Source organism: Haliotis rufescens, unplaced genomic scaffold (assembly GCF_023055435.1).
Source record: "Haliotis rufescens isolate VD_foot unplaced genomic scaffold, xgHalRufe1.0.p SCAF_8, whole genome shotgun sequence".
Classification (NCBI taxonomy): domain Eukaryota; kingdom Metazoa; phylum Mollusca; class Gastropoda; order Lepetellida; family Haliotidae; genus Haliotis; species Haliotis rufescens.
This window is the reverse complement of record NW_025964372.1, coordinates 21,454,239-21,526,327: the sequence shown is the minus strand read 5'-3', so window position 1 is coordinate 21,526,327 and position 72,089 is coordinate 21,454,239. Positions and strand designations below refer to the sequence as shown.

At 40.1% G+C, this 72,089-nt stretch overlaps 1 protein-coding gene across 1 annotated transcript; it reads right to left on the bottom strand.

Annotated features, from left to right (window-relative positions):
- Window positions 1-63,084: 63,084 nt before the first annotated feature.
- LOC124115735 (protein catecholamines up-like) lies at window positions 63,085-68,936 on the bottom strand. Its single transcript, XM_046476837.2, has 3 exons — window positions 67,968-68,936; window positions 64,134-64,345; window positions 63,085-63,474 (listed from the first exon to the last, which is right to left on the bottom strand). Exons 1-3 carry the CDS (start codon window positions 68,905-68,907, stop codon window positions 63,223-63,225), a joined length of 1,404 nt encoding a protein of 467 aa, XP_046332793.2. The 5' UTR covers window positions 68,908-68,936; the 3' UTR covers window positions 63,085-63,222.
- Window positions 68,937-72,089: the final 3,153 nt, after the last annotated feature.

The following is a 72,089-nucleotide window of genomic DNA, read 5'->3' as shown; positions in this document are numbered from 1 at the left end:
CAAAGCGAGTCCAAACTTATCCTGGACCTATGAACAACTAGGACAAGCAGACAGTGATTAAAGGAGACATCAGATTCCAGACAGGGTGTGTTTGGTTTGTTATTACCATGATAGGGCCTGATAGGGCCTGACTGGTAACATGGTTGCCCTTTTGGCCTATTGGCCACATGATCTTGGAATGATTTCAGGTTTTCTTGGATGTAGAGAGACCTTGGGCAAGTGACAGGTACTTGACTCGCATATTAAACTTTCACTGACTTATACCTGATGCAGGTGAAGGGCATTGCTAAGCAATGTATCAGGTCCTGATTTAGTAGCATCTGGGTAATATTCAGAGAGTTTCACCTCAGTGTCATTGATATCAACTATATCAACACATGTTGATAAATGTTTAAAACTCCCAGGCTTGCCGAGGAGTTTTAAGCTTTTATCAATGAGAGTTGATATATTTGATATCAAGAGACACATGGGTGAAAATATATTTATCATCTATAATCATTCTTCTAACTTTTTCAGTTTGTAAACAGTAATGACCAGTGTCTTGAGTGTGAAAAGTACAGGAAAGTGACAGTCGGAATGTGATTTCTAACCTTGAAAACTTTAACACGGGGTATTCCGAACGATAGTTACAGGTTTAAAGCTGAATCCATACAATCTAGACCATCTTTTAGCCATTCCAGAATGTTCTTTCGTTTAGGTTTCAAATTTGTAATCGAGAATTTGTCAAAATAAGGTTTGAAGCGTAGTCGCCAATTTGAAATTAGTGCCGTAAAGCACGAGAAAACTGCCTTCTGATTGGTCATGCTATTGGCCGGTCAAAGTTCGCGTAATGGGATGTCCTCAGATCTTTGTTTAGCGGTAGCAAGGACCAAGGTCTGATTGTAATGAGATTGGTGAGAAAACATGGTAAAACCAACTTGTACAAAGTGAAGTGAGAAAACATATTCCTATTAGTCAGGATTCCCTAATTCCATGAAAAAATGTTCATTGCCAGTGATTGGTGACAAGGCTGGTGTACAACATATCTGGTGGCAGGGTGGTCCAGAACCCCCATTGTACGTGTATTGTTGAGACTTTGTATGATTAAAGGATGGAACAACATTCCTGGAGTGTATGTATGTGTTTCTGTAGGATGTAATATCAATGAGTGATTGTCTGGTCAGAGAAGGATGCAATAGTAATGTGAGTTGGGGCTGATTGTATGCGATTGTTTCAGGCTCAATAAAACATGTGAAACTGCAAACAGTTGTTTGTTTTTTTTAATTTTTTTATTCCACTTTTTTTGTCGTACAGCATTTCATACATATTAATGTTCATACAGTGAATCTTAAAGCAGCAACAACAGAATCATACATCATGGGGCCATATGAACTCAGATAATTCAGTATTTAAGTTGATATGGTTACAAAAAAAAAAAATAGTTTGTGGCAACTGGACCAAAACTTCACAAACTTGTAGTTACAGTTAAAGTAAGCTATTGCTTTGGTTATAAAGTAGTAGTTTGGCAACTCTCTCTGGATCAATTGGAAGACAATTTTTTCTTTTTAAGATAAAATTTGAATATAGTATCCTTAATGACAAGGCATATAGCATTTAATGGATCATTTCCTTTAAATGGAAAGCCCAGTAAAACGTTTTCTTTGGTGAAATTGATATGAATTTCCGCCTTACTATTTATCCATCTTTCAAGTTCGGCCCAGAGAGTGTTAGCGTTTTCACAATTCCATAGTACATGAGAAATGTCGGCAATAACTTTATCCCAACTTGTACACAAGGGAGAATCTTTATATCCCACTTTAAATAGGTATTTACCAACTGGAAGTATTTGATTAATGATTCTGTACTGAAGCCAACGCAATTGCACACTATCAGTACATCGAAAGTGTATTTCATTTATATTTTTCCATTCATAATCTGTATAATATTTTATATCATTTTCCCATTGCTGATTGGCTGATGTCCTCTGAAATTTTGAACTCAATAACACATCATTGTTTGGTTTTATGCCTCGTCTAAGGATCTTAGGGTGAATAATCGGGTGGTTTCAGTGAGCGAACATGTTGATTGTGTCATCATACACAGCATGGGGATTCCAGGTTAGAATAGTAAGAGGCGACTAAATGGATCGTGTGGTCAGGCTCATTGGGTCATTGTTTCCTGACTGCATAAATCACTACTCAATATCAATCACTGAATTGTCTGGTCCGGACTTGATTATTTACAGGCTTGTCATATAGCTGGAATATTGCTGAACATGGCATTAAACAACAAACATAGCGATAGTAGTGCAGAGACGATCATAACATTGATGGAATGAAATTTGTTCAGGATATCAACCACTGGTTAAACAGGCAATTAGCACAAAAACGTGAGAACGCAAGATTGCGACACCTGACAATGTCGCAACTTGCGTTGTCGTGTTTTTTAAAATAGTTACATATAAGTGTACAGGCAATTAGCGCAAAAATACGACAATGCGAGATCGCGACACTTGACCAATGCAGCAATCTTGCATACTCCTGTTTTTGAAAATAGTTACATATAAGTGCACAGGGACTTAGCACAAAAACACGAGAACGCGAGATTGCGACACTAGACCAATGTCGCAATCTCGCATACTCCTGTTTTTTAAAATAGTTACATATAAGTGTACAGGCAATCAACACAAAAACATTAGAACGCAATATCGCGACAAAAACATGAGATCGCGACACTTGACCAATGTAGCAATCTTGCGTTCCAGCGTTCTCGTGTTTTTGAAAATAGTTACATATAAGTGTACAGGCAATCAACACAAAAACATGAGAACGCAATATCGCGACAAAAACATGAGATCGCCACACTTGACCAATGTAGCAATCTCGCGTTTTAGAAAATAGTTACATGTCATAGCGACTGATTTATGACACCCATTGTCTGAATAACATTTAATTGCAAAGGCCCATTACCCTGGAGCTATGACACTTAATTGCTGTTATTTATAAGATGCTTATCCTATTTGTTAATCCCCATTTTTGTGTACATCGACTGTCTGCCATCCTGAATGAGATGTGCAAGTATGTCACTGATGATTTACTGTTTACATTTATATTTATTACTTACTAAATGTCAGGTTACCTTGGCTATATAAGCCTTGGTCCAGAGAGATTGAAGAAGAGAGAAAAGAAAGGTCTTACCCTTAGCCTAGCTAGGGTTAGGCTGGGTGCTCTGGGGCACCTAGACAACAACCACAACCACTATGTGCTGACCTGGCACATAGTGTCTTTTGTATGTATATATCTACATGTATATAGTAAAACTGTCCAAACCACAAGCCATTGTCTCCAAATTGTCACTTCCTACTGTCGGCCCCTTGCATATCCAAGTGTGCAAATTATTCATTAATCAACGTCAGACCAATGCGTTGTTATACACATAAGCTTACAGGCAGTTAGCACAAACACACGAGAACGCAAGATCGCGACACTTGACCAATGTCGTGATCTCGGGTTTTTAAAAATAATTACATATAAGTGTACAGGCAATTAGCACAAAAGAACGTGAACACGAGATCGCGACACCTGACCAATGTTGCAATCTCGCGTTCCCCTGTTTTTTAAAATAGTTACATATAAGTGTATTGGCAATAAGCACAAAAACACGAGAACGCGAGATCGCGACACTTGACCAATGTCGCAATCTCGCGTTCGTGATTTAAAAATAGTTACATATAAGTGTACAGATAATTAGCACAAAAACATGAGAATGGGAGATCGCGACACTTGACCAATGTCGTGATCTCGGGTTTTTAAGAATAATTACATATAAGTGTACAGGCAATTAGCACAAAAACACGAGAACACGAGATCGCGACACCTGACCAATGTTGCAATCTCGCGTTCCCCTGTTTTTTAAAATAGTTACATATAAGTGTACAGGCAATTAGCACAAAAGAACGTGAACACGAGATCGCGACACCTGACCAATGTTGCAATCTCGCGTTCCCATGTTTTTTAAAATAGTTACATATAAGTGTATTGGCAATTAGCACAAAAACACGAGAACGCGAGATCGCGACAATTGACCAATGTGGCAATCTTGCACTCTCACGTTTTTGAAATTAGTTACATATAAGTGTACAGGCAATCCACACAAAAACACGAGAACACAAGATTGCGACACCTGACCAATGTCGCAATCTCATGTATTTGCGTTCTTGTGTTTTTAAAATTAGTTACATACAAGTGTATAGGCAATTAGCACAAAACAAGAGAATGCGAGATTGCGACAAAAACATGAGAACACGAAATTGCGACTTGATCAATGTCGCAATCTCGCGTTCGTGATTTTAAAAATAGTTACATATAAGTGTATTTGCAATCAACAAAAAAAACGAGAACACAAGATTGCGACACCTGACCAGTGTCGCAATCTCATGTATTCGCGTTCTCGTGTTTTTAAAAATAGTTACATACAAGTGTATAGGCAATTAGCACAAAAACACGAGAATGCGAGATCGCGACAAAAGCATGAGAACGCCAGATTGCCACACTTGACCAATGTCGCAATCTCATGTATTCGCGTTCTCGTGTTTTTGAAAATAGTTACACGTAAGTGTACAGGCAATTAGCACAAAAACATAAGAATGCGAGATCGTAACACTTCACCAGTGTCGCAATCTCGTGCTCTCGGGTTTTAGAAAAGTTACATCTCATGGCGACTGATTTACAACACCCATTGTCTGAAGAACATTTTATTGCAAAGGCCCATTACCCTGGAGCCATGACATGTATATGCCTTGAAACACTTAATTGCTGTTATTTATAAGATGCTTATCCTATTTGTTAATCCCCATTTTTGTGTACATCGACTGTCTGCCATCCTGAATGAGATGTGCAAGTATGTCACTGATGATTTACTGTTTACATTTATATTTATAACTTACTAAATGTCAGGTTACCTTGGCTATATAAGCCTTGGTCCAGAGAGATTGAAGAAGAGAGAAAAGAAAGGTCTTACCCTTAGCCTAGCTAGGGTTAGGCTGGGTGCTCTGGGGCACCTAGACAACAACCACAACCACTATGTGCTGACCTGGCACATAGTGTCTTTTGTATGTATATATCTACATGTATAAAGTAAAACTGTCTAAACCGCAAGCCATTGTCTCCAAATTGTCACTTCCTACTGAGAGCCATACGTCGGCCCCTTGCATATCCAAGTGTGCAAATTATTCATTAATCAACGTCAGACCAATGCGTTGTTATACACATAAGCTTACAGGCAGTTAGAATAAAAACACACGAGAACGCAAGATCGCGACACCTGACCAATGTTGCAATCTCGCGTTCCCATGTTTTTTAAAATAGTTACATATAAGTGTATTGGCAATTAGCACAAAAACACGAGAACGCGAGATCGCGACACCTGACCAATGTGGCAATCTTGCGTTCCCATGTTTTTTAAAATAGTTACATATAAGTGTACAGGCAATCCACACAAAAACACGAGAACACAAGATTGCGACACCTGACCAATGTCGCAATCTCATGTATTCGCGTTCATGATTTTGAAAATAGTTACATATAAGTGTATTTGCAATCAACACAAAAAACGAGAACACAAGATTGCGACACCTGACCAATGGTGCAATCTCATGTATTCGCGTTCTCGTGTTTTTAAAAATAGTTACATACAAGTGTATAGGCAATTAGCACAAAAACATGAGATCGCGACACTTGACCAATGCAGCAATCTCGCGCTATCGCGTTTTAGAAAATAGTTACATGTCATAGCGACTGATTTATGACACCCATTGTCTGAAGAACATTTAATTGCAAAGGCCCATTACCCTGGAGCCATGACACTTAATTGCTGTTATTTATAAGATGCTAATCCTATTTGTTAATCCCCATTTTTGTGTACATTGACTGTCTGCCATCCTGAATGAGATGTGCAAGTATGTCACTGATGATTTACTGTTTACATTTATGTTTATTACTTACTAAATGTCAGGTTACCTTGGCTATATAAGCCTTGGTCCAGAGAGATTGAAGAAGAGAGAAAAGAAAGGTCTTACCCTTAGCCTAGCTAGGGTTGTCATTTGTTTGTATATATCTACATGTATAAAGTAAAACTGTCTATACCGCAAGCCATCATCTCCAAGTTGTCACTTCCTACTGAGAACCATACGTCGGCCCCTTGAATATACAAGTGTGCAAATTATTCATTAATCAACGTCAGACCAATGCGTTGTTATACATATAAGTTTACAGGCAATTAGCACAAACACACGAGAATGTGAGATCGTGACACTTGACCAATGTCGCAATCTCGTGTTCTCAAAAATAGTCACATATAGGTGTATAGGCAATTAGCACAAAAACACAAGAACGCGACACTTGACCAATGTCGCGATCTCGGGGTTTTGAAAATAGTTACATGTAAGTGTACAGGCAATAAGCACAAAAACATGAGAACACCATATCGGGACAACTGACCAATGCCGCAATACTCCTGTATTTTAAAATAGTTACATATAAGTGTAGAGGGAATTAGCACAAAAACACGAGAACACAAGATTGCGACACCTGACCAATTTCGCAATCTCATGTATTCGCGTTCTCGTGTTTTTAAAAATAGTTGCATACAAGTATTTGTCACAAAGTGATGAAATGTCCCCCGCCTGTATATACACCATAGTACCAAATATGAAGACAATCCAGTGATTAGTTCTTGAGATATCGCGGAAACACCATTTTCCAACTCCAAAAGCAGATTTGCCTGCTGTGACCTTGAAAATGGGGTCAAGGTCACTAAAACCTACTGGTTTCTGTATATACACCATAGTTCCAAATATGAAGACAATCCTGCAATTAGTTCTTGAGATATCACGGCAACACCGTTTTCCAACTCCAAAAGCAGATTTGCCTCCTGTGATCTTGAAAATGGGGTCAAGGTCACCAAAACCAACTGGTGTCTGCGGAGTCTGTATATACACCATAGTTCCAAATATGAAAACAATCCAGTGTTTAGTTCTTGAGATATCGCGGCAACACCGTTTTCAAACTCCAAAAGAAGATTTGCCTCCTGTGACCTTGAAAATGGGGTCAAGGTCACCAAGACCGACTGGTGTCTGCGGAGTCTGTATATACACCATAGTTCCAAATATGGAGACAATCCTGCGATTAGTTCTTGAGATATCGCGGCAACACCGTTTTCCAACTCCAAAAGCAGATTTACCTGCTGTGACCTTGAAAATGAGGTCAAGGTCACCAAAACCGACTGGTGTCTGCTGTTTAGTTCTTGAGATATCGCAGCAACAAACAGGTGGGACGTACGGACGTACAGACGTACGGACGTACGTACGTACGGTCGTGAATACTATATCCCCTTCTTCGCGCTTTCGCGCGGCGGGGGACAACAAGCAATCTTGCGTTCTCATGATTTTAAAAATAGTTACACATACGCGTACAGGCAATGAGCACAAAAAAACAAGATTGCGACACTTGACCAATGTCGCGATCTCAGGTTTTTGAAAATAGTTACATATAAGTGTACAGGCAATTAGCACAAAAACACATGAACGCGACACTTGACCAATGTCGCGACACCTGACCAATGTCCCAATCTCACATACTCCTGTTTTTTAAAATAGTTACATACAGTGTACAGGCAATTAGCACAAAAACATGAGAACGCAAGATCGCGACACTTGACCAATGTCGCAATTTCGCGTTCTCGTTTGTTTAAAAATAGTTACAAATAAGTGTACAGGGAATTAGCATAAAAACACGAGAACTGAAGATCGCAACACTTTACCAATGTCGCCATGTGGCGTAGTCATGTTATTAAAAATAGTTACACATAAGTGTACATGCAATTAGCACAAAAACATGAGAACGCAAGATTGCGACACTTGAATAATGTCGCGATCTCAGGTTTTTGAAAATAGTTACATATAAGCGTACAGGCATTAAGCACAAAAACATGAGAACGCGAGATCGCGACGCCTGACCAATGCCGCAATCTCGCATACTCCTGTTTTTTAAAATAGTTACATATAAGTGTACAGGCAATTAGTACAAAAACATAACAGCAAGATTGCGACAATTGACCAATGTCGCAAACTCGCATTCTAAAATATAGTCACATATAAGTGTATAGGCAATGATCACAAAAAACACGAGAACACAAGATTGCGACAACTGACCAATGTCGCAATCTCATGTATTCGCGTTCTCGTGTTTTTAAAAATAGTTACATATATGTGTACAGGCAATTAGCACAAAAACACAAGAACGCAAGTTTGCGACACCTGACCAATAAGGCAATCCTCGAGTTTTTGTGTTTCTGAAAACAGTTACATATAAGGGTATAGGCAATGAGCACAAAAACATGAGAACGCGAGATCGCGACACTTGAAGAATGTCGCAATCTCGCTTTCTCATGTTTTTTTAAAATAGTTACATATAAGTGTACATGCAATTAGCACAAAAACACGAGAACACAAGGTTGCTCCACTTGACCAATGTCGCAATCTCACGTTTTCGCATTCTCATGGTTTTAAAACAATAGTAACATATAAGTGTACAGGCAATTAGCACAAAAACATGAGAACGCAAGATTGCGACACCTGACCAATGTCGCAATGTCATGTATTCGCGTTCTCGATGTATGTCGCAATTTCGCGTTCTCGTTTGTTTGAAAATAGTTACATATAAGTGTTTAGGAAATTAGCACAAAAACGTGAGAACGTGAGATCGCGACACCTGACCAATGTCGCAATCTCATGTATTCGTGTTCTCGTGTTTTTAAAAATAGTTACATACAAGTGTATAGGCAATTAGCACAAAAACACGAGAATGCGAGATCGCTACAAAAACATGAGAACACAAGATTGCGACACTTGAGCAATGTCGCAATCTCGCGTTCTCATGTTTTAAAAAAAACAGTTACTTATAAGTGTTTAGGAATTAAGGACAAAAACGTGAGAACGTGAGATTGCGACACTTGACCAATGTCGCAGTCTTGCGTTTTCACGTTGTCGTGTTTTTCGAAAAAGTGACATATAAGTGTATAGGCAACATGAGGAGGCGACATCGTGACACCTGACCAATGTCGCAATCTCGCGTTGTGATGTATTTTAAAATAGTTACATATAAGTATAAAGGCAATAAACAGAAAAACACAACAAGAGATTGCGACACTTGACAAATGTCGCAATCTAGCGTTTTCGTGTTTCTGAAAATAGTTACAAATAAGTAATTAGCACTAAAAAACGAGAATATGAGATCGCGACACTTGACCAATCTCATGTTCTTGCGTTCTCGTGTTTCTGAAAATAGTTACATATAAGTGTACAGGAAATTAGCACAAAAATACGAGAATGGGAGACCGCGCCACTTGACCCAAATCGCAATCCAGCGTTCTTGTTTTCTCGTGTTTTTGAAAATAGTTACATATAAGTGTACAGGTAATTAGCAAAAAAAACACGAGAATGCGAATGGAGACACTTGACCAATATCGCAATCTCACATTCTCGTGTTTTTTAAAATAGTTACATATAAGTGTATAGGCAATAAGCACAAAAACACGAGGAAGCAAAATCACTACACTTGACCATTACGAAATCTCGCGTTCTTTCGTGTTTGAAAATAGTTACATATAAGTGTACAGGCAATTAGCACACAAACACCATAACGTGAGATCGCAACACTTGACCAATGTCGCAATCTCGCGTTTTTGAAAATAGTTACATGTAAATGTATATGCAATTAGCACAAAAACACTTGAGCAATGTCGCAATATCGAGTTCTAGTGTTCTTTTGTTTTTTAAAATAGTTACATATAAGTGTATAGGCAATTAGCACAAAAACACCAGAATGCCAGATCGCGACACTTGACCAATGTAGCAATCTAGTGTTTTAATGTTTCTGAAAATAGTTACATATAAGTGTATAGGAAATTAGTACAAAATACGAGAACGCGAGATTGCGACACTTGACCAATGTTGTTATCTCGCGTTCTCATGTTTTTGAAAATAGTTTTGTACAGGTTGCAATCTAGTGTTCTTGTGTTTCTGAAAATAGTTACATATAAGTGTATTGGAAATAAGCACAAAAATACGAGAATGCGAGATTGCCATACTTGACCAATGTGGCAATCTCGCGTTGTCGAAAATAATTACATATAAGTGTACAGGCAATTATCACAAAAACACAGAATGGGAGACCGCGACACTTGACCAATGTCGCAATCTTGTGTTCTCGTGTTTTTGAAAATAATTACATATAAGTGTGCAGGAAATAAGCATAAAAACATGAGAACATGAGATCGTGACACTTGACTAATGTTGCAATCTTGCGTTCTCATGTTATTGAAAATAGTTACATATGAGTGTATAGGCAATTAGCACAAAAACACAAGAACGGAAGATTGCGACACCTGACCAATATCGCAATCTCGAGTTTTCGTGTTTCTGAAAAGAGTTACATATCAGTGTAAAGGAAATTAGCACAAAAAGACGAGAACGCGAGATCGTGACACTTGACCAATGTTGCGTTCTCACTTTCTCGAAAATAGCTACATATAAGTGTACAGGCAATGAGAACAAACACACGAGAACGGGAGACCGAGACACCTGACCAATGTCGCATTCTCATGTTTTTTGTAATAGTTACAAATAAGCGTATTGGCAATAAGGACAAAAAGACAAGAACGCAAGATTGCGACACTTGACCAATGTCGCAATCTAGCGTTCTTGTGTTTTTGAAAATAATTACATATAAGTGTGCAGGAAATAAGCATAAAAAACATGAGAACATGAGATCGTGACACTTGACTAATGTTGCAATCTTGCGTTCTCATGTTATTGAAAATAGTTACATATGAGTGTATAGGCAATTAGCACAAAAACACAAGAACGCAAGTTTGCGACACCTGACCAATAACGCAATCTCTTGTTTTTGAAAATAGTTACATATAAGTGTATAGGCAATTAGCACAAAAACACAAGAACGGAAGATTGCGACACCTGACCAATATCGCAATCTCGAGTTTTCGTGTTTCTGAAAAGAGTTACATATCAGTGTAAAGGAAATTAGCACAAAAAGACGAGAACGCGAGATCGCGACACTTGACCAATGTTGCAATCTCACTTTCTCGAAAATAGTTACATGTAAATGTATAGGCAATTAGCACAAAAACACGAGAAAGTGAGATCGCGACACAGGACCAATGTCGCATATAAGTGTATAAGTGTATATATAAGTGTATATTCTGTTTATTGCGTTGTCGTGTTTTTGAAAATAATTCCATATAAGGGAACAGGCAATTAGCACAAAAACACCAGAATGCGAGATTGCGACACTTGACCAATGTCGCAATCTAGCGTTCTCGTGCTCCTGAAAATAGGTCCATATAAGTGTACAGGAAATAAGCATAAAAACACAAGAACGAGAGATCGCGACACTTGACCAATGTCGCAATCTAGCATTTTCATGTTTCTGAAAATAGTTCCATATAAGTGAATTAGCAATTAGCCCAAAAACAAGAGAACGAGAGATCGCTACACTTGACCAATGTCGCAATACCACGTTCTGGCGTTTATGAAAAAAAGTTAAATATCAGTGTATCGGCAATCAGCAGGAAAACACGAGAAGGCGACATCATGACACTTGACCAATGTCGCAATCTAGCATTCTCATGTTTTTTAAAATACTTACATATAATTGACAGGCAATTAGCACAAAAATACGACATCGTGACACTTGACCAATGTTGCAATCTTGCATGCTCGTGTTTTTGAAAATAGTTACATATAAGTGTACAGGGAATTAGCACAAAAACACGAGAATGTGAGATCGCGACATTTGACCAATGTCGGAATCTTGCTTTCTGGTGTTTCTAAAAATAGTTACATATAAGTGTACAGGCAATTAGCACAAAAACATGATAACACGAGATTGCGACACTTGACCAATGTCACAATCTCGCATTCTCATGTTTTTAAAAAAATAGTTACATATAAGTGTACAGGGAATTAGCACAAAAACACGAGAACGCAAGATCGCTATACTTGACCAATGTCGCAATCTCGCCTTTTCGCATTCTCATGTTTTTAAAAAAATAGTTACATATAAGTGTATAGGCAATTAGCACAAAAACACGAGACCGCGACACTTGACCAATGTCGCAATCTCATGTTTTTGAAAATATTTACATATAAGTGTACAGGCAATTAGCACAAAAACACGAGAACGCAAGATCGCTACACTTGACCAATGTCGCAATCTCGCTTTTTCGCATTCTCATGTTTTTTTAAAACATAGTTACATATAAGTGTACAGGAAATTAGCACAAAAATACGAGAACACGAGATTGCAACAATTGACCAATGTCGCAATCTCGCGTTTTCGAAAAACGTTACATATAAGTGTACGTATAAGCTCAAAAACATGATAACGCGAGATCGTGACGCTTGACCAATGTCACAATCTCGCGTTCTCGTGTTTTAGAAAAGAGATACATATAAGTGTATAGGCAATTAGCACAAAAACACGAGAACGCAAGATTGCGACACTTGACCAATGTCTCAATCTCGCGTTATCGTGTTTTTGAAAATACTTCCATATAAGTGTACAGGAAATTAGCCCAAAAACACGAGAAAGCGAGATCGTGACACTTGACCAATGTTGCAATCTTGAGTTCTCTTGTTTTTGGAAATAGTTACATATAAGTGTATAGGCAATTAGCAGAAAAACATGAGAACACGAGATCGCGACACTCGACCAATGTGGCAATCTAGCGTTATTTTAAATAGTCACATATAAGTGTACAGGCAATAAGCACAAAAACACGAGAATTCGAGATCACAACACTTGACCAATGTCGCAATCTAGCGTTCTCGTGGTTTTGAAAATAATTCCATATAAGTGTACAGGCAATTAGCACAAAAACATGAGAATGCGAGATCGCGACACTTGACCAATGTTGCAATCTCGCTTTCTCGTGTTTTTGAAAAAAAGTTACATATACATGTATAGGCAATTAGCACAAAAACTTGAGAAAGGAAGATTGTGACACCTGATAAATGTCGCACTCTCGCGTTCTTGTGTTTTTGATAATAGTTGCATATAAGTGTATAGGCAATTAGCATAAAAACATGAGAACGCGACACTTGACCAATGTCGCAATCTTGCGTTCTCGTGTTTTTGATAATAGTTGCATATAAGTGTATAGGCAATTAGCATAAAAACTTGAGAACGCGACACTTGACCAATGTCACGTTCTCGTGTTTTTTTAAATAGTGACATATAAGTGTATAGGTAATTAGCACAAAAACACGAGAATGCCAGATCGCGACACTTGACCGATGGCGCAATGTTGATTCCCGTGTTTTTGAAAATAGTTACATATAAGTGTACAGGAAATTAGCACAAAAACACGAGATAGCGACAATTGACCAATGTCGCAATCTCGCGTTTTAGAAAATAGTTACATTTGAGTGTATAGGCAATAAGCCCAAAAACATGATAACGCGAGATCGTGACACTTGACCAATGTCACAATCTCGTGTTTTAGAAAAGAGATACATATAAGTGTATAGGCAATTAGAACAAAAACACGAGAACGCGACACTTGACCAATGTCGCGTTCTCACGTTCTCATGTTTTTTAAAATAGTTACATATAAGTGTACATGCAATTAGCACAAAAACATGAGAAGGTGAGATCGTGACACTTGACCAATGTCACAGTCTAGCGTTCTCGAAAATAGTTACATATAAGTGTACAGGGAATTAGCACAAAAACACGAGAACGTGAGATCGCGACATTTGACCAATGTCGGAATCTTGCTTTCTGGTGTTTCTAAAAATAGTTACATATAAGTGTACAGGCAATTAGCACAAAAACATGATAACGCGAGATTGCGACACTTGACCAATGTCACAATCTCGCATTCTCATGTTTTTAAAAAAATAGTTACATATAAGTGTACAGGCAATTAGCACAAAAACACGAGAACGCAAGATCGCTACACTTGACCAATGTCGCAATCACGCCTTTTCATGTTTTTTAAAAAATAGTTACATATAAGTGTATAGGCAATTAGCACAAAAACACGAGACCGCGACACTTGACCAATGTCGCAATCTCATGTTTTTGAAAATAGTTACATATAAGTGTACAGGCAATTAGCACAAAAACACGAGAACGCAAGATCGCTACACTTGACCAATGTCGCAATCTCGCTTTTTCGCATTCTCATGTTTTTTTAAAACATAGTTACATATAAGTGTATAGGCAATTAGCACAAAATCACGAGACCGCGACACTTGACCAATGTTGCGTTCTCGTGTTTTTGAAAATAGTTACATATAAGTGTACAGGAAATTAGCACAAAAATACGAGAACACGAGATTGCAACAATTGACCAATGTCGCAATCTCGCGTTTTCGAAAAACGTTACATATAAGTGTATAGGCAATAAGCTCAAAAACATGATAACGCGAGATCGTGACACTTGACCAATGTCACAATCTCGCGTTCTCGTGTTTTAGAAAAGAGATACATATAAGTGTATAGGCAATTAGAACAAAAACACGAGAACGCGACACTTGACCAATGTCGGAATCTCGCCTTCTGGTGTTTCTAAAAATAGTTACAAATAAGTGTATAGGCAATTAGTACAATAACACGAGAACGCGAGATCGCTACACTTGGCCAATGTCACAATATTGCATTCTCTTGTTTTTGAAAATAGTTACATATAAGTGTACAGGAAATTAGCACAAAAACATGATAACGCGAGATTGCGACACTTGACCAATGTCGCAATCTCACGTTCTCATGTTTTCTAAAATAGTTACATATAAGTGTACATGCAATAAACACAAAAACACGAGAACGCGAGATTGCGACACTTGACCAATGTCGCAATCTCGCGTTCTGATGTTTTCGAAAATAGTAACATATAAGTGTACAGGCAATAAGCACAAAAACACGAGAACTTGCGATTGCGACACTTGACCAATGTTGCAATCTCGCATTTTCGCATTCTAATGTTTTTTTAAAAATAGTTACATATAAGTGTATAGGCAATTAGCACAAAAACACGAGAACGCAAGATCGCTACACTTGACCAATGTCGCAATATCGCATTCTCTTGTTTTTGAAAATAGTTACATATAAGTGTATAGGCAATTAGCACAAAAACATGAGAACGCGACACTTGACCAATGTCGCAATCTAGCCCTCTTGTTTTTGAAAATAGTTACATATACCTAAGTGTATAGGCAATTAGCACAAAAACAGGAGAACGCGAGATTGCGACACTTGACCAATGTCGCAATCTCGTGTTCTGATGTTTTCGAAAATAGTTACATATAAGTGTACAGGCAATAAGCACAAAAACACGAGAACTTGAGATTGCGACACTTCACCAATGTCGCAATCTCGCGTTTTCGCATTCTCATGTTTTTTTAAAAATAGTTACATATAAGTGTATAGGCAATTAGCACAAAAACACGAGAATGTGAGATCGCGACACTTGACCAATGTTGCAGTCTAGCGTTCTCGAAAATTGTTACATATAAGTGTACAGGGAATTAGCACAAAAACACGAGAATGCCACACTTGACCAATGTCACAATCTAGCATTCTCATGTTTTTGAAAATAGTTACGACCAATGTCGCAATATCGCGTTTAGCGTTCTCATGTTTTTGAAAATAAAAAACTTGGACGCATGACAGTGAATTCTGCCGGAGTGTCTTCTTGACAGGGAATTGACACTGACTATCCTCAGGAAAATCAGTGCCTTCCAAGGTGATCTTTCGACGTTCCTGCCCACTGGGTGGCTTCGTGAATTGTGAATCGTGAATATTTTCGCAACAGTGAATTGCCACTGATCATTTTCGTGAAAGTGATTTGCCACTTATTATCTTTGTGACAGTGAATTGTCACTGAATATCTTTGTGACAGTGAATTGCCACTGAATATCTCTGTGACTCTGAAATGCCAGTGATAATCTTCGTGACTGTGAATTGCCACTGAATATCTTTGTGACTGTGAATTGCCACTGAATATCTTTGTGACTGTGAATTGCCACTGAATATCTTCTTGACGGTGAATTGTCACTGAATGTGTTCATGACACTGAATTTCGTCTGAATATTTTCGTGACAGTGAATTGTCACTGAATGTCTTAGTGACAGTGAATTGTCACTTAATATCATGTTGACAATGAATTGGCACCTGTTATCTTCCTGACAGTGATTGTAAACTGTCACGGATAATCTTCGTGACACTGAATTGTCAATGAATATCTTCGTGACAGTGATTGCCACTGAGTATCTTCGTGAAAGTGAATTGCCACTGATAATCTTTGTGACTGAATTGTTCCTGAATGTCTTCGTGACAGTAAATTGTCACTGAATATCTATGGGACAGTGATTTGCCACTGAATATCTTTGTGACTGTAATTGTTACTGAATATCTTTGTGACAATGAATTGTCAGTAAGCATCTTGTGGGGAATCACTGTCTTCAGTGGCCGTTTTGGCATTCTCCTGCCTCCAGGGTGTCTTTCTGACACTCAGTTGCCACTGACCATCTTATCAGGAATTATTGCCTTCAGGTCTTTTTAACCCTGTTTTGCCTCTGGTGTGTGACCGTTGTTATCCATTGCTCGGGCATGCTTCAGGCGGATAAAGCGAGGCTGACACTGCCCCTAACTACCAAACAATCCCAGATTTTGGACCTAAATCTGCATAATTTCGAAGTGTCTATATATAAAAAATGCGTCTATGTGCAGGTTGTTAGTGCGGGTTAGTGCAGTGTTAAGTAACTAAACCTAACGTGCCTTAAAAGCATGCCCGACCCTTGGATCGAGGTCTCCAGAGGACTTATCTGGGTACCATGTGCACTGGCCATGGGAAGTGGGATACTTGTTCCTGGAGAATCTCCAGGTGATCCCTATTGCCTTATGTGGTGTCTTCTTGGCCGACATGTTCCTATTGTGGTCTTCTTCTTGGTCATTTTCTGATTCCAGAGGTCTTGTTGGCACTATAATGCTTTCAGGGTGTCTTCGTGACAGTCAACTGCCACTGAATATCTTCCTGACAGTGAATTGGCACTGAATATCTTCATGACAGTGAATTCACACTGATTATCATCATGAATATGAATTGTCACTGAATATTTTCTTGAAAGTGAATTGCTACTGATTATCTTCGTGACACTCAATTGCAACTGAACTTCTTCATGAGAGTAAATTGCCACTGAATATCCTCTCGAAAAGTAGTGCCTTTTAATGTAAGCTTGGAATGCTCCTGCCCACAGGGTGTCTTCGTGAAAGTGAATTGTCACTGATAATCTTTGTGACTGTGAATTGCCACTGAATATCCTCTTGAAAAGTAATGCCTTTTAATGTGAGCTTGGGACGCTCCTGCCCACAGGGTGTCTTCATGAAAGTGTATTGCAATTGAAGAACTTTGTGAAAGTGAATTGCCACTGATAATCTTCATGACTGTGAATGGTCACTGATAATCTTCGTGACTGTGAATTGCCACTGAATATCCTCTCGAAAATCAGTGACTTCCATGGTGAACTTCAGGTGCTCCTGCCCACAGGGTGTCTTCGTGAAAGTGAATTGCCATGGAATAACTTCTTGAGAGTGAATTGCCACTGATAATCTTCATGACTGTGAATGGTCACTGATAATCTTCGTGACTGTGAATTGCCAATGAATATCCTCTCGAAAATCAGTGACTTCCATGGTGAACTTCAGGTGCTCCTGCCCACAGGGTGTCTTCGTGAAAGTGAATTGCCATGGAATAACTTCTTGAGAGTGAATTGCCACTGATAATCTTCATGACTGTGAATGGTCACTGATAATCTTCGTGACTGTGAATTGCCAATGAATATCCTCTCGAAAATCAGTGACTTCCATGGTGAACTTCAGGTGCTCCTGCCCACAGGGTGTCTTCGTGAAAGTGAATTGCCATGGAATAACTTCTTGAGAGTGAATTGCCACTGATAATCTTCATGACTGTGAATGGTCACTGATAATCTTCGTGACTGTGAATTGCCACTGAATATCCTCTCGAAAATCAGTGACTTCTATGGTGAACTTCAGGTGCTCCTGCCCACAGGGTGTCTTCGTGAAAGTGAATTGCCATGGAATAACTTCTTGAGAGTGAATTGCCACTGATAATCTTCATGACTGTGAATGGTCACTGATAATCTTCGTGACTGTGAATTGCCACTGAATATCCTCTCGAAAATCAGTGACTTCCATGGTGAACTTCAGGTGCTCCTGCCCACAGGGTGTCTTCGTGAAAGTGAATTGCCATGGAATAACTTCTTGAGAGTGAATTGCCACTGATAATCTTCATGACTGTGAATGGTCACTGATAATCTTCGTGACTGTGAATTGCCACTGAATATCCTCTCGAAAATCAGTGACTTCCATGGTGAACTTCAGGTGCTCCTGCCCACAGGGTGTCTTCGTGAAAGTGAATTGCCATGGAATAACTTCTTGAGAGGGAATTGCCACTGATAATCTTCATGACTGAATTGTCACTGAAAGTCTTCATGACAGTGAATTGTCACCCAATATCTTCGTGACTGTTACTTGTCACTGATAATCTTCGTGACCGTGAATTGCCACTGAATATCCTCTTGAAAAGTAGTGTCTTTTAATGTGATCTTCGGATGCTCCTGCCCACAGGGTGTCTTCGTGAAAGTGAATTGTCACTGAAAGTCCTTTTTACAGTGTATTGCCACTGAATATCCTCTTGAAAAGGAGTGCCTTTTAATGTGATCTTTGGACGCTCCTGCCCACAGGGTGTTTTCATGAAAGTGAATTGCCATTGAATAACTTCGTGACAGTGAATTGCCACTGATAATCTTCGTGACAGTGAATTGCCACTGAATTTCCTCTCGACAATCAGTGACTTCTATGGTGATCTTCAGACGCTCCTGCCCACAGGGTGTCTTCGTGAAAGTGAATTGCCACTGAATATCTTCGTGACAGTGAGTTGCCACTGAATATCTTCGTGACAGTGAATTGCCAATGAATATGATCGTGACAGTTGATTGCAACTGATAATCTCCTTGACAGTGAAATGTCACTGATAATCTTCGTGACTGTGAATTGTCACTGAATATCTTCGTGACAGTGAATTGCCAATGAATATCCTCTCGAAAATCAGTGACTTCTATGGTGATCTTCAGGTGCTCCTGCCCACAGGGTGTCTTCGTGAAAGTGAATTGCCATGGAATAACTTCTTGAGAGTGAATTGCCACTGATAATCTTCGTGACTGTGAATTCTCACTGATAATCTTCGTGACTGTGAATTGCCACTGGATATCCTCTTGAAAAGTAGTGCCTTTTAATGTGATCTTTGGACGCTCCTGCCCACAGGGTGTCTTCGTGAAAGTGAATTGCCACTGATAATCTTCGTGACTGTGAATTGTCACTGAATATCTTCGTGACAGTGACGTCATTGAATATCTTCGTGAAAGTGAATTGTCACTAAATATGATGGTGACAGTTGATTGCCACTGATAATCTTTTTGACAGTGAAATGTCACTGGATATCTTCTCGGCAAGAACTGCCTTCTAAGGTCATCTGGGGATGCTTCTGCATACAGAGTCTTCAAGACAGTGAATTGCCACTGATAATCTTCATGATAGTGAGTTGTCACTGAATGTCTTCGTGAAAGTGAAATGTCACTGTATATCTTCTCGGCAAGAACTGCCTTCTAAGGTTATCTTGGGACGCTTCTGCGTACAGAGTGTCTTCGTGACAGTGAATTGACACTTATAATCTTTGTGACTGAATTGTCACTGAAAGTCTTCATGACAGTGAATTGTCATTGAATATCTTTGTGACTGAATTGTCGCTTAAAGTCCTTGTGACAGTGTAATGCCACTGAACATCTTCTCTGAAAGCAGTGCCTTCTAAGGTCATCATGGAACGGTTCCGCGTAGAGTGTGTCTTCGTGAATTGCACTGAATATCTTCATCACAGTGAATTGCCACTGAATATCTTCGTGACAGTGAATTGCCACTGAATATCTTCGTGACAGTGAATTGCCACTGAATATCTTTGTGACAGGGAATTGCCAATGAATATGATCATGACAGTTGATTGCAACTGATAATCTCCTTGACAGTGAAATGTCACTGATAATCTTCGTGACTGTGAATTGCCAATGAATATCCTCTCGAAAATCAGTGACTTCTGTGGTGTTCTTCAGGCGCTCCTGCCCACAGGGTGTCTCCGTGAAAGTGAATTACCACTGATAATCTTCGTGACTGAATTCTCACTGATAATCTTCGTAACTGTGAATTGCCACTGAATATCCTCTTGAAAAGTAGTGCCTTTTAATGTGATCTTTGGACGCTCCTGCCCACAGGGTGTCTTCGTGAAAGTGAATTCTCACTGATAATCTTCGTGACTGTGAATTGCCACTGAATATCCTCTTGAAAAGTAGTGCCTTTTAATGTGATCTTTGGACGCTCCTGCCCACAGGGTGTCTTCGTGAAAGTGAATTGCCACTGATAATCTTTGTGACTGTGAATTGTCACTGATAATCTTCGTGACAGTGACGTCATTGAATATCTTCGTGACAGTGAATTGTCACTAAATATGATGGTGACAGTTGATTGCCACTGATAATCTTCTTGACAGTGAAATGTCAATGCATATCTTCATGACTGTGAATTGCCACTTTTAATCGTTGTGACAGTTAATTATCAATGAATATCTTCATGACAGTGAATTGCCACTAAATATTTTTGTGACAGTGAATTGCCGCTTATAATCTTCGTGACAGTAAATTGCCACTGATAATCTTCGTGACAGTGAATTGCCACTAAATATGATCGTGACTCTGAATTGTCACTGAAAGTCCTTGTGACAATATATTGCCACTGAATATCTTCTCTGAAAGCAGTGCCTTCTAAGGTCATCATGGAACGGTTCCGCTTACAGCGTGTCTTTGTGAATTGCACTGAATATCTTCATCACAGTGAATTGTCACTGAATATCTTTGTGACAGTGAATTGCCACTGAATATCTTCATGACAGTGAATTGCCACTAAATATGATCGTGACATTTGATTGCCACTGATAATCTCCTTGACAGTGAAATGTCACTGCATATCTTCTCAGCAAGAACTGCCTTCTGAGGTCATCTTGCGATGCTTCTGCGTACAGAGTATCTTCATGACAGTAAATTGCCACTCATAATCTTCGTGACTGTGAATTCTCACTGATAATCTTCGTGACTGTGAATTGCCACTGAATATCCTCTTGAAAAGTAGTGCCTTTAAATGTGATCTTTGGACGCTCCTGCCCACAGGGTGTCTTCATGAAAGTGTATTGCAATTGAAGAACTTTGTGAAAGTGAATTGCCACTGATAATCTTCATGACTGTGAATGGTCACTGATAATCTTCGTGACTGTGAATTGCCACTGAATATCCTCTCGAAAATCAGTGACTTCCATGGTGAACTTCAGGTGCTCCTGCCCACAGGGTGTCTTCGTGAAAGTGAATTGCCATGGAATAACTTCTTGAGAGTGAATTGCCACTGATAATCTTCATGACTGTGAATGGTCACTGATAATCTTCGTGACTGTGAATTGCCACTGAATATCCTCTCGAAAATCAGTGACTTCCATGGTGAACTTCAGGTGCTCCTGCCCACAGGGTGTCTTCGTGAAAGTGAATTGCCATGGAATAACTTCTTGAGAGTGAATTGCCACTGATAATCTTCATGACTGTGAATGGTCACTGATAATCTTCGTGACTGTGAATTGCCACTGAATATCCTCTCGAAAATCAGTGACTTCCATGGTGAACTTCAGGTGCTCCTGCCCACAGGGTGTCTTCGTGAAAGTGAATTGCCATGGAATAACTTCTTGAGAGGGAATTGCCACTGATAATCTTCATGACTGTGAATGGTCACTGATAATCTTCGTGACTGTGAATTGCCACTGAATATCCTCTCGAAAATCAGTGACTTCCATGGTGAACTTCAGGTGCTCCTGCCCACAGGGTGTCTTCGTGAAAGTGAATTGCCATGGAATAACTTCTTGAGAGGGAATTGCCACTGATAATCTTCATGACTGAATTGTCACTGAAAGTCTTCATGACAGTGAATTGTCACCCAATATCTTCGTGACTGTTACTTGTCACTGATAATCTTCGTGACCGTGAATTGCCACTGAATATCCTCTTGAAAAGTAGTGTCTTTTAATGTGATCTTCGGATGCTCCTGCCCACAGGGTGTCTTCGTGAAAGTGAATTGTCACTGAAAGTCCTTTTTACAGTGTATTGCCACTGAATATCCTCTTGAAAAGGAGTGCCTTTTAATGTGATCTTTGGACGCTCCTGCCCACAGGGTGTTTTCATGAAAGTGAATTGCCATTGAATAACTTCGTGACAGTGAATTGCCACTGATAATCTTCGTGACAGTGAATTGCCACTGAATTTCCTCTCGACAATCAGTGACTTCTATGGTGATCTTCAGACGCTCCTGCCCACAGGGTGTCTTCGTGAAAGTGAATTTCCACTGAATATCTTCGTGACAGTGAGTTGCCACTGAATATCTTCGTGACAGTGAATTGCCAATGAATATGATCGTGACAGTTGATTGCAACTGATAATCTCCTTGACAGTGAAATGTCACTGATAATCTTCGTGACTGTGAATTGTCACTGAATATCTTCGTGACAGTGAATTGCCAATGAATATCCTCTCGAAAATCAGTGACTTCTATGGTGATCTTCAGGTGCTCCTGCCCACAGGGTGTCTTCGTGAAAGTGAATTGCCATGGAATAACTTCTTGAGAGTGAATTGCCACTGATAATCTTCGTGACTGTGAATTCTCACTGATAATCTTCGTGACTGTGAATTGCCACTGGATATCCTCTTGAAAAGTAGTGCCTTTTAATGTGATCTTTGGACGCTCCTGCCCACAGGGTGTCTTCGTGAAAGTGAATTGCCACTGATAATCTTCGTGACTGTGAATTGTCACTGAATATCTTCGTGACAGTGACGTCATTGAATATCTTCGTGAAAGTGAATTGTCACTAAATATGATGGTGACAGTTGATTGCCACTGATAATCTTTTTGACAGTGAAATGTCACTGGATATCTTCTCGGCAAGAACTGCCTTCTAAGGTCATCTGGGGATGCTTCTGCATACAGAGTCTTCAAGACAGTGAATTGCCACTGATAATCTTCATGATAGTGAGTTGTCACTGAATGTCTTCGTGAAAGTGAAATGTCACTGTATATCTTCTCGGCAAGAACTGCCTTCTAAGGTTATCTTGGGACGCTTCTGCGTACAGAGTGTCTTCGTGACAGTGAATTGACACTTATAATCTTTGTGACTGAATTGTCACTGAAAGTCTTCATGACAGTGAATTGTCATTGAATATCTTTGTGACTGAATTGTCGCTTAAAGTCCTTGTGACAGTGTAATGCCACTGAACATCTTCTCTGAAAGCAGTGCCTTCTAAGGTCATCATGGAACGGTTCCGCGTAGAGTGTGTCTTCGTGAATTGCACTGAATATCTTCATCACAGTGAATTGCCACTGAATATCTTCGTGACAGTGAATTGCCACTGAATATCTTCGTGACAGTGAATTGCCACTGAATATCTTTGTGACAGGGAATTGCCAATGAATATGATCATGACAGTTGATTGCAACTGATAATCTCCTTGACAGTGAAATGTCACTGATAATCTTCGTGACTGTGAATTGCCAATGAATATCCTCTCGAAAATCAGTGACTTCTGTGGTGTTCTTCAGGCGCTCCTGCCCACAGGGTGTCTCCGTGAAAGTGAATTACCACTGATAATCTTCGTGACTGTGAATTCTCACTGATAATCTTCGTGACTGTGAATTGCCACTGAATATCCTCTTGAAAAGTAGTGCCTTTTAATGTGATCTTTGGACGCTCCTGCCCACAGGGTGTCTTCGTGAAAGTGAATTCTCACTGATAATCTTCGTGACTGTGAATTGCCACTGAATATCCTCTTGAAAAGTAGTGCCTTTTAATGTGATCTTTGGACGCTCCTGCCCACAGGGTGTCTTCGTGAAAGTGAATTGCCACTGATAATCTTTGTGACTGTGAATTGTCACTGATAATCTTCGTGACAGTGACGTCATTGAATATCTTCGTGACAGTGAATTGTCACTAAATATGATGGTGACAGTTGATTGCCACTGATAATCTTCTTGACAGTGAAATGTCAATGCATATCTTCATGACTGTGAATTGCCACTTTTAATCGTTGTGACAGTTAATTATCAATGAATATCTTCATGACAGTGAATTGCCACTAAATATTTTTGTGACAGTGAATTGCCGCTTATAATCTTCGTGACAGTAAATTGCCACTGATAATCTTCGTGACAGTGAATTGCCACTAAATATGATCGTGACTCTGAATTGTCACTGAAAGTCCTTGTGACAATATATTGCCACTGAATATCTTCTCTGAAAGCAGTGCCTTCTAAGGTCATCATGGAACAGTTCCGCTTACAGCGTGTCTTTGTGAATTGCACTGAATATCTTCATCACAGTGAATTGTCACTGAATATCTTCGTGACAGTGAATTGCCACTGAATATCTTCATGACAGTGAATTGCCACTAAATATGATCGTGACATTTGATTGCCACTGATAATCTCCTTGACAGTGAAATGTCACTGCATATCTTCTCAGCAAGAACTGCCTTCTGAGGTCATCTTGCGATGCTTCTGCGTACAGAGTATCTTCATGACAGTAAATTGCCACTCATAATCTTCGTGACTGTGAATTCTCACTGATAATCTTCGTGACTGTGAATTGCCACTGAATATCCTCTTGAAAAGTAGTGCCTTTAAATGTGATCTTTGGACGCTCCTGCCCACAGGGTGTCTTCATGAAAGTGTATTGCAATTGAAGAACTTTGTGAAAGTGAATTGCCACTGATAATCTTCATGACTGTGAATGGTCACTGATAATCTTCGTGACTGTGAATTGCCACTGAATATCCTCTCGAAAATCAGTGACTTCCATGGTGAACTTCAGGTGCTCCTGCCCACAGGGTGTCTTCGTGAAAGTGAATTGCCATGGAATAACTTCTTGAGAGTGAATTGCCACTGATAATCTTCATGACTGTGAATGGTCACTGATAATCTTCGTGACTGTGAATTGCCACTGAATATCCTCTCGAAAATCAGTGACTTCCATGGTGAACTTCAGGTGCTCCTGCCCACAGGGTGTCTTCGTGAAAGTGAATTGCCATGGAATAACTTCTTGAGAGTGAATTGCCACTGATAATCTTCATGACTGTGAATGGTCACTGATAATCTTCGTGACTGTGAATTGCCACTGAATATCCTCTCGAAAATCAGTGACTTCCATGGTGAACTTCAGGTGCTCCTGCCCACAGGGTGTCTTCGTGAAAGTGAATTGCCATGGAATAACTTCTTGAGAGTGAATTGCCACTGATAATCTTCATGACTGTGAATGGTCACTGATAATCTTCGTGACTGTGAATTGCCACTGAATATCCTCTCGAAAATCAGTGACTTCCATGGTGAACTTCAGGTGCTCCTGCCCACAGGGTGTCTTCGTGAAAGTGAATTGCCATGGAATAACTTCTTGAGAGTGAATTGCCACTGATAATCTTCATGACTGTGAATGGTCACTGATAATCTTCGTGACTGTGAATTGCCACTGAATATCCTCTCGAAAATCAGTGACTTCCATGGTGAACTTCAGGTGCTCCTGCCCACAGGGTGTCTTCGTGAAAGTGAATTGCCATGGAATAACTTCTTGAGAGGGAATTGCCACTGATAATCTTCATGACTGTGAATGGTCACTGATAATCTTCGTGACTGTGAATTGCCACTGAATATCCTCTCGAAAATCAGTGACTTCCATGGTGAACTTCAGGTGCTCCTGCCCACAGGGTGTCTTCGTGAAAGTGAATTGCCATGGAATAACTTCTTGAGAGGGAATTGCCACTGATAATCTTCATGACTGAATTGTCACTGAAAGTCTTCATGACAGTGAATTGTCACCCAATATCTTCGTGACTGTTACTTGTCACTGATAATCTTCGTGACTGTGAATTGCCACTGAATATCCTCTTGAAAAGTAGTGTCTTTTAATGTGATCTTCGGATGCTCCTGCCCACAGGGTGTCTTCGTGAAAGTGAATTGTCACTGAAAGTCCTTTTTACAGTGTATTGCCACTGAATATCCTCTTGAAAAGGAGTGCCTTTTAATGTGATCTTTGGACGCTCCTGCCCACAGGGTGTTTTCATGAAAGTGAATTGCCATTGAATAACTTCGTGACAGTGAATTGCCACTGATAATCTTCGTGACAGTGAATTGCCACTGAATTTCCTCTCGACAATCAGTGACTTCTATGGTGATCTATGGTGATCTTCAGACGCTCCTGCCCACAGGGTGTCTTCGTGAAAGTGAATTGCCACTGAATATCTTCGTGATAGTGAGTTGCCACTGAATATCTTCGTGACAGTGAATTGCCAATGAATATGATCGTGACAGTTGATTGCAACTGATAATCTCCTTGACAGTGAAATGTCACTGATAATCTTCGTGACTGTGAATGGTCACTGAATATCTTCGTGACAGTGAATTGCCAATGAATATCCTCTCGAAAATCAGTGACTTCTATGGTGATCTTCAGGTGCTCCTACCCACAGGGTGTCTTCGTGAAAGTGAATTGCCATGGAATAACTTCTTGAGAGTGAATTGCCACTGATAATCTTCTTGACTGTGAATTCTCACTGATAATCTTCGTGACTGTGAATTGTCTCTGAAAGTCCTTCTGAGGTCATCATGGAAAGGTTCCGCGTACAGTGTGTTTTCATAAAATTGCACTGAATATCTTCTTGACAGTGAATTGCCACTGAATGTCTTCATGACAGTGAATTGCCACTGAAAATCCTCGTGACTGTGTATTGCCACAGATTATCTTCGTGACAGTGAATTGTCACTGAATATCTTGTGACAGTGAATTGCCACTGAATTTCTTTGTGACAGTGAATTGTCACTTAATATCTTCTTGGCAAGCACAGCCTTCTAATGTGATCTTGGGACGCTTCTGCCCACAGGATTCTTTTTGACAGTAAATTGTCACTGAATATCTTTGTGACAGTGAATTGTCACAGAATATCTTCATGACAGTGAATTGCTACTGAAAAGCTTCATGACAGTGAATTGCCACTGAAAAGCTTCATGACAGTGAATTGCCACTGAAAAGCTTCATGACAGTGAATTGCTACTGAAAAGCTTCATGACAGTGAATTTCCACTGAAAAGCTTCATGACAGTGAATTGCCACTGAAAAGCTTCATGACAGTGAATTGCTACTGAAAAGCTTCATGACAGTGAATTGCTACTGAAAAGCTTCATGACAGTGAATTGCCACTGAAAAGCTTCATGACAGTGAATTGCTACTGATTATCTTCTTGGGAAGCATTGCCTTTGAAGGTCTTCTTGGCACACTGGCTTACAAGGTGTCTTCTTCGTGACTGTGAATTGTCAATGAATGTCTTCGTGACAGTGAATTGCCACTGAATATCTTCGTGACAGTGAATTGCCGCTTTTCATCTTCCTGACAGTGAATTGCCAAAGATAATCTTCTAGATTGTAAACTGTCACGGATAATCTTCGTGACACTGAATTGTCAATGAATGTCTTCGTGAAAGTGAATTGCCACTGAGTATCTTCGTGACAGTGAATTGCCACTCAACATTCTGTCGCAAATCAGTGCCTTGTAAGGTGATCTTTGGACTCTCCTGCAAACAGGGTGTCTTCGTGACAGTGAATTGGCACTAAGTATCTTCTAGGCAATCACTGCTTTCAGTGGCCGTTTTGGCATTCTCCTGCCTCCAGGGTGTCTTTCTGACACTCAGTTGCCACTGACCATCTTATCAGGAATTATTGCCTTCCGAGGTCTTCTTAACCCTCTTTTGCCTCCGGTGTGTGACCATTGTTATCCATTGCTCGGGCATGCTTCAGGCGGATAAAAAGAGGCTGACACTGGCCCTGACAACCAAACAATCCCAGATTTTGGACCTAAATCTACATAATTTTGAAGTGTCTATATATAAAATAATGCGTCTACGTGCAGGTTGTTAGTGCAGTGTTAAGTAACTAAACCTAACGTGCCTTAAAAGCATGCCCGACCCTTGGATCGAGGTCTCCAGAGGTCTTATCTGGGTACCACTGGCCATGGGAAGTGGGATACTTGTTCCAGGAAAGTCTCCGGGTGATCCCAATGGCCTTATGTGGTGTCTTCTTGGCCGACATGTTCCTATTGTGGTCTTCTTCTTGGTCATTTTCTGATTCCAGAGGTCTTGTTGGCACTATAATGCTTTCAGGGTGTCTTCGTGACAGTCAACTGCCACTTAATATCTTCCTGACAGTGAATTGGCAATGAATATCTTCATGACAGTGAATTCACACTGATTATCTTCATGACACTCAATTGCAACTGAACTTCTTCGTCAGAGTAAATTGCCACTGAATATCCTCTCGAAAAGTAGTGCCTTTTAATGTGAGCTTGGGACACTCCTGCCCACAGAGCGTCTTTGTGAAAGTGAATTGTCACTGATAATCTTCGTGATTGTGAATTGCCACTGAATATCCTCTCGAAAAGTAGTGCCTTTTAATGTGAGCTTGGGATGATCCTGCCCACAGGGTGTCTTCGTGAAAGTGAATTGTCACTAAATATCTTTGTGACAGTGAACTGCCTCAGAATTTCTTCGTGACAGTGAATTGCCATTGAATATCCTCTCGAAAAGTAGTGCCTTTTAATGTGAGCTTGGGACACTCCTGCCCACAGAGCGTCTTTGTGAAAGTGAATTGTCAATGATAATCTTCGTGATTGTGAATTGCCACTGAATATCCTCTCGAAAAGTAGTGCCTTTTAATGTGAGCTTGGGATGATCCTGCCCACAGGGTGTCTTCGTGAAAGTGAATTGTCACTAAATATCTTTGTGACAGTGAACTGCCTCAGAATTTCTTCGTGACAGTGAATTGCCATTGAATATCCTCTCGAAAAGTAGTGCCTTTTAATGTGAGCTTGGGACACTCCTGCTCACAGAGCGTCTTTGTGAAAGTGAATTGTCACTGATAATCTTCGTGATTGTGAATTGCCACTGAATATCCTATCGAAAAGTTGTGCCTTTTAATGTGAGCTTGGGATGATCCTGCCCACAGGGTGTCTTCGTGAAAGTGAATTGTCACTAAATATCTTTGTGACAGTGAACTGCCTCAGAATTTCTTCGTGACAGTGAATTGCCATTGAATATCCTCTCGAAAATCAGTGCCCTCTCAGGGGATCTTCGGAGGCTCCTGACCAAAGGGTGTCTTCGTAAAAGTGAATTGCCACTGAATATCTTTGTGACAGGGAATTGCCACTGATAATCTTTGTGACTGTGAATTGTCACTGAATGTCCTTGTGACAGTGAACTCCATCTGAATATCTTCATGACACTGAATGTCTTCGTAAAAGTGAATTGTCACACAGGGTGTCCTCGTGAAACTGAATTGGACTGAATATCTCTGTGACAGGGAATTGCCACTGATAATCTTCATGACAGTGAATTCCGTCAGAATATCTTCATGACAGTGAATTGTCACAGAATATTTTTGTTACAGTGAATTGTCACTGAATATCTTTGTGACAGGAAATTGTTACTCAATATCTTCGTGAGGGTGAATAGCCACTGATTATATTCGTGACAATGAATTGTCACTGAATATCTTTGTGACAATGAATTGCCACTGAATATCTTCGTGACAGTGAATTGCCACTGAATATCCTCTCGAAAATCAGTGCCCTCTCAGGGGATCTTCGGAGGCTCCTGACCAAAGGGTGTCTTCGTAAAAGTGAATTGCCACTGAATATCTTCGTGACAGGGAATTGCCACTGATAATCTTTGTGACTGTGAATTGTCACTGAATGTCCTTGTGACAGTGAACTCCATCTGAATATCTTCATGACACTGAATTGTCACTGAATGTCTTCGTAAAAGTGAATTGTCACACAGGGTGTCCTCGTGAAACTGAATTGTCAGTGAATGTTTTCGTGACAGTGAATTCCGTATGAATATCTTCTTGACAGTGAATTCCGTCTGAATATCTTCTTGACAGTGAATTGCCACTAAATACCTTTATGACAGTGATTTGTCACTGAATGTCTTCGGGAAAGTGAATTGTCACTGATAATCTTCGTGCCTGTGAAGTGCCACTGAATATCCTATTGAAAAGCCTTTTAATGTGATCTTGGGATGCTCCTGCCCACAGGGTGTCTTCGTGAAAGTGAATTGTCACTGAATATCTTCGTGACTGTGAATTGTCACTGGTAATCTTCGTGACAGGGAATTGTCACTGATAATCTTCTTGACTGTGAATTGTCACTGAATGTCTTTGTGACATTGAATTCCGTCTAAATGCCTTCATAAAAGTGAAGTGTCACTGATAATCTTCGTGACTGTGAATTGCCACTGAATATCCTCTCGAAAAGTAGTGCCTTTAAATGTGAGCCTTGGGACGCTCCTGCCCACAGGGTGTCTTCGTGAAAGTGAATTGTCACTGTATATCTTCTCGGCAAGAACTGCCTTCTAAGGTCATCTTGGGATGCTCCTTCCCACAGGGTGTCTTCTTGACAGTGAATTGTCACTGAATGTCTTCGTGAGAGTCAATTCCGTCCAAATATCTTCTTGACAGTGATTTGCCACTGATAATCTTCGTGACAGTGAATTGTCACTAAATATCTTTGTGACAGTGAATTCTGTCTGAATATCTCCTTGACAGTGAATTACCACTGATGATCTTCATGACAGTGAATTGTCACTAAATATGTTCATCACAGTGAATTGTCACTGATTATCTTCATGACAGTGAATTGCCACTGAATGTCCTCGTGACAGTGAATTCCATCTGAATATCTTCATGACAGTGAATTGTCTCTGAATGTCTTCGTAAAAGTGAATTGTCACTGATAATCTTAGTGAATGTTAATTGTCACTGATAATCTTTGTGACATAATTGCCACTGAATATCCTCTTGAAAAGTAGTGCCTTTTAATGTGATCTTAGGATGCTCCTGCCCACAGGGTGTCTTCGTCAAAGTGAATTGCCACTGATAATCTTCGTGACAGTGAATTGTCACTAAATATCTTTGTGACAGTGAATTGTCACTAAATATCTTCTTGAGAGTGAATTGTCACTGAATGTCTTCGTGACAGTGAATTCCATCTGAATATCTTCATGACACTGAATTGTCACTGAATGTCTTCGTAAAAGTGAATTGTCACTGAATATCCTCTCGAAAATTAATGCCTTCTCAAGTGATCTTCGGATGCTCCTGCCCACAGGGTGTCATCGTGAAAGTGAATTGTCACTGTAAATCTTCTCGGTAAGAACTGCCTTCTAAGGTCATCTTGGGATGCTCCTTCCCACAGGGTGTCTTCTTGATAGTGAATTGTCACTAAATGTCTTCGTGACAGTGAATTCCGTCTAAATATCTCCTTGACAGTGAATTGCCACTGATAATCTTCATTACAGTGAATTGTCACTGAATATCTTCATCACAGTGAACTGTCACTGATTATCTTCATGACAGTGAATTGCCACTGAATGTCCTTGTGACAGTGAATTCCATCTGAATATCTTCATGACAGTGAATTGTCACTGATTGTCTTCGTAAAAGTGAATTGTCACTGATAATCTTCGTGACTGTTAATTGTCACTGATAATCTTCGTGACATAATTGCCACTGAATATCCTCTCGGAAAGTAGTGCCTTCTCAAGTGATCTTCGGATGCTCCTGCCCACAGGGTGTCATCGTGAAAGTGAATTGTCACTGTAAATCTTCTCGGTAAGAACTGCCTTCTAAGGTCATCTTGGGATGCTCCTGCCCACAGGGTGTCTTCATGAAAGTGAATTGTCACTGATAATCTTCGTGACTGTGAATTGCCACTGAATATCCTCTTGAAAAGTAGTCCCTTTTAATGTGATCTTGGGATGCTCCTGCCCACAGGGTGTCTTCGTCAAAGTGAATTGTCACTAAATATCTTCTTGACAGTGAATTGTCACTAAATATCTTCTTAACAGTGAATTGCCACTGATAATCTTCTTGACAGTGAATGGTCACTGAATGTCTTCGTGAAAGTGAATTGCCACTGAATGTCCTCTCGAAAAGTAGTGCCCTTTAATGTGATCTTGGGATGCTCCTGCCCACAGGGTGTCTTCATGAAAGTGAATTGTCAGTGAACATCTTCGTAACAGTGAATTGTCACTGAATGTCTTCATAACAGTGAATTCTGTCTGAATATCTTCTTGACAGTGATTTGCCTTTGATAATCTTTGTGACAGTGAATTGTCACTAAATATCTTTGTGACAGTGAATTGTCACTGAATATCTTCATGACAGTGAATTATCACGGATTATCTTCATGACAGTGAATTGCCACTGAATGTCCTCGTGACAGTGAATTCCATCTGAATATCTTCATGACACTGAATTGTCACTGAATGTCTTCGTAAAAGTGAATTGCCACTGATAATCTTCGTGACTGTTAATTATCACTGGTAATCTTCGTGACTATGAATATTGCCACTGAATATCCTCTCGAAAACATAGTGCCTTTTAATGTGAGCTTGGGACACTCCTGCCCACAGGGTGTCTTCGTGACTGTGAATTGCCACTGAATATCCTCTCGAAAAGTAGTGCCTTTTAATGTGATCTAGGGATGCTCCTGTCCACAGGATGTCTTCGTGAAAGGGAATTGTCACTGATAATCTTCGTGACTGTAAATTGTCACTGAATGTCCTCATGAAAGTGAATTGTCACTGAATATCTTCATGACAGTGAATTGTCACTGAATATCTTCATGACAGTGAATTGTCACTGATTATCTTCATGACAGTGAATTGTCACTGAATCTCTTTGTCACATTGAATTCCATCTGAATATCTTCGTGACAGGGAATTGCCACTGATAATCTTCGTGACTGTGAATTGTCACTGAATGTCTTTGTGACATTGAATTCCTTCTGAATATCTTCATGACAGTGAATTGTCACTGAATGTCTTCGTGACTGTGAATTGTCACTGAATATCTTCATCACAGTGAATTGTCACTGATTATCTTCATCACAGTGAATTGTCACTGAATGTCTTTGTGACATTGAATTCCGTCTGAATGTCTTCGTAAAAGTGAAGTGTCACTGATAATCTTCGTTACTGTTAATTGTCACTGGTAATCTTCGTGACTGTGAATTACCACTGAATATCCTCTCGAAAAGTAGTGCCTTTAAATGTGAGCTTGGGACGCTCCTGCCCACAGGGTGTCTTCATGAAAGTGAATTGTCATTGTATATCTTCTCGGCAAGAACTGCCTTCTAAGGTCATCTTGGGATGCTCCTTCCCACAGGGTGTCTTCTTGACAGTGAATTGTCACTGAATGTCTTCGTGACAGTGAATTCCATCTAAATATCTCCTTGACAGTGAATTGCCACTGATAATCTTCATGACAGTGAATTGTCACTGAATATCTTCATCACAGTGAATTGTCACTGATTATCTTCATGACAGTGAGTTGTCACTGAATATCTTCATGACAGTGAATTGTCACTGATTATCTTCATGACAGTGAATTGTCACTGAATCTCTTTGTCACATTGAATTCCGTCTGAATATCTTCATGACACTGAATTGTCACTGAATGTCTTCGTAAAAGTGAATTGTCACTGATAATCTTCGTGACTGTTAATTGTCACTGATAATCTTCGTGGCAGTGAATTGCCACTGAATATCCTCTCGAAAAGTAGTGCCTTCTCAAGTGATCTTCGGATGCTCCTGCCCACAGGATGTCACCGTGAAGTGAATTGTCACTGATAATGTTCGTGACTGTTAATTGTCACTGATAATCTTCATGACTGTGAATTGCCACTGAATATCCTCTTGAAAAGTAGTCCCTTTTAATGTGAGCATGGGACGTTCCTACCCACAGGGTGTCTTTGTGAAAGTGAATTGTCACTGTATATCTTCTCGGCAAGAACTGCCTTGTAAGGTCATCTTGGGATGCTCCTGCCAACAGGGTGTCTTCATGAAAGTGAATTGTCACTGAATGTCCTCATGAAAGTGAATTGTCACTGAATATCTTCATGACAGTGAATTGTCACTGATTATCTTCATGACAGTGAATTGTCACTGAATCTCTTTGTCACATTGAATTCCGTCTGAATATCTTCGTGACAGGGAATTGCCACTGATAATCTTCGTGACTGTGAATTGCCACTGAATATCCTCTCGAAAAGTAGTCCCTTTTAATGTGATCTAGGGATGCTCCTGTCCACAGGACGTCTTCGTGAAAGTGAATTGTCACTGATAATCTTCGTGACTGTAAATTGTCACTGAATGTCCTCATGAAAGTGAATTGTCACTGAATATCTTCATGACAGTGAATTGTCACTGAATATCTTCATGACAGCGAATTGTCACTGATTATCTTCATGACAGTGAATTGTCACTGAATCTCTTTGTCACATTGAATTCCGTCTGAATATCTTCGTGACAGGGAATTGCCACTGATAATCTTCGTGACTGTGAATTGTCACTGAATGTCTTTGTGACTGTGAATTGTCACTGAATATCTTCATCACAGTGAATTGTCACTGATTATCTCCATCACAGTGAATTGTCACTGAATGTCTTTGTGACATTGAATTCCGTCTGAATGTCTTCGTAAAAGTGAAGTGTCACTGATAATCTTCGTGACTGTTAATTGTCACTGGTAATCTTAGTGACTGTGAATTGCCACTGAATATCCTCTCGAAAAGTAGTGCCTTTAAATGTGAGCTTGGGACGCTCCTGCCCACAGGGTGTCTTCATGAAAGTGAATTGTCATTGTATATCTTCTCGGCAAGAACTGCCTTCTAAGGTCATCTTGGGATGCTCCTTCCCACAGGGTGTCTTCTTGACAGTGAATTGTCACTGAATGTCTTCGTGACAGTGAATTCCATCTAAATATCTCCTTGACAGTGAATTGCCACTGATAATCTTCATGACAGTGAATTGTCACTGAATATCTTCATCACAGTGAATTGTCACTGATTATCTTCATGACAGTGAATTGCCACTGAATGTCCTTGTGACAGTGAATTCCATCTGAATATCTTCATGACAGTGAATTGTCACTGAATGTCTTCGTAAAAGTGAATTGTCACTGATAATCTTCGTGACTGTTAATTGTCACTGATAATCTTCGTGACAGTGAATTGTCACTGAATATCCTCTCGAAAAGTAGTGCCTTCTCAAGTGATCTTCGGATGCTCCTGCCCACAGGATGTCATCGTGAAAGTGAATTGTCACTGATAATGTTCGTGACTGTTAATTGTCACTGATAATCTTCATGACTGTGAATTGCCACTGAATATCCTCTTGAAAAGTAGTCCCTTTTAATGTGAGCTTGGGACGTTCCTACCCACAGGGTGTCTTTGTGAAAGTGAATTGTCACTGTATATCTTCTCGGCAAGAACTGCCTTGTAAGGTCATCTTGGGATGCTCCTGCCAACAGGGTGTCTTCATGAAAGTGAATTGCCATTGAATATCTTCGTGAAAGTGAATTGTCACTGAATATCTTCTTGACTGTGAATTGTCACTGAATGTCCTCGTGACAGTGAATTCCGTCTGAACATCTTCATGACACTGAATTGTCACTGATAATCTTCGTGACTGTTAATTGTCACTGGTAATCTTCGTGACTGTGAATATTGCCACTGAATATCCTCTCGAAAAGTAGTGCCTTTTAATGTGATCTTGGGATGCTGCTGCATACAGAGTGTCTTCGTGACAGTGAATTGTCACTGATAATCTTTGTGACTGTGAATTGCCACTGAATATCCTCTTGAAAAGTAGTGCCTTTTAATGTGATATTGGGATGCTCCTGCCCACAGGGTGTCTTCGTGAAAGTGAATTGTCACTGTATATCTTCATGGCAAAAACTGCCTTCTGAGGTCATATTGGGACGCTGCTGCATACAGAGTGTCTTCGTGACTGAATTGCCACTGAATATCCTCTAGAAAAGTAGTGCCTTTTAATGTGATCTTGGGATGCTCCTGCCAAAAGGGTGTCTTCATGAAAGTGAATTGTCATTGAATATCTTCGTGAAAGTGAATTGTCAGTGAATATCTTCTTGACTGTGAATTGTCACTGAATGTCCTTGTGACAGTGAATTTCGACTCAATATCTTCATGACACTCGTGACTGTGAATTGTCACTGAATGTCTTCGTGAAAGTGAATTGTCACTGAATATCTTCATGACAGTGAATTGTCACTGATTATCTTCATGACAGTGAATTGCCACTGAATTTCTTTGGGACAGTGAATTGCCACTGAATATCCTTGCGGTAGTCAGTGCCTTCTCAAGTGATCTTCAGAGGCTCCAGCCCACAGGGTGTCTTCGTCAAAGTGAATTGCAACTGAATATCTTCCTGATGGGGAATTGTCACTGGTAATCTTCTGTACTGTGAATAATGCCACTGAATATCCTCTTGAAAAGTAGTGCCTTTTAATGTGAGCTTGGGATGTTCCTACCCACAGGGTGTCTGCGTGAAAGTGAATTGTCACTGATAATCTTCGTGACTGTAAATTGTCACTGAATGTCCTTTTCACAGTGAATTCTGTCTGAAGATCTTCATGACTGTGAATTGTCACTGAATGTCCTCGTGACAGTGAATTCCGTTTGAATATCTTCATGACACATGAATTGTCACTGATAATCTTCGTGACTGTTAATTGTCACTGGTAATCTTTGTGACTGTGAATAATGCCACTGAATATCCTCTCTAAACATAGTGCCTTTTAATGTGAGCTTGGGGCACTCCTGCCAACAGGGTGTCTTTGTGAAAGTGAATTGTCACTGTATATCTTCTCGGCAAGAACTGCCTTGTAAGGTCATCTTGGGATGCTCCTGCCAACAGGGTGTCTTCGTGACTCTGAATATTGCCACTGAATATCCTCTCGAAAAGTAGTGCCTTTTAATGTGATCTTGGGATGCTGCTGCATACAGAGTGTCTTCGTGACTGTGAATTGTCACTGATAATCTTTGTGACTGTGAATTGCCACTGAATATCCTCTCAAAAAGTAGTGCCTTTTAATGTGATCTTGGGATGCTCCTGCCCACAGGGTTTCTTCGTGACTGTGAATTGTCACTGATAATCTTTGTGACTGTGAATTGCCACTGAATATCCTCTCAAAAAGTAGTGCCTTTTAATGTGATCTTGGGATGCTCCTGCCCACAGGGTGTCTTCGTAAAAGTGAATTGTCACTAAATGTCTTCGTGACAGTGAATTCCGTCTGAATATCTTCTTGACAGTGAATTGCCACTGATAATCTTCATGACAGTGAATGGTCACTGAATGTCTTCGTGAAAGTGAATTGCCACTGAATATCCTCACGAAAAGTAGTGCCCTTTAATGTGATCTTGGGATGCTCCTGCCCACAGGGTGTCTTCGTGAAAGTGAATTGTCACTGATAATCTTCGTGCCTGTGAATTGCCACTGAATATCTGCGTGATAGGGAATTGCCACTGATAATCTTCGTGACTGTGAATTGTCACAGATAATCTTCGTGCCTGTGAATTGCCACTGAATATACTCTTGAAAAGTAGTGCCTTTTAATGTGATCTTGGGATGCTCCTGCCCACAGAGTGTCTTCGTGACTGTGAATTGTCACTGATAATCTTTGTGACTGTGAATTGCCACTGAATATCCTCTCAAAAAGTAGTGCCTTTTAATGTGATCTTGGGATGCTCCTGCCCACAGGGTGTCTTCGTAAAAGTGAATTGTCACTAAATGTCTTCGTGACAGTGAATTCCGTCTGAATATCTTCTTGACAGTGAATTGCCACTGATAATCTTCATGACAGTGAATGGTCACTGAATGTCTTCGTGAAAGTGAATTGCCACTGAATATCCTCTCGAAAAGTAGTGCCCTTTAATGTGATCTTGGGATGCTCCTGCCCACAGGGTGTTTTCGTGAAAGTGAATTGTCACTGATAATCTTCGTGCCTGTGAATTGCCACTGAATATACTCTTGAAAAGTAGTGCCTTTTAATGTGATCTTGGGATCTCCTGCCCACAGGGAGTTTTCGTGAAAGTGAATTGTCACTGAAAATCTTCATGACTGTAAATTGCCACTGAATATCTGCGTGATAGGGAATTGCCACTGATAATGTTCGTGACAGTGAATTGTCACTAAATATCTTCTTGATAGTGAATTGTCAATGAATGTCTTCGTGACATTGAATTCCGTCTGATAATCTTCGTCACTGTGAATTGCCACTGAATATCTGCGTGATAGGGAATTGCCACTGATAATCTTCGTGACTGAATTGTCACTGATAATCTTCGTGCCTGTGAATTGTCACTGATCATCCTCTCGAAAAGTAGTCCCTTTTAATGTGATCTTGGGATGCTCCTGCTCACAGGGTGTCTTCGTGAAAGTGAATTGTCACTGATAATCTTCGTGACTGTGAATTGTCACTGAATGTCTTTGTGACATTGAATTCCGTCTGAATGTCCTCGTAAAAGTAAAGTATCACTGATAATCTTCGTGACTGTTAATTGTCACTGGTAATCTTCGTGACTGTGAATATTGCCACTGAATATACTCTTGAAAAGTAGTCCCTTTTAATGTGATCTTGGGATGCTCCTGCCCACAGGGTGTCTTCGTGAAAGTGAATTGTCACTGATAATCTTCTTGACTGTAAATTGTCACTGAATGTCCTCGTGACAGTGAATTCCATCTGAATATCTTCATGACACTGAATTGTCACTGAATGTCTTCGTGAAAGTGAATTGTCACTGAATATCTTCATGACAGTGAATTGTCACTGATTATCTTCATGACAGTGAATTGTCACTGAATCTCTTTGTGACATTGAATTCCCTCTGAATATATTCTTGACAGGGAATTGCCACTGATAATCTTCGTGACTGTGAATTGTCACTGAATGTCTTTGTGACATTGAATTCCGTCTGAATGTCCTCGTAAAAGTAAAGTATCACTGATAATCTTCGTGACTGTTAATTGTCACTGGTAATCTTCGTGACTGTGAATATTGCCACTGAATATACTCTTGAAAAGTAGTCCCTTTTAATGTGATCTTGGGATGCTCCTGCCCACAGGGTGTCTTCGTGAAAGTGAATTGTCACTGATAATCTTCTTGACTGTAAATTGTCACTGAATGTCCTCGTGACAGTGAATTCCATCTGAATATCTTCATGACACTGAATTGTCACTGAATGTCTTCGTGAAAGTGAATTGTCATTGAATATCTTCTTGACAGGGAATTGCCACTGATAATCTTCGTGACTGTTAATTGTCACTGGTAATCTTCGTGACTGTGAATTGCCACTGAATATCCTCTCGAAAAGAAGTGCCTTTAAATGTGAGCTTGGGACGCTCCTGCCCACAGGGTGTCTTCGTGAAAGTGAATTGTCATTGTATATCTTCTCGGCAAGAACTGCCTTCTAAGGTCATCTTGGGATGCTCCTTCCCACAGGGTGTCTTCTTGACACTGAATTGTCACTGAATGTCTTCGTGAGAGTCAATTCCTTCTAAATATCTTCTTGACAGTGATTTGCCACTGATAATCTTCGTGACAGTAAATTGTCACTACATATCTTTGTGACAGTGAATTCTGTCTGAATATCTCCTTGACAGTGAATTACCACTGATAATCTTCATGACAGTGAATTGTCACTGAATATCTTCATGTCAGTGAATTGTCACTGATTATCTTCATGACAGTAAATTACCACTGAATGTCCTCGTGACAGTGAATTCCGTCTGAATATCTTCATGACAGTTAATTGTCACTGAATGTCTTCGTGAAAGTGAATTGTCACTGAATATCTTCATGACAGTGAATTGTCTCTGAATTTCTTCGGGACAGTGAATTGCCACTGAATATCCTCTCGAAAGTCAGTGCCTTCTCAAGTGATCTTCAGAGGCTCCTGCCCACAGGGTGTCTTCGTAAAAGTGAATTGTCACTGATAATCTTCGTGACTGTTAATTGCCACTTAATATCCTCTTGAAAAGTAGTGCCTCTTTATGTGATCTTGGGATGCTCCTGCCCACAGGGTGTCTTCGTAAAAGTGAATTGTCACTAAATGTCTTCGTGACAGTGAATTCCGTCTGAATATCTTCTTGCCACTGTTAATCTTCGTGACTGTGAATTGCCACTGATAATCTTTGTGACTGTGAATTGTCACTAATAATCTTCATGACTGTGAATTGTCACTGAAAATCCTTGTGACTGAATATCTTCTCTGAAAGCAGTGCCTTCTAAGGTCTTCATGGAACGGTTCCGCAGCGTGTCTTCATGAATTGCATTCGATATCTTCATCACAGGGAATTGTCGCTGAATATCTTCGTGACAGTGAATTGCCACTAGTGTCTTCGTGACATTGAATTGCCACTGATCATCTTTGCGACAGTGTATTGCAACTGAATATCTTCGTGAGAGTAAATTACCACTTATTATCTTCATGACAGTGAATTTCCATTCATAATCTTCGTGACAGTGAATTGCCACTGAATATCCTCTCGAAAAGTAGTGCCTTTTAATGTGAGCTTGTGATGCTCCTGCCCACAGGGTGTCTTCGTGAAAGTGAATTGTCACTGTATATCTTCTCGGCAAGAACTGCCTTCTAAGGTCATCTTGGGACGCTGCTGCGTACAGAGTGTCTTCGTGACTGTGAATTTTCACTGATAATCTTCGTAACTGTGAATTGTCACTGGTAATCTTCGTGACTGTGAATATTGCCACTGAATATCCTCTCGAACTTAGTGCCTTTTAATGTGAGCTTGGGACGCTCCTGCCAACAGGGTGTCTTCATGAAAGTGAATTGTCACTGTAAATCTTCTCGGCAAGAACTGCCTTGTAAGGTCATCTTGGGATGCTCCTGCCAACAGGGTGTCTTCGAGAAAGTGAATTGTCAGTGAATATCTTCGTGAAAGTGAATTGTCAGTGAATATCTTCGTGAAAGTGAATTGTCACTGAATATCTTCGTGAAAGTGAATTGTCACTGAATATCTTCTTGACTGTGAATTGTCACTGAATGTCCTCGTGACAGTGCATTCCGTCTGAAAATTGTGACTGTTAATTGTCACTGGTAATCTTCGTGACTGTGAATAATGCCACTGAATATCCTCTCTAAACGTAGTGCCTTTTAATGTGAGCTTGGGACGCTCCTGCCCACAGGGTATCTTCGTGAAAGTGAATTGTCACTAAAGATCTTCTTTGCCAGTGAATTGTCACTGAATGTCTTCGTGACAGTGAATTCCATCTGAATATCTTCTTGACAGTGAATTGCCACTGATAATCTTCATGACAGTGAATGGTCACTGAATGTCTTCGTGAAAGTGAATTGTCAGTGAATATCTTCGTGACAGTGAATTGTCACTGAATGTCCTCGTGACAGTGAATTCCATCTGAATATCTTCATGACAGTGAATTGTCACTAAATATCTTTGTGACAGTGAATTGTCACTAAATATCTTCTTGAGAGTGAATTGTCACTGAATGTCTTCGTGACAGTGAATTCCATCTGAATATCTTCATGACACTGAATTGTCACTGAATGTCTTCGTAAAAGTGAATTGTCACTGATAATCTTCGTGACTGTTAATTGTCACTGATAATCTTCGTGACATAATTGCCACTGAATATCCTCTCGAAAAGTAGTGCCTTCTCAAGTGATCTTCGGACGCTCCTGCCCACAGGGTGTCATCGTGAAAGTGAATTGTCATTGTAAATCTTCTCGGTAAGAACTGCCTTCTAAGGTCATCTTGGGATGCTCCTTCCCACAGGGTGTCTTCTTGATAGTGAATTGTCACTGAATGTCTTCGTGACAGTGAATTCCGTCTAAATATCTCCTTGACAGTGAATTGCCACTGATAATCTTCATGACAGTGAATTGTCACTGAATATCTTCATCACAGTGAATTGTCACTGATTATCTTCATGACAGTGAATTGCCACTGAATGTCCTTGTGACAGTGAATTCCATCTGAATATCTTCATGACACTGAATTGTCACTGAATGTCTTCGTAAAAGTGAATTGTCACTGAATATCTTCATGACAGTGAATTGTCACTGATTATCTTCATGACAGTGAATTGTCACTGAATCTCTTTGTCACATTGAATTCCGTCTGAATATCTTCGTGACAGGGAATTGCCACTGATAATCTTCGTGACTGTGAATTGCCACTGAATTTCTTCGTGAAAGTGAATTGCCACTGAATGTCTTCTTGACAGTGAAATGTCACTGTATATCTTCTCAGCAAGAACTGCCTTCTAAGGTCATCTTGGGATGTTTCTGCGTACATAATGTCTTCGTGATTGTGAATTGCCGTTGATAATCTTCGTGAAAGTGAATTGTCAGTGATAATCTTTGTGACTGTGAATTGTCACTGAATGTCTTTGTGACAGTGAATTGCCACTGAATATCCTCTCGAAAAGCAGTGACTTCTATGGTGATCTTCAGACGCTCCTGCCAACAGGGTGTCTTCGTGAGAGTGAATTGCCATGGAATAATTTCTTGAGAGTGAATTGCCACTGCTAATCTTCGTGACTGTGAATTGTCACTGATAATCTTCGTGACAGTGATGTCACTGAATATCTTCATGACAGTAAATTGTCACTAAATATGATCGTGACAGTTGATTGCCACTGATAATCTTCTTGACAGTGAAATGAACTGCATGTTTCTCTGCAGGACTGCCTTCTAAGGTCATCTTGGGATGACCGAGTGTCTTCGTGACAGTAAGTTGCCACTGATAATCTTCGTGACTGAATTGCCACTGAATATCCTCTCAAAAAGTAGTGCCTTTTAATGTGATCTGTGGACGCTCCTGCCCACAGGGTGTCTTCGTGAATGTGAATTGTCACTGATAATCTTCGTGACTGTAAATTGTCACTGAATGTCCTCGTGACAGTGAATTGCTACTGAATATCTTCGTGACAGTGAATTGCCACTGATAATCTTCGTGACAGTGAATTGCCACTGATAATCTTCGTGACAGTTAATTCCGTCTGAATATCTTTGTGACGGTGAAATACCACTGATAATCTTCGTGACAGTGAATTTTCACTGAATATCTTTTTGACAGTGAATTGCCACTTTTAATCTTTGTGACATTGAATTGTCACTCAATATCTAAGGGGGAGTGATTTGCCACTGAATATCTTCGTGACAATGAATTGTCACTGAATATCTTCATGACTGTGAATTGTCTCTGAAAGTCCTTCTGAGGTCATCATGGAATGGTTCCGCATACAGCGTGTTTTCGTGAATTGCACTGAATATCTTCACAGTGAATTGTCACTGAATGTCTTCCTGACAGTGTATTGTCACTGATTATCTTCATGATAGTGAATTGCCACTGATTATCTTCATGACAGTGAATTGACACTGAATGTCTTCGTGACAGTGAATTGCCACTGATTATCTTCATGACAGTGAATTGCCACTGATTATCTGCATGACAGTGAATTGCCACTGATTATCTGCCTGACAGTGAATTGCCACTGATTATCTTCATGACAGTGAATTGCCACTGATTATCTTCATGACAGTGAATTGCCACTGATTATCTGCATGACAGTGAATTGCCACTGATTATCTTCATGACAGTGACTTGCCACTGATTATCTTCATGACAGTGAATTGCCACTGATTATCTTCATGACAGTGAATTGCCACTGATTATCTTCATGATAGTGAATTGCCACTGATTATCTGCATGACAGTGAATTGCTTCTGATTATCTTCATGACAGTGAATTGCCACTGATTATCTTCATGACAGTGAATTGCCACTGAATAACTTTGTGACAATCAATTGCCACAGATTATCTTCATGATAGTGAATTGTCACTGAATATCTTTGTGACAGTCAATTGTCACTGAATATCTTCTGGGCAAGCACAGCCTTCCAATGTGATCTTGGGATGCTTCTGCCTACAGGGTTCTTTTTGACAGTAAATTGTCACTGAATATCTTCGTGACAGTGAATTGTCATGGAATATCTTCTCGACAATAATGTGCCACTGAATATTTTCATGGCCGTGAAGTGTCACTGAATATCTGTCATTTTCTGACTCCAGAGGTCTTGTTGGCACTGTAATGCTTCCAGGGTGTCTTCGTGACAGTGAATTGCGACTAAACATCTTCGTGACAGGGAATTGCTACATATTATCTTCTTGGGAAGCATTGCATTCGAAGGTCTTCTTGGCACACTGTGGCCTACAGTGACTTGTCAATGAATATCTTCTCAGCAGGCATTGAATCCAGAAGTTTTGTTCGCACTCTTCTGTCTTCAAGGTGTCTTCTTGACACCTGAATTGTCACTGAATATCTTTGTGAGAGTGAATTGTCACTGAATATCTTCTCGGCAAGCACTGATTTCTCCCAACATGGTGTCTTTGTGACAGTGAATTGCTCCTGAATAACGTAGTGACCGTGAATTGCCACTGATTATCTTCTTGGCAATCATTGCCTTTTCCACAAGAGGTCTTTTTCACCCACTTCAGTGCTCACCATGTCTTCATGGCAGTGACTCGCCACTGAATAAGTTATCAGCAATTATTGCCTTCCGAGGTCTTCTTGACCCTCTTTTGCCTCCGTTGTGTGACCATTGTTATCCATTGCTCGGGCATGCTTCAGGCGGATAAAAAGAGGCTGACACTGGCCCTGACAACCAAACAATCCCAGATTTTGGACCTAAATCTACATAATTTTGAAGTGTCTATATATAAAATAATGCGTCTACGTGCAGGTTGTTAGTGCGGGTTAGTGCAGTGTTAAGTAACTAAACCTAACGTGCCTTAAAAGCATGCCCGACCCTTGGATCGAGGTCTCCAGAGGTCTTATCTGGGTACCACTGGCCATGGGAAGTGGGATACTTGTTCCAGGAGAGTCTCCGGGTGATCCCTATTGCCTAATGTGGTGTCTTCTTGGCCGACATGTTCCTATAGTGGTCTTCTTCTTGGTCATTTTCTGACTCTAGACGTCTTGTTGGTACTATAATGCTTCCAGGGTGTCTTCGTGACAGTGAATTGCGACTAAACATCTTCGTGACAGTGAAGTGTCATTGAATATCTTCGTGACAGTGAAGTGTCAGTGAGTATCTTTCTGACAGTGAATTGCCACTGAATATCTTCATGGTTATCATTGCCTCCAGAGGTTTTCTGTGAATTGTCACTGATTATCTTCGTGACAGTTAATTGCAACTGAATGTCTTCTTGAGAGTAAATTGTCACTGTATATCTTCGTGACAGTGTATTGTCACTGAATGTTTTCGTGACAGTGAATTGTCACTGTATATCTTCAAGCAATATTACGGCGGGGGACACCAGAAATGGGCTTCACACATTGTACCCATGTCGGGAATCGAACCCGGGTCTTCGGCGTGACGAGCGAATACTTTAACCACTAGGCTACCTGACCGCCCCTGGGTGTCTTTTTTGACAGTGAATTGCCACTAAAGATCTTCTTGGCAAGCATTTACTTTGATGGTCTTCTTGGCATGCTTCTGACTACAGGGTGCCTTCGTGACAGTGAATTGCCACATAATCTCTTCTTGTCAATACGTGCCTCCTTTTTCGTCCCTTCAGCCTGTAGGATATCTTCAAGGCAGTGAGTTGCCACTGAATATCTTCTTTGTAGCCAGTGCCTTCAGTGATCTTCTTGGCACTTTTCTGCCTCCAGGGTGGCTTCGTGACAGTGAATTAACACTGAATATCTTCTTTGCTATGATAGCCTCCAGAATCCTTCCTGACAATCTTCTCCCTACAGGGTGTCACTGAACATCTTCTTGGCAATAATTTCCTCCAGGTCTTCTTAGCCCTTATCAGCCACCTGAGTGTCGTTGTGAAAGTAGATTGCCACTTCGTGGCCCTGTCTTGCCTCCAGGGTGTCTGCGTGACAGTGTATTGTCAGTCAATATCTTCTTTGCAATAATTGCCTCAAGAGGTCTTCTCAGCCCTTATCAGCCGCCAGAGTGTCGTCGTGAAAGTGGATTGCTGAAAATCTTCTTGGCAATCATTGTCAGAGGTCTTCTTGGCTCTCTGCCTCCTCCAGCGTGTCGTCTTGACAGTGCATTGCCACTGAAAATCTTCTAGGCAATTTCGTGTCCAGCGGACTTCTGGGCACTGTTCTTCCCCTAGGCTGTCTTCCTGACAGTCATTTGCCATGTAATATCTTGGCACTCTTCTGTATCCAAAGTTTCATTCTGACAATCATTTGCCAATTAATATCTTCTCATCAATCATTGCCTCCAGAGGTCTTCTTGGTCACCCTTCTTGGGTTTCTTCCTATCAGACATTTATCACTGGCGGTCTTCCTTGAGGGGTCACTGGTCATGGAGAGTCTCCTTACGTTGCCCATTAGCCTCAGGGTATCTTCTTGGGAGTCACACCAATTATGTTCTTTGTCAATCGTTGCCTTCATGGGTCTTCTTGGCCTTGTGCTGTCTCAAGGGTGTCTTTTTGGCAGACATTTTCCTGGGGACACCAAGGTCCTGAAGAGTCACATGTCAATCCCTTTTTTCCTTCAAGATGTTGTCTTGGCACTAACTTACCACCGAATTGTCCTTGGCAATCATTGCCTCCAGTGGTCTTATTGGCACGCTTCTGGGTGTGTTCTTGGCAGATATTTGGCACCGGAGGTATTCCTGAAAACCAAAGCATTTGTATTTGTTATTTTGTTTACTTTTATATTATCTATTAAAACCTGCGATATAGATCATGTGTGACAAACATGTATATCATGTGATATGTATTAGTTCATTTGTATCATGTATCATGCGTCATGCGTCATGCGATATGCAATGTGTGATGTGTCTTGTGTCATGCGTTATGTGATGAGTGATATGCGATATGCGATATGCGATGTGTTATACGTGATGTACCATGTGACATGTGATATATATTATGCATACTTTGGTACGTGCCATGTTATATTATTGTGATATGTGATGTTATTAATTTCATATGTGTTATGTACCATGTGCCATGTCTTGTCATATGCGTCATATGTCAAGTGCCATGTGCTATGTGATATGCGATGTGTCATTCCACATGTGCCATATGATATGTCATATGACATGTGATATGTGCCATGCTATAGGTGATATTTGACATGTAATGTTTGTATGTGATACGCGCCATGTGTCATTTTCAAAGGACCGTTTAAGGATTTTATTTAAACATCATGGCATGTCAGCTTAATGCAGGAGGAAAGGCTAGAGTGATGCAGGTCTCAGGCGTTTACCACTTCGGGGAAACCCACGAGCGCGGGTATGGAGCTGACAAACCTAGAAACATAATCGGAGCGAACCGGGATTCGAACCCACAATCACAGGTTTCTGGCGTGCCAAAGGGACGCAACTCTGCACAGCGAATCGCGACGCCTAACAGGAAGACAAATTACAATCATCCACAAAAAGAGATCCATCAAACGAGTTTGATAAACTCTTGGACATAGACATGCTGTTGTCGAGCGTAGATGACACGTGATGGCATGGCCTAATTTGCAATATATATAGTTGGACAAACTCCACTAAAAGTTGAAAATATTTGATCATATGCAAAAACTATGATTCAATAGCAAAATGATGCAGATCATATACTAGTAAACAATTCAAAATAAACTAAGGTCCAAAGAAACGATGTGTTTGAAAGGACATTACAAAAAAACTAAACGATACAGACATTTCAAATTGGTATATGACTTGTGAGTAATGTTTTCACAGTATGTGTACAAAAATTCATTGTAATCAATCCTTTACAATCATGAGGACAGACATGTAAAGACGCGGGTGGTCCAAAATGAAAATTTCATTTGAACACAGTTGATGAGTCAAATGTGGAAAATGTCACAACACAGGTCTCAAAGTCACGTTAGTACCGGGTATGTCCACCGTGAGCGTCAATACACGCTAGTACACGTCTACGGGCTGATGACGTCAGACGTCTGATGACTTTGGGGGGGGGGGGGGGGGGATGCGTTGCCATTCATGGAGGAGGCATTATTCCAATTCCTGGAGGTTAACTGGAGGCACAGGGCGATTCCTGACTTTGCGGCCCACATGTGTTCGATTGGGTTCATGTCCGGTGAACATGCCAGCTATGGTAAAACGTGAATATTGGCATTTGCTAGGAAGTTCTGGGTCAGCCTTGCCGTGTAAGGCCTCGCATTATCGTGCTGGAAAATGATACCATTAGGCTGTTGTTGGATGAATGGCACCAGAACTGGTTGTAAGATGTCATCACGATAACGCTGCGCATTCAGGTTTCCTCGAATAACGACGAGTCTCGTTTTGACGACACCGCAGATTCCACCCCAAACCATTAAACCTCCGTAATCAAATGTCCTGACTTGATGGATGCAGTTCGGTGCCAAACGTTCGCCTACTCTTCGGACGTCGTTCCTGAAGATGCAAAATCTGCTTTCGTCAGAAAACATGACACGTGCCCAGTTCCACCGTTGCCACCGTGGAAGTCGCCTGGCCCATATCCGTCTGTTGAGTCGGTGTTGAGGTGTCAGGAACGCTCCGCGGTAGGGGCGACGTGCTCGGATACCATGTGCCCGCAGTCTCCTGTACACGGTTTGTCGACGTCGACGTGTCCCAGTGCCGTCCGTGCCGTTAACGTCGCCGTTACGAAGCGGTTCTGAAGGTGAAGTACCCGGATGTGGCGGTCTTCAATAGGCGTGGTCACCCGGTTCTCGGCCTGTCTGCTGTCCGACCTGTTTGACGCCACATGCTGCATTAACCCGGTGACGGTTATGCGCGCGCATCCTAACCTAGCTTCTGGCGACGTCGTGGTGCGTAGCTCCCTGTTGGAGCATTCCTACGGCTCTCTCTCTCGCAATCGCTGTCAAACGTGGCATTTCTTTTGTGTGCTTTTTGTTGCTGTGATCCCAACGTGTCGGGTCAGCAATTTTATACAGAAGATATGCACGTGCATTTCGTGTTACGGGACGGAACGTCATTTGGGCAAATTGCACGCTTTTTTCTCAATTGATTAAATGTTCCCGGTTTAATCGACCGAATACGTTTGGTTTGGAACGTAGGATACGCAAAAGTACCTTTTCAGACGAAAATTAACTCTTCATAATAAAATATTTAGAAAAATGTGTGGTATCGTTTCTTTTGGACATTAGTTTATGTTTATCCATTATTTCTGAAGCCGGAAGCACGTACGGCATCAGACACATGGAGGCAAAACATGCAAAAGTTAGTAAACTATCATCGGGAAAATTCTGGAATAGATTCAACTTCCCACCAAATTCAAAATAAATCACATTGTTAACTGTTTAATCCGCATCACCTGTTTACTGTTGATTGACCTAGCTAGCAATTGCTGTTGTCTTCACTCCTATGTTTTATAAAATCGTAATGGCTCGATGATTGTCGAATTATTTTCTGACAACGATTGCGGCGGGGAGAGATCTATAACATATAGATAAGACATAATAATAACAATATAATATTGTTATTGGTAATGCATCACAAGAAGGACAATTTAGAATATAAAGAAACCTTTCTGAGAATCACCCGATCTCAGAACGGATGAAGCTATGTACACGTGATGTTTGTGATATACCGTTAAAATATTTTTACCCAAAATATTAGGTGATATTGTACCCATGCAAATAAAACAATCGATCTATATAATTATATTTCTTTTTACATGTTTATTGCAAACAAGAGTAAATGAGCAGAACACATGATAAACATATTATCAATTTCATAATATCACTACTAGTATATGATTATGACTGACTGATCCTTGAGTCTGACCAATTCAAATTGTCAAAACTCAAATTGATTGTTTTGTTCTGACAGGAAAATGAATTCTTGTCACTAAAGAAGAGGCCAGTGAAATCAGTTAATTCTAAGTTGATATTAAAGTTTTGATAGGAAAATGATAGTAAACTTAAACAAGTATGATATTTAACTTAATGTATATCTTTGAAACTAATGTAAACTTATTCTGGGTACAAAATTACGAGAACTTTTGGGTGCAAAATCAGTACATTCCAATTGGATTTCAAGGAATGATTGGATAGAAAAAGATTTTTCGTCTGTAGAATTCCTTTTCACATTTTAAAAGAAGTACTTTGGGGCAAACAGCCTGCCCAATGCACGCAATGAGCAGTTCCACAGATTGGGTGTAAGATATACACCACGCAGTTAGGCATATCTTATCACATTCAGCAAAGCATGAATGCTATTTGGAAACACATTTTGTCACGCCTATTTTCGCGCACCTGTTAACGGTGTTATAGAGAATGATCATTGCCGGTCGACGATATCTGTTGACGTATTGCTTGGGACACAGTGAGAATCGTGAAAACAAAATCATTACCATGTACATCACATGAATCAAACCCCTTTTAATTCAGCGTAAAAGCAATTAGTGATCCTGCGATCAATACAAATTCAAAGAAAGATACTAAAAAAACTTGGATGTTGATAATCTAAAACCTTTTCCGGGTCACGGGAACCTTCAAGGTCAAACGGATTAATAATACGCCAATTATATCGTTAAAGTAGCATTATTATTTCGTACAGAAAGGTTATCAACAGACTACCCCCGTCTGTGACATCACATTTGATGTGAGATGGGATATGTGCAATGCGATGTGTGATGTGTCCTGCTATATACATCATGAGATATGTTTCATGTCACAAATGTTATGTGATATGTGTTAGTTGATATGTCATGTGTCTTGTGTCGTGCGTCATGTGTTATGTGGTGTGACATGTGACATTTCATGTGATATATATCATGTACCCTGTGATGTGTGTTCTATAATGATCAATTTTATATATGTGATGTGTCTTGTGTTATGTGATGTGTGATATGCGACATATGTTATATGTGATGTATCACGTGACGTTATATATATCATTGTACACTGTGGTATGTGCCATGTAATGCGTTTTGTGATATGTGATACCATTTTATATGTGGGATGTGTCATGTGCCATATGTGATGTATGATGTTTTGTCATATGTGTCATGTGTTATGTGATACGGCATGCTATATAGGTGATATGTACTATTTGAAATTTATCATGTGATATGCGTCATGTGCAAAGTGATATGCGTCGTTTCATATGTGATGTGTCATGTTTTATGTGATCTGAATACTTTGATATGTGATGTGTCATGTTTTATGTGATAAGAATCCTTTGATATGTGATGTATCCTGTTTCATGTGATAAAAATCCTTTGATATGTGATGTGTCATGTTTTATGTGATATGAATCCTTTGATATGTGATGTATCCTGTTTTATGTGATAAGAATCCTTTGATATGTGATGTGTCATGTTTTATGTGATAAGAATCCTTTGATATGTGATGTGTCATGTTTTAAGTAATAAGAATCCTTTGATATGTGATGTATCATGTTATGTGATATAAATCCTTTGATATGTAACGTGTCATGTTTTATGTGATAAGAATCCTTTGATATGTGATGTGTCATGTTTTATGTGATAAGAATCCTTTGATATGTGATGTGTCATGTTTTAAGTGATAAGAATCCTTTGATATGTGATGTATCAGGTTATGTGATATAAATCCTTTGATATGTAACGTGTCATGTTTTATGTGATAAGAATCCTTTGATATTTGATGTCATGTTTTATGTGATATGAATCCTTTGATATGTAACGTGTCATGTTTTATGTGATAAGAATCCTTTGATATGTGATGTATCATGTTATGTGATATAAATCCTTTGATATGTAACGTGTCATGTTTTATGTGATAAGAATCCTTTGATATGTGATGTGTCATGTTTTATGTGATAAGAATCCTTTGATATGTGATGTGTCATGTTTTAAGTGATAAGAATCCTTTGATATGTGATGTATCATGTTATGTGATATAAATCCTTTGATATGTAACGTGTCATGTTTTATGTGATAAGAATCCTTTGATATTTGATGTCATGTTTTATGTGATATGAATCCTTTGATATGTAACGTGTCATGTTTTATGTGATAAGAATCCTTTGATTTGTGATGTGTCATGTTTTATGTGATATGTGTCATGTGCCTAGTGATATTTGATGCGTGTCAGATGCGCCAGGTGTCAGATGCGTGTAATGTGATATGTGTTATGTGTCATGAAGTATGTCATGTTTAATGGGCGATGAATGATGTGTCATGTGGTATGAGAGTAAAGTAAAGTAGCATATATATTCACATTTCATGACAGACAGTAAATAGAGTTACGCCCCTTTTATAGTTCATCACTTTCTGTTCACGAAGCCACGTTGAGACCATTTTACTTTAGCATTAAGACTTAAAATTACGTATAAATCACTACAGCATTAAAACTTGAAATAGCGTACATATTATATTATACTGTTTTTTTAATAGGCGCTTATGGTCATCTGTTTTGTCATGTTATTTGTCAAAGTTGAATGCAAATCGGTAAACATACAGGGAAGTAACGCAGCTATGAAGAAAAAAACCTATGCAATTTCATTTCAAAAGAATGTTTTATGCAGTTTATTCAGATTTACGCGTTTGAAGTAATTCAGGGAAAGACTTCCGCCCGTATCCCCCCTCCAAAGGTTATATATGTATGCATTCCGCTCAATCATATATATTTTTAAGGGGGGACACGGGCGGAAGTCTTACCGAATTAAATGTCTTGAATGTAAAAATATCAGTCTTGTGCAAAGGAAAATTTGTTACCAGGAGGTTTTTAAACATGAGTTTTCGACAACATATTGCTTCGCTTTTGATGCCTTATGATGTACCAATAGAAACAACATGTTCAACTGTGGAAAACCGGCCACAATGCTGAGAGTTTCTGGACAAAAATGTTTTCACAGAATAATAATAGGATGGGGTGTAAGTTAGGGTAGAAAAATCATTACCTTTATGTGTCCAGCGAACTGTCTCCACGTTGGCCCAGGGAACTGTCTCCACGTTGGCCCAGGGAACTGTCTCCACGTTGGCCCAGGGAACTGTCTCCACGTTGGCCCAGGGAACTGTCTCCACGTTGGCCCAGGGAACTGTCTCCACGTTGGTCCAGGGAACTGTCTCCACGTTGGTCAAGGGACCTGTCTCGTCGTTGGTCCAGGGAACTGTCTCCACGTTGGTCCAGGTAACTGTCTCCACGTTGGCCCAGGGAACTGTCTCCACGTTGGTCCAGGGAACTGTCTCCATGTTGGTCCAGGGAACTGTCTCCACGTTGGTCCAGGGTACTGTCTCCACGTTGGTCGGACGGGTGTGTGTTGGCCTTTGCTAGGTACTCGTTTTTTCACAATATATGAGAGGGGTTGTGATTGTAATAAAGTCATATATAGGCAATATACGCCAGTCGCATATTTCTCAATCTCCGACTTCCTTGAATGTTCTCTTTGTACACGTTCATTTGGGGAATCATGTCGACTGTTTGTGGGTATTCTTCATCACCTTGTTCCGTTTTCTTTATTGCCATTGTATATTTCCAAAAGTCCATTTTCAAAATAAATACCATCACGCTGTCTAAGCTGTCTGTGTATTGCTTTCAAAATGGAAGCGTCTACATCAATCACACCTTGCGTATCGTAGGCCAAGTCCTAGCGAGGCGAGCTAGTCACTGCTTCACTGACTCTGCTTGGGCTGCCCATTGTTTGTTGATTGCCCGGACGCTCAAGTCAATCAGCAGTGGCAATACTTGTGTATAAAATCGCCTTCAGATTTGTTTATATTTAGAACACTTGATTTTAAGCAAAATCCTCAATAATGTCCATGATTCACTTACATAAACCCATTCTGGGTTGCTTCAAAGTCACATTTACTTATTTTTGCAGAACATCATCTGATAATTATGTAGGTGTTACGCGATTTTGACGGAGCATTCTTTTCAGCGACATGCTATTCTGGCGCATGCGCATCCTGCTATATTCTGTACAGACGCCTTACGTCTACGTCTATGTACAATCAATTTTTTCAGCGTTAGAAATTGGCACTAGTCCTGTAGTCCTTACCAAACTGCCCAATGGTAAAGGTATCCTAAGGACTAGTAGAAATTGGCCGATTTTAAGGGTTTTGCTATATGTTATCATTATAAGGACTAGTGGACAAAAACTGTTAGTTTCTAACCCTGTACATGTTAGTCAATGTGTGTTAAAGTCTGATTCATTTAGGCAATATATAAAATGCCTAGATATTTTAGTCATTTTACAAATGAATGACAACTCTGTCCATTGTTCATTGTCACGTTGACTGATCTTACACATTGACTGTAACATATACAGCAACGCTCTGCCTTCAGAACCAGGGTGTGTACATGTGTCACTCTATATAGCTACGTTGTATACTGACATCCTGGGTGTACATGTACCATTAAATATATATATTTATCATATAATGTGTAGGTTTCTCGGCAGGTGAAAGCCAACGGATAAAAACGATATCCGTTGGGGTCATATGCGGATAGAGATGCAAATATCAAAAGTCAAGTAGGACTACTTTCAATGTTTATAAACAAACATGGCATCGCCCTTGTCATTCGGCGATCGAGTCAGAATGAACCATCGGGAATCTGGATAAACTACAGGGATAATTGCTATCATTATCAAATGAACAGTCTAATATACTGAAAATCAGTGTCTAACTGTGACGTAGCTAAGCCATTTTATAAGTTTTGGCAACTTTGGAGATGTAAATTTCGAAACAATTTTGCGAGGGCACGAGGCCTAGCCAAGCAGGATCAGTAGCCATATATGTGCTTGTAGAATTCTGCGGCTTGAAACCTTTTCCACAAATTAAAATGGTTGAATTTGGCCGACATATGTTTGAATTGTTACCTAGTTTCGTTTTGTCGCTGTGTGTACATCTGACTGCACTTCCTAACGTTGTGACAGGACAGGCCGACTGTCAACAACGTCTGAACGTGGCCGTGACGTCTCATAGACTAGAGTTAGAGTAGCTTCCCCTTGACAAAGGGCAGTAACTTCTGCCGACAGACCGATGGATTGCCGCTAAAGGCAAGTAAAAACAATTGTTGTTTTGCGTATATGTTGCTTTGCCACTGTATAAGAAACATATTTCAGTTGGAACTATATTGGCTACTGTCACTGTCCGACTGACACATCACTTACTCTGTGAAGTAATAATACTAATGCGCGCATTCCAGGAAAACCCGCAATGATTCGGTAATGTTTGTGAGAGGGAAAACATTTTCAAGCACAGAATTAATGAATGACATTATATGATAAAGAGGTTATCACGCTTGTGTGTTTGGGGATGGTAAATATCCTGTATTAGGAAAAACACTGTGTATTTAGCTCGCCAAGGCTCGCTAAATACAATGTTTATTCCTCATGCAGGATATTAACCATCCGGGGGGATCCCCAGACACGCCCGCGTGATAACCTCTATAGCGACGTTGTATGCTGACGTCCTTTGTGTACAATCTATTAGGTAACTATATATAACTACCTTGTATAGTGACATCCCAGCTGTACATGTACCACAATATATAGATAGATACGTTGTATACTTACATCATGGGTGTACACGTGACACAATATATATAGCTACGTTGTGTACTGACATCCTGAGTGTACATGTGTCACTATATATAGCTACGTTGTATTCTGACATCCTGGGTGTACATGTGTCACTATATATAGCTACGTTGTGTACTGACATCCTGAGTGTACATGTGTCACTATATATAGCTACGTTGTGTACTGACATCCTGGGTGTACATGTGTCACTATATATAGCTACGTTGTGTACTGACATCCTGAGTGTACATGTGTCACTATATATAGCTACGTTGTGTACTGACATCCTGGGTGTACATGTGTCACTATATATAGCTACATTGTATACTGACATCCTGGGTGTACATGTGTCACTATATATAGCTACGTTGTGTACTGACATCCTGGGTGTACATGTGTCACTATATATAGCTACGTTGTATTCTGACATCCTGGGTGTACATGTGTCACTATATATAGCTACGTTGTGTACTGACATCCTGGGTGTACATGTGTCACTATATATAGCTACGTTGTGTACTGACATCCTGAGTGTACATGTGTCACTATATATAGCTACGTTGTGTACTGACATCCTGGGTGTACATGTGTCACTATATATAGCTACATTGTATACTGACATCCTGGGTGTACATGTGTCACTATATATAGCTACGTTGTATACTGACATCCTGGGTGTACATGTGTCACTATATATAGCTACGTTGTGTACTGACATCCTGGGTGTACATGTGTCACTATATATAGCTGCGTTGTATATTGACATCCTGGGTGTACATGTCCCACTATATATAGCTACGTTGTATACCGACATCCTAGGTGTACATGTGTCACTATATACGAGGGGTGTTCATTAAAGATTCCCCCTGACCCACTTCCGATGGACCTAGTGGAATGAAACTTGGCATAGGTATTAGTCTTTCTCCACATAGGAACTACCAAGAGTTACACACTTCTCCCATCGTCTTATGCAACTATGGAGACCTCGCTTGTAAAAGCCCTCATTTTGCGTCTCAAACCAGGACTTGACTTCAGAAATCAGTGTTTCATCATCTGTGAAACGTTTTCCCTTAAAAAATGACTTCATGGTTGGAAAGAAGTGGAAGTCAGATGGTGCAAGGTCAGGAGAGTAAGGAGGATGTGGAAGGATTTCATAGCCACAGGACCGCGTTTCTGTCCCGGCAACATAAGTGTTGTGTACTGGAGCATTGTCTTGCAGGAGAAGGACACCCTTGGTCAGCATGCCACGCCTCTTAAGCTTGATAGCGTCCCGCAATTTCCGCAGCAGTGAAGCATAATAAGCTCTTGTAATTGTGGTACCCTTTGCCAAGAAATCCATCATCACTACTCCGTGCTGGTCCCAAAACACCGTGAGCATGACCTTGCCTGCAGAGGGTTGGACACGTGCCTTCTTTGGGGGTGGTGACCCCACATGCTTCCATTGCATCGACTGAACTTTAGTCTCAGGATCATAGTGATGGACCCATGCTTCATCCTGTGTGATAAGTCTGTCAAAAAGGTTTGCCTGTTTTTTTTGGCACATGTCCAAAAGATCCTTTGAGCAATTGACTCGTCCCTGCTTTTAGAAAGGTGTGAGCAACCTGGGAATCCATCGTGCAGACACCTTATGCATGTTCAAATTGTCATGGATGATTTTTTCCACAGACCCTACACTGATCTTGACATCTTGTGCTAACTGGCGAACAGTTATACGTCGGTCTGCCAAAATGGCGGTCTCCACTTGATGGATAGTGTCCTCATCAATGGCTGAATGGGGGCGACCAGGAATGGCAGCTGTTTCCACAGATGTCCAATCTCATTAAAATCAGATCTTAGTTCTCGCTACCGCTGTAGCGAGAACTAAGATCTGATTTTAATGAGATTGCACAGATGTCCGACCACACTTGAACTGGCGCTGCCAGAGTTTAACGTCATATGATGGGGCATCTTCCCCATAAGTTGCTTTCATTTCATCGAAAGTTTCTTTTGGTGTGTGACCTTTCAAATATAAAAACCTAATCACTCGGTATTCTACTGGCTCCATTGTCACACCCTACAAATTTCAACCAAATTTCAACCAAATATGATAACCCTAAGTGGTTTAGGGGAAATCTTTAATGAACACCCCTCGTATACCTACGTTGTATACTGACATCTTGGGTGTACATGTGTCACTATGTATAGCTATGTACCACCATATATAGTTGTGTAATGTTATAGGATAAGTGTGTCAAATCTCATACGTCAGCTAAATTACATCGTCAGGAGCAATGCTAGTAATCGTGTTGTTAAAATACTAAGACACAAGTTCAAGAAACAGCATTTCAAGTGGATTTGTGGTATCCATGGGTTATGCTGACTTCCTACGCCATCAGATCGTTCATCGAGAGAAACAGACATCCTAAGTGTTGATCAAGTCTGGCCCGACTTGAGAGGGGGAGGCATGTGAGGATGTTCCCGGTATTTGACTGCTTCGCCCAAACGCAACAGTTCCCAACAGTATAGTGTGCCTACACTGGAGTCATAGACAGTGATGCATAATTAGTTTCATTTTTGTCTCGATCCTGAAGAGCTTACACAACATTCAACATATTCCAGCCTAACCTAACCATTCCAGCATTGTATATTTCACCTTGAATATTCCTTCAACAAACAAGAAGAAAGGCATTTATACATGTTTATTCATCAGTTCCTATATACAGACGTAGTAACAGTCTGAGCACCATGCATCAGTATCCACACACCCACTCATCAGTGACATCAGCATCCGATAGTCAAGCTTTCCTTGAACACGATACGTTGTATAGATGGCAACAATATGAAGTCCTGATGGTTCACAAATAGTGTCACACATACATGGCAGGAAGATTGCTATTCAAACCGTTAAAGATGTCCAAAAAAAATTGAGAAAATTGCTCCATTAATAGACCCAAATTTTAAGTATTGACCCTAAAGCTAATTGACTAACAATACAGTTTTTCACCGGCAGTGGTTTGAGATATATATATATCCAATGAAACCTCACTTTTCCTGAAGGTACTGTTCCTTATGAAATTGAATTCCTTTGAGAACATAAAGTTCGTTTATAGATAAATTGATACGTAATCCATCCTTTTTTCTAAAACCCTCTCATATTAATCTATTAATGTCACAAGAAAATGCCTTCGAAAAGTTTGAACCCTAAATAATGTCTGATCCACCTATTTACAGGACTAGGTACTGATTTAGTGAACCATGAACTGTTAGGGAGCAATGGTCTTGCCCAAAAAACAAAGCACTGTCTACATCATCTACAACAGATATAACGCATAAAAGAAGCACAAATCAAAGATTCATACACATTGGTACCACTACAGTTAGAATTGAAACAAACCGTCAAACAGTGTTACACAAGATATTCTATTCCAAGATTGTTAAATGTTTGAACACTAGTAAAAGGTGGACCAGCACAAAGCAACCATCTTGGCCATTTTCCTTTCATTCCATTTCTCCACCCTCTTCATTCAAGTCACATTTTTACAACGACAAAACTCAAATACTAACTGTAACATGTTAATGGTGAATTAAATCTCTTTATCCCACCACCACAACTGGGGCTGTGAAGATATACTGGTCTACATACTTATCATTTATACTGTCACAATACAATACTTAAATTCTCATAATCCCATCCGATGGCATAAAATCTAGAATGCTGGAGGTATCTGATTCAGACAAGTAGGAATAACCTTTGGGAAGAAACAACTGGGAATTATTCATAAAAAAAATATCAAAGCAATTGTATATTTTTCACATTATTTTGAAAAGGTATGCATGCATATTAAACAAGTATAGCCAGGGATGAGAATGGATGTTTTCCTTTTCAGCTGAAACTTTTTTGCAATGGAGAGTGGTCCATAATTTGGGGGTGGTTACGGGGGATTGTGGTCACTAAAATTAGCGTATCCATGGAAGATTCTCACCCCTGTTTAGCTCTTGGTGGCTAGTTATTGAAACTACTTTTCATTTTTATCATTACAGATGTAGACTTCTGGTTTACTGACTTCTTGTCAATAGAACTCCTGTCTGTTTGGTTGGAATGATTTCTGACAGAATGGTGCCGCCATGTGAATTGTAAATGAAAGAAGAGGAACACTAAACATGAGATGAACACTACATCTTTCATGTAATTACTACTAACAGTGTAGTGCATCAGTGTTTGCTGACAGTCTAAATTGATTGATGAAATACCATGGGGCCCAGGTCAATTGAGAGGCATTGATAGTTAATTATAATAAAACTTCCAGTCATGCTGTGGCATTTGATGAGCTAAACAAGCAATATTGTTTGCGTTTATGTTTTCATAAACTGAAAAATGTTTAGGACATGGCCACAGACTGGCTTAGGATAGTGTTGCATTTATTGAGTTGAATGATGTCAGAGATTTTGTATTGTCCACAGTATTTCATAAGCAGTCTGTAAACTTATTATTGTTGATGGACCTGTTTATAAAAATTTACTTCAATATGGTTTTGTGTTTATGGACTTTTAATGTAAAAACTTGTGTGCACAGTGGTTTTCAATTCATGCTTCTAAAACGTAAAACAATATTCAAGTTTATTGTTATTTAACACCTCTGTGCAGAATAAAATGACCAGTTTGTAGTTTTTCCAGGACTATTTGTATCATATCACAATGAATCAGTACTGGACATCTTATTGATAGCACAGCATAATTACAGCCCCAACAACAACACATATAACATGCCCAACCGAAGAAAATCAATTTAACATGCATATAACAATGTCTGAAATGTTCGTGATGAACACATTACAGTTCGAAACCAGCACAAGGCAAGAAAGAGACAAATATTGATTGTGAGCGAGTGGGGTTTAGTGGCGTTTAATCACTAAACAGGAATGCCTTAAGTGACATACCATAGATGATTACCACTTTCATGATACCATGGCTAAGGGAGACAACTCTGTAAGCAAATTGCAGCAACTTCATCATGCTTAGAATTCCTTAAACACAAACATTGGGATTCACATGTTGTACATATGTTGGAAATCAAACCTGATTCTTTGACGTGGCTGGCAGGTGCTTGAACCACTAGGCTACCCACCACCCTACTTAATCTCTACCTACAAGTTTCAGCATAGAAACTTTACAAGTTCTTAAACAAGTGCTCACTACACATCCAGTGTTCAAAATTAAGGGGGTTCTGGGGTCATCAAGGTTTGCTGCTATAGTATTTGACTCCTAAATCTTAAATACCTCATCTTTAACACTAGGGTTACGACAAGGACCCCTTTTCTTTCAGGATTAATTTGAACACTGGACATCAATCAGCTATGACATACAGTAATCAGTATTATCAGAAGCTACATACAACAAGAACAAATGTTGATGGCACAATCATAAACCTAAGATTAGGGATTGCCATATATTTTTTACGTTAATTTTAAAAACAAATCAATATTCACGTTGGCACTGCAAAATTACGGTGCGAGGGGTATATGGAACACAGTCTTCCCTTCATGGCATGTTAAGTAATATCTGCCTTGGTGATAACTGTTGTCATCTCCTGATCCTCCCCCCCCCCCCCCCCCCCCAACCTAATTTATCCTGTTTCAGAGAAGTTCTGAGCGAGCAAAACACCACTCATCTACATGAGATGACATCCATTCCATGTGAAGTCTTGGAAGGTGTGAAAGACATGAGACACAGTCAGTGTTAGGTTTGACCACATGTTAGATGACATGTGATAACCTAAAAATGATGATACCAATATACATGTCGTTATTGAGCCGTTTCACACCGCTTTTTACAATACTACACTTGCATCATGATATATTGGAGTTATGATCTGTTATTTAGCACTGCACTCAGCAATATTCGAACCATATGATTTAAGTCTGTAAATAATCGAGTCTGGACGAGGCAATCCAGTGAGTGACATGAGCGTAATTGGGATACAATGGGATGCATCAACCAAGTCACCAAGCCTGACCACCTGATCCTCTTACGACAAGTATGGGTTGCTCGGGACCTGTATATTTACCCATAATCCCCAAGGGCCCCATGGTATGTCATCTTATTGTGGGGGGATGTCCCCAGGTGACAGGTCATAGACTTCCACCTCCTTGGGTTGGTGCTGTCAAACCAAGGATCATCATTATCAGTATTGGGTGAATCTTGGATTCAAACCCACTAGCTCCAAATCTGGACAATGAATTGTGGCACTGGACTAGCTGTGCCCAAAAGCCAATGCATGGCATAATTCTAAGGGTGTATTTTAAGGGAACAGCTCAAGAAAAGCTAGAGGAATAAATAAAGTTCAAAGTACCAAAATGACTGACCAGGTTCATCAGTAGTTCAAACACCTATTGCAGCTATCTCCACCAACTATATCATAACATCTCTGTCAACTAGACACATACGAATCTTGAATGTCTTAAAAAGCAAAAATGAAACAGCATTTCATGCATATCCCCTTACTTACACGCCACATAAATACAAATTTCAAAATATGTGCAAATATCTGTTTGACATCATAGGAACAGTTCTGCTCAAAAGTAACTACCATTTTTCTGCAACATTATTTATATCAAGTTGTCAATGCTAATGACAGTCCATAAACACTCAACAGAAAAACATTCACATATTTTAGCACGACGCTATATATATATACTACTGTCGATCTGTGTTTAACATGTTTAACATGTCCAAGTAGTAGTTATTTTTGTACAGTACTGTAATGAGCATTACCAATAGGCATGATATGATCTTAAGACCATGATAAGAAAATGATTTTAATTCAGTAGTTGTTTGTCAAGATACATGCACAAATTTAAAAAAAATACAGGTACAATACTAAGGAGTAACAGCATGTTAATACTTCAGACTTGGTTTGCAACATGCAAGACTAACAAAGTACATAGCAAAAAAATCCCTCTTATAAGACCTTTGCTGTTAACTATCTGTTGTTTATCTCAACTAAGTTGGTGATTGAGTTGGGTTTACACCGCTTTTAGCAATATTCCAGCTTCCATATTCCATATCTGACTTTTAATTTGATAAACAAGAGACAAGATATGACAGTGAACACACAGTGGACCCACTGATACAACAGTAACAGTAAATCTACAGGATGGTTCCAGTTTCCCAATGCGACATAAGCGCCATGACTTTTGCAATTCCCATACTCAAAGAAAGACCATTGATTTCATAAAGAAGATCACTTTGTGGATGGGACCCAACAAATCAGTAATGACTTGTGCCCTACACTTTAAAACTACTAATATTCCTTTCAACACTTCGCGAAATATCAGACTTCATATTTCTTAACAAAGCTGTTGGAATGGTATCTGCATTGACATAAATTGAAAAAATAACAATAAAAAAGAGAAATACCGAAGTTTGTACGAGTTTTGAAAAATAACCATCAATTCAAAAATTATTGTAAACTTGTTTATGATTTCTTTTCAAAATAACAAACTCTACAGAAACCATTGTAACACAGATCCATCAAATCCATTATCAACAACCTGAGTTGTTTAGGAACGAGTACCAGTCATTGGCTAAAGACACCTGTCAATCACTCAAATTGACCAATCAAAACCATCATATATACTCCTACAAGTAAGGCTCCAATTTCTTTGATTGACTGGCTGAGCTTACAGTCCACAAGTAGTTCAGGTATAACAGACACAGTGGCGATGTAGATGAAGCCCCCTGCTGTGAAGGGGAGGATCCAGGCTGTAGCAACATCACCGATACCCTCGGCAAATAAGCTGCAAAGAGTCCCCAGCATGGCGCCTATTGCTGTAGAAAACTGAAGCATCATGGCCTGAAACAGAGAGAGATATATGATATATACCCTGGACCCGTCCACCACGTGTCGACATTATCTCTATTTCTCTTCGAGAAAATTTCTCTTGTTCATGAGTTAATCAAAATTCCTCTTCTAAAAGCAAGCTTTGCATAGATCTACAATCTTAATCACAGCCTTGTATGAGTGATTCCTCAATTAGAAATGGATATTTAGTTCTAACCTAAAGAACAAAATGGTATCCATTTGACTAGAAGACATTTACAAAATGACTCAGATCTATTGTGTGCTCTCTAATCTGTTGCAATCATGGCAGGTTCAGATAGCCTACATTTAGATGATGTCACCTAGATCTGTAAACAGTTTTGTGCCTGTTATTAGGCTAGATTCCACTTTTAACAAGGTATCTTGTAATGGGATGTTCTCAGATCTTTGTGAAGCAGTAGCAGGCACTAAAATCTCATCCTATTGAGATTGATAAGAGTACTACTTTGATGGCTAAAGGGAGATAACTAATCTGTCTCCCAGCCAAACTATCCAAACAAAACATCACGGATCACAATTATTTGAAGGGATATTTGTTTGTATCTAAGACTGAACACACAATTTTATAAATGTTCATGATCCCTAACATTTTTTGGTCCGTATATTCACAGCACATATGTAATTTCAATTACCTTCTGTTTTGTGCAACCAGACTGGACAAGGATGGCAAAATCTCCAATTTCATGGGGTATTTCATGCAGGAATATGGTGATGGTGGTGATAATACCGACATTCTGGCTGATTAAGAACGAAGCACCTATAGCAAGACCATCAGTGAAATTGTGGGCAAAGTCAGCGGCCAGGTTAAGGTAGCCAGCCACCTTGATGTCCCCTTGCTCGGAGTCTACAACAAAATACAGAAAACAAAAGTTAGTGCAAGTAAATGGTATGTTGTGCTGACTCCAGGCAATATTAGGAAGGCCTGTAATAATCGAGTCTGGACCAGACAATCAAGTGATTGTTATTCTGAGCATCATCTTAACAGTCAGGGTATGATTAAACACCATCAACCAAGTCACTGAGCCTGACCACCCCACCACCTGCCTTGTACAACATGCATAGGTTGCAGAGGACCTATTCTAACCCAGGTCCTAAAGCAATCTCATTAGAATCAGATCTTAGTTCTCGCTACCGCTAAACAAAGATCTGAGGACATCCCATTATGGGTCACGTCAGAACGACCTTTCATCCGACCAATCAGAGCCTCGCTTACCAGATCATGAAAGTGACAGTCGGAATGTGATTTCTAATCATACAACCTCGAAAACTTAAACACAGGGTATTCCGAACGAAAGGTACAGGCTTAACGACTGAATCCATACAATCTAGACCATATATTTGCCATTCCATGTTCTTTTGTTCACGTTTAAAATTTTTAATCGAGAATTTGTCAAAATATGTTTCGAAGCATAGTCGCCAATTTGAATTTAGTGCTGTAAAGCACGAGAAAGCTGCTTTCTGATTGGCTAATGTCGACTTCTTGTCAGTTCCTCCATTGGTCGGTCAAAATTCGCGCAAAGTCGGTCTGACGAAACCCGTAATGGGATGACCTCAGATCTTTGTTAAGCGGTAGCGAGAACTAAGATCTGATTTTAATGAGATTGCATTAGGACCTGGGTTAGAATAGGTCCTCTGCAACCTATGCATGTTGTACAAGGCAGGTGGTGGGGTGGTCAGGCTCAGTGACTCAGATCTTTGTTTAGCGATAACGAGAACTAAGATCTGATTTTAATGAGATTGGGTCCTAACGAGGACTTGACTAATGACGTTTTTAGACCACAGGGTGTGATACTGCAAATCAGTAACTAGTCATCACATGTACACTTGGATCTAGGGCTGGGACGAGTCCAAATTTACTCCCCGGGTACCCAACCCCCTATAACCCGACCCTACCCGGGTACCCACTGCAGGTCTCAAAGAGTTGGGAACACAATGTCTAATTGGGAATAGTTTAACTGTAGCCCTGGCAAAAACTGTTTAGATACATGTATGAAAAAAGAGGTTGATTTGAAACTCATGATTTGATCGTTTCATAAGAGACTATATGTCTATTATGTGGTCTCTTATGAAACGATCAAATCATGCGTATACTGAAGTTGACTGAAGCTTTATCTTTACTCAAACATATACAGGTCAAAAGGAATGTTTGCATTGTCAGAAAGAAATGGGACCATTAGTGTAACCACTGAGCTATAGTGACTTTTTGTCATTAAACAATATTTTACTAACCACGGGTCCGGGTAGTACTGTGGGTACCCAGGTCCTACTCAGGACCCACCCGACCCGAGGACCCGAGTACCCGAGTTACCCGACCCGAGTACCCGAGTTACCTGTCCCAGCCCTACTTCAAAATCAAATGGATCAAAATTGAACTGTGAATTACGGGTAGTACTGTGGGTACCCAGGTCCTACTCAGGACCCACCCGACCCGAGAACCCGAGTACCCGAGTTACCCATCCCAGCCCTACTTCAAAATCAACTGGATCAAAATTGAACTGTGAATTAGTTGGATTTAGTTCATGGTGGTCTAAGCTTTGTTTCCTACTGATAATAAATTGATTACTTTGATTATGACAGTAAACATAGGTTACTAATAAAGTTTCTCTTGGAAATAACTGTTAATGCAGAGATTCTTGTCGTAAGAGGCAACAAATGGCATTGGGTAGTCAGGCTTGCTGACTTGGTTGATACATGTCATTGTATACCAGTTGAGCAATGTTGAGTAGATCGATGCTCATGATGTCAATCACTTGACTGTTTGGCCCAGACTTGATAAATTACAGGCCACTTTCACATAGTTGGAACATTGCTGAGTGCTTATTAAACAACAAACAAATAATGCAGAGGTGAGTCTCGGGCAAGCGGAGAATGGCTCAAAGTGTTACAAATCCAAGTTTGCAGCTGTTCTTTCACATACTATCTCCAACTGTAATACAGGGAAACCCTGTTAGTCGGGACACCTGGATGATTTGATTTCTGTGTAAACTTGCTCGTATATAAAAGACCATTTCTACACTACAAGCTATGACTCGTTAATCCTGGTAACCTGAAAATCTGTTAAATTGGGAGGTTACACTGTGAACAATGGTGAACAGTTCACTGGATTAACAGGGATTCATTGTCTTCAACAGTTAACAAACATCAGGAAGAATACTGGATTTGTTCAACAGAGCTCCAGGTAATCATGGTAATCTGCATTTTTGCATCAAATACCCAAGACAAATCACCATTCCACAAATAACGTTGAAAATGCATGAAAAATTGAAAAAAAAACCCAATAGCATAACAACACTCTGAAAATACTAAGTTGGGACAATACACCAATGCATCGGTGGATCGCGATATTTTACTTCCCGATACTAGTATTGATCACAGTCGCACACTAAGTAAAAAATATCGATTCATACATTAAATGTTTACTTTAATGGCTGTTACACCAACCTCAATTAGTAATTAAATTTAGTAGTGAAAAAGTAAATATTTTAATACATTGTGCCATATTTGACACTGCCAGCTGTAAATTGTCAGTGTGCCACTGCCAGGTATTGGCCATCCTTCTTATGCAAAAGATGGCTTACGCACCACAGATAAGAGTACATACAAGTATTGTGACACTTATCGGATCATGAACAATGTATCGTGATATGTATTGGATCACACAGTTGGTGTATCGTCCGAGCCCTAGTAAATACCCAATGTAGCCTTTTCAGCTAACATGGCTAATGTACTGTATTTCTTAACAGAACTTTTTGGACTGATCGAGTGTAGGCATCACACATACATGAACTCTACTGCAGTGAATAATGCATTAGAAAGACGCAAGCTCACTTATTGTTAATCAGACATGTAAATTGCTGAACATTGAGAGTTTAGGCGACATGTTACAGACTTCGGCTAGCATTGAACAGATACAAATTAGAAAGCACCTTAACACCATTTTAAGCTGAACTAAGTGAAAAATTGTTGTAAAAATACCAATAGACTGGACCCAAAGGAGTAACAATATAATGAAAGAAAACTATCAATACCCAACGTGAATGGTAACGGGAGTCAATATTCAAAGGCTCAAAATTTTCTGGAGCCTTGATTCAAATTTGAATGTAGGCCAGTGACCTGCTGAACCAACAGACTGTAATTTCCTCAAATCTAACCTTGCATTTTTGTTTGTTGTTTAAGGCGGCACTCAGCAATATTCCAGCTATATGATGGCGGTCTGGAAATAATGGAGTCTGGTGTGATTGATATGACGAGCACTGATCCACACAATTTGGATACAACGACATGCATCAACCAAGTCAGTGAGTCTGACCACCTGATCCTGTTAGTTGTGTCATCTAGTCGCCTTTTACGGCAAGCATGGGTTGCTGAAGAGCTATTCTACCCTGGATCTTCACGGGTCTCTAACCTTGTAGCTATGTGATCATACTGATATGAATCTACTGACGTATGTTCTTTGGAAGATTTACCTTCCTTAACAGCTTCCTTCTTCTCCACTTTCTTCTCCCCCTTCTTATCTTCTTTTTTCTCTCCCTTCTTATCTTCTTTTTTCTCTCCTTTACTCTTCTTCTCTTCCGTCTTGCTCTCCCCCTCATCATCACTTGTCTTTGCCTTTTTCTTCTCCACTGGCTTGGCAGGGGTTGGGGCATGGGAGTGGCTGTGGCCGTGGCCGTCCCCCTTAATAAATCGGACAAACTTCTCAACCATGAGGAAGGCGATTATACCAGCAAGTACCCACAATCCAACCGACATGTTATGTCCACCATGTTCGTGCGAGTGTCCGTGATCATGCGAGTGACCATGGTCACCCCCATCGTGAGAATGAGGGGACACTGCATGTGGAATAAGATGAAGGAAGGCATCACCAAGGAGACCACCCGAGGCGAAACTTAACAATATTTTCAGCAGCGACTCATGTTCGGATGTGTTATCGAGAGGAATCACAAGCAATATGAAAACCGGTGATACGCTTATGAATGCTGTAGCACCAATGGCTTTGAGCCATAAGAGCCAGTCTGTTTCTTTCGCTTTTGGGGGCTTAGGTCTCGCGTCTTCCCATTTCTTGTATTCCTCTGTGTGATCTTCGTGATGTCCACCCCCGTGAGAGTGGCCGTGCCCTCCATGATCATGGGCGTGCCCGTGTCCCCCGTGGTCGTGGGCGTGTCCATGTCCCCCGTGATCATGAGCGTGTCCGTGGCCCCCATGAGCATCTTCCTGTTGTTCGTTTGCCTGCTTGCTGTATTTGAAAGAAGCCGGTTGGTCGTGGCTGTGTCCATGATCGTGAGCGTGTCCGTGGTCATGAGCGTGACCATGTCCATGTGCATTAATGATATTAGTCAAAACAAACCCAAAAATTAACACTGAAAGCATTAACAGCCGGTAACGTGATTTCACACTGGGAGCAGCCATCTTGGAACCTGACACGAGTTTGTGTACGTGGCGTTAGGTGGCGCTGCGAGTGATGTCAACAAATACACGTGGCTTTCTGTCAATGCACCAGCCAAAGAACGAGTAAATTCTCACAGGGTGGAATCGTACCGTGATATATGTTGTTGATTTTCAATCACATGTTTTATATGAATAAGCTTAACGTAATGAGCGAGGGCAAAAAATCTATCAATACTTCTTTTGATATTAGATCTATATCAAAATCGTTCACACAAGGCAAACGTTATTTGTCTGCCGTAGTCACTTAAACGAAAATCCCTGAAACAGCATTAATGAATGATTACTTTAGTGTGACCGAACCGATGATATAATTGTGACCAAGATCCTCGAAGTCAGTGGCCGGGTACATGTGTAGTTAAATGGCGATTTTACGTGCGCATCATATGTTTAACTTTCTGATAACTTTTTGGAGTACTCACAAGGCACAATATGTGTCAATTCACGATCCGTCAACCAAATGACTCGTACTCTGGAGATAAAGTCATACGAAAATGTTCCGATTGTATCAATCTTCCGTGATTTGCGTCAGACTGAGAGAAAAGGTAAAAAATCTCCGTAGCAATCATAGTGATTAGAACACACACACCCTCAAATTTGATTTTTTTTTATATAAATAAAATAAATAAATAAATAAAAGAAATAGAATAAAATATTTAATTTTTTTTTATATTAAGGCGTTTGTATAGATATGCTCTTCGATGGAGGCGAATACTATAAAATATATTAAAATCATGTTGGAATTTTCTCAACCACTCGGCCCCGATTCACAAACCTATCTTAGCTTACGACTATCGTAGGCAATGCTAAAGAAAGAAGATCATGACAGCCACAAGTCGAGTCGAGGTGCCGTTTTCGCTTGAGTCGAGATGCCGTTTTCGCCAATCGGTGCCGTTTTCGCCCGGCGACGTTTTGCTGAGGTGCCGTTTTCGCTATAACCCCACACGAAGCATGGTGGCGGATATAGGTCCTAGGTGTAATGGTTGAATATATTGAGAAACGCATACGAAACGAAGTATCGTGGTGAATACATATATATCCCTTCTATTATTTTGTACCATATCTCCATCTGTTACAATGTATATAACCGCCATTTTGTAACAAGGTAAAATTCCTCCATTCTGTTACTATATACTATATCCGCGCTCTGTTATGATGTAGTATATTCCCGCTCTGTTATGATGTAGTATATTCCCGCTCTGTTATGATGTAGTATATCCGCGCTCTGTTATGATGTAGTATATTCCCGCTCTGTTATGATGTAGTATATTCCCGCTCTGTTATGATGTAGTATATGCCCGCTCTGTTATGATGTAGTATATTCCCGCTCTGTTATGATGTAGTATATCCGCGCTCTGTTATGATGTAGTATATTCCCGCTCTGTTATGATGTAGTATATGCCCGCTCTGTTATGATGTAGTATATTCCCGCTCTGTTATGATGTAGTATATGCCCGCTCTGTTATGATGTAGTATATTCCCGCTCTGTTATGATGTAGTATATTCCCGCTCTGTTATGATGTAGTATATCCGCGCTCTGTTATGATGTAGTATATTCCCGCTCTGTTATGATGTAGTGTATGCTCTCTCTGTCAGGATGTAGTATATGCCCGCTCTGTTATGATGTAGTGTATGCTCTCTCTGTCAGGATGTAGTATATGCCCGCTCTGTTATGATGTAGTGTATGCTCTCTCTGTTATGATGTAGTATATACCCGCTCTGTTATGATGTAGTATATGCCCGCTCTATTATGATGTAGTGTATGCCCGCTCTGTTATGATGTAGTATATACCCGCTCTGTTATGATGTAGTGTATGCCCGCTCTGTTATGATGTAGTGTATGCCCGCTCTGTTATGATGTAGTATATGCCCGCTCTGTTATGATGTAGTGTATGCTCTCTCTGTCATGATGTAGAATATGCCCATTCTGTTATGATGTAGTATATGCCCGCTCTGTTATGATGTAGTATATGCCCGCTCTGTTATGATGTTGTGCATGCTCTCTCTGTCAGGATGTAGTATATGCCAGCTCTGTTATGATGTAGTGTATGCTCTCTCTGTCATGATGTAGTATATGCCCGCTCTGTTATGATGTAGTATATGCCCGCCCTGTTATGATGTAGTATTTGCTTACTCTGTTATGATGTAGTATATGCCCGCTCTGTTATGATCTATTATATGCTTACTCTGTTATGGTGTAGTATATGCCCGCTCTGTTATGATGTAGTATATGCCCGCTCTGTTATGATGTTGTGCATGCTCTCTCTGTCAGGATGTAGTATATGCCAGCTCTGTTATGATGTAGTGTATGCTCTCTCTGTCATGATGTAGTATATGCCCGCTCTGTTATGATGTAGTATATGCCCGCCCTGTTATGATGTAGTATTTGCTTACTCTGTTATGATGTAGTATATGCCCGCTCTGTTATGATCTATTATATGCTTACTCTGTTATGGTGTAGTATATGCCCGCTCTGTTATGATGTAGTATATGCCCGCTCTGTTATGATCTATTATATACTTACTCTGTTAGGATGGAGTATATTCCCGCTCTGTTATGATGTAGTATATGCCCGCTCTGTTATGATGTAGTATATTCCCGCACTGTTATGGTGTAGTATATGCCCGCTCTGTTATGATGTAGTGTATGCTCTCTCTGTCATGATGTAGTATATGCCCACTCTGTTATGATGTAGTATATGCCCGCTCTGTTATGATGTAGTATATACCCGCTCTGTTATGATGTAGTGTATGCCCGCTCTGTTATGATGTAGTATATGCCCGCTCTGTTATGATGTAGTATATGCCCGCTCTGTTATGATGTAGTATATTCCCGCTCTGTTATGGTGTAGTATATGCCCGCTCTGTTATGATGTAGTGTATGCTCTCTCTGTCATGATGTAGAATATGCCCACTCTGTTATGATGTAGTATATGCCCGCTCTGTTATGATGTAGTATATACCAGCTCTGTCAGGATGTAGTATATCCCCGCTCTGTTATGATGTAGTATATTCCCGCTCTCTAATGATGTAGTATATGCCCGCTCTGTTATGATGTAGTATATTCCCGCTTTGTTATGATGTAGTATATTCCCGTTCTGTTATGGTGTAGTATATCCCCGCTCTGTTATGATGTAGTATATGCCC

Bases quoted from the DNA above. Each gene is read 5' to 3' on its own strand.
- LOC124115735 (XM_046476837.2), bottom strand. From the start codon at position 68,907: ATGGCTGCTCCCAGTGTGAAATCACGTTACCGGCTGTTAATGCTTTCA. The intron at 64,346-67,967 runs GTAAATCTTCCA...ATTTTGTTGTAG, and splicing joins GAAGGAAGCTGTTAAGGAAG to ACTCCGAGCAAGGGGACATC. The intron at 63,475-64,133 runs GTAATTGAAATT...TCTCTGTTTCAG, and splicing joins CTGGTTGCACAAAACAGAAG to GCCATGATGCTTCAGTTTTC.